This window comes from Lutra lutra, chromosome 4 (genome assembly GCF_902655055.1).
Source record: "Lutra lutra chromosome 4, mLutLut1.2, whole genome shotgun sequence".
NCBI lineage: Eukaryota > Metazoa > Chordata > Mammalia > Carnivora > Mustelidae > Lutra > Lutra lutra.
The window spans coordinates 122724735-122796823 of record NC_062281.1 but is presented as its reverse complement, the minus strand read 5'-3'; the positions used below and the strand labels follow the sequence as shown (position 1 = coordinate 122796823).

General features: G+C 39.0%; 1 long non-coding RNA gene across 1 annotated transcript; it reads right to left on the bottom strand.

Moving 5' to 3' along the window:
• Positions 1–23457: 23457 nt before the first annotated feature.
• LOC125098399 (uncharacterized) lies at positions 23458–39223 on the bottom strand. Its single transcript, XR_007126815.1, has 3 exons — positions 39077–39223; positions 26216–26802; positions 23458–24265 (listed from the first exon to the last, which is right to left on the bottom strand). It is a non-coding gene; the product is annotated as an uncharacterized LOC125098399 (long non-coding RNA).
• Between the last annotated feature and the right edge of the window lie 32866 nt (positions 39224–72089).

Sequence of the window (72089 nt, the reverse complement as noted above, 5' to 3'; positions counted from 1 at the left end):
TGTCCTAGCTGCCTCCAAGAATAGCCTATGCCCAGTGATTCAGTGGAACTCAACACACACCCACACACACCCACCTCCCCCACCATACACACATTATGTTTCTAGTGACTTGCTTAGAATAGAATTCTTCCAGGCCCCAGCAGGAAATCAGATTCAGGATTAGAAATAATGAAATTTGATTAACCCCCTAAATCTGTTCATATATTTACAAATACTAATGTGTCTAAACTCTGCTTCTGATTATCCTGTTATCAAATTCTGAGATACATAGGTTATTTAGTACTATCAGTGTTCAACACAGATGACAATTTTTAATATCCCAGGTAATAAGACACTTTTCCTATAGAGAGTAAAATTGCTTTCAAGAAACTTAAGTATTTCTTGACTGTTGTTTTGCTTTGAGAAAAAAAAACAACATATATTAAATAAAGTTCAATAGTAAAATAGAGTATTTTACATTTATTCACTTTATCAATATGCATTTAACATCCCTATTTTCCAACTGGGGAATATATCTGTCAGATCAGAGTAGAATACGCTGCAGTGACAAACAATCCCCAGAGTAATGGTGGTCTAAAACAACAATAGGTTACTTCTCAAATGCACAACATCCACTGCTGATCAGCACTGCAGACTTTAGGCTTATTTTCCACAAAGACTTGAGCTGATGGAGGGATTCTTGAAAGGTGCTGGTATGCAAACCAAGAGAAAAGAGAACATAGATGACTACTCCTTGACTCTTAAAGCTTTCATCCAGAAGTCACTTCTGTTTTCATGTCTTTGGATAAAAGAATTAAGAAAATTCCAACCTACCATGTGTCTAAAAAGAGAACCAGAAAAACCTGATAAACAAATAACTACTGCAATCTGCCCTTCTGATTTTCAAACATTTTATTCATTCTTATTCTCATATATGAAACATATTCATATCTAGCCAGGAGAAACACCTTGAAAATTTCATATGATTACAGCATCAAACTCAAAGCCCAGGATCTTGGAATAATGCACAGTGGTCTCCTTATCATTTATAATCACTCCATCCAGGAAAGAGAAAGCAAAGGACACACAGATCTCTTGTCTACTCAAGTCTGAAATCCTGGGCAGATGTTTTGAGGGTCCTTATCCTGGAGGTAAGAAATATTCCTCAGTGAGGCTCTGATTGCTTCCTTCCTTGTTCATTGTGGTCCTTGAGTTTGTCTCCTAGAAGTTTATTCTTCTCCATTATCCTCTTTGGCCACATATAAAATGGGCATCAGGGAATATGCCCTCCTTTGGAGCTGGGTAGCTGTTCCACCCACTTCTGGATCTCAGACAAGTATAACTCCAAGTATCATTTTAACTCTTGAGGGTTTTTGTAAGCTTGTCATTCTTTGGAATACAAGATCCTTAAAAACTTAGTAGGCTGGGGTGCCTGGGTGGCTCAGTGGGTTAAAGCCTCTGCCTTCAGCTCAGGTCATGATCTCAGGGTCTTGGGATCAAGCCCCGCATCAGGCTCTCTGCTCAGCAGGGAGCCTGCTTCCTCCTCTCTCTCTGCCTGCCTCTCTGCCTACTTGTGATCTCTGTCAAATAAATAAATAAAATTAAGGAAAAAAAAAACTTAGTAGGCTTCTTATCAATTTCATTACAATAATTTTCATACACCAGTAATTATAGCTCTTTTCTAGACCAAATTCTCAGATTTTCTATATTCCTTTACTTTACTGCCACTCCCACCTCTCTTTCTCATCTTAATTGCTGGTACTTTAGGAATATCAGGTTTCTCCAGGAGATCCACAACTTCAATATCTTTTCTCTTAGCTCTTTTGGTCCAATTGAAAGTACTTGCTGACTGAAACTTGATCCATCCAGAGGTTTTAACAATAGGCGTCCCTTGCAATAATTATAAGAATTTCTCATTTTTATGCTTTGCTGTTTGAATTGAAAGCAATTATGCAAGTTTCTGAGTTTTTGGATTCTCTATTCCTTTTTATTCCAGCTTGCAAATACACAAAATCTTTTAATAGAATAAATTAGTCTCTCTTCTAATGCCTTGTCAAACATACCCAATGCAGTCAGTCCGTGCTAGCTAGTCCCATAGATTTTAGGTTACCTGTTAGAGCAGCACGTCCAGATTCTAGGTACCAATTCTTATGTCAGTCAGGATAGACTAGTTTATGCTGAAGTGAAAAACAACTTCAAATCTTAATGGATTAAAAAAGGGGGGAGGGAGAGGCTATAGGAACTTTTGTTTGTCCATGCTGTACAACCACTGCAGATTGTCAAGGATAACTGCTTATTGCTGTCTTTCAGGGTCCCAACCATTATTTGAAAAGCCGCTGGTCACCATTCCAGGCTTCACGAGAGAACATCTGAATCGCACACTGGCTCTTAACGCACCCGCCCAAAGTGACATGTACCATCTAAGCCAAAGCAAGCCATACCTAACTCCGAGAGGGTTGGAAATGCTACCATATGCCAGAAGTAGAACTAGATATACTCAATGAACAACACTGAATATCACAGAGGAATACTTAAAGAAAAAGATTTAGCAACTTAATAAGTGATCAAATAACTCCACAAATCAAAGGAAGAAATATCCTTCCCATTGTCAATTTACACTTAGAGAGTTCCTAGATTATAGACAATATACAACACCAATAAAATGTGAAGAAAGTCTTCCAACAGCTTCCACTCAACAGAAAATCATCAAAGCACTAATATATTTTAGCAAAAATAATCTTCTCATTCCCACATCTTTTACTTACCAGAGGACAGAACTTAATCTGGAAAAGTTTCTTAGAGAAAGTGATTTGGAGCTTAGATTTTTTTTTTCTTTTTAGTTGCTTCTGAATGGTCTAACTCAGCAGGCTAGACAGCCTCCTGAGATAATGTGGGCTACACACATGCACAAACATACACACACACTCACATACACACCTGGGATGGGCTTAACACAGAAGAGAAATTAGCGCTTTACTTAGGTATAACCTTGAACAAGTCACTTGTTATTACTTGCTAAGCCTTCTTAGTCATAAACATTTGACACCCACATACACTTCAGGGATGTTGGAAGGGTTAGTGAGGTAATGTTGAGAAGTGCCTTGAACCATTAAACGCCAAGGTGCTAGAGCTGATTTAAGAGATCATCTTTTTGAATAAGACTCAATAAATTCATTGCTTGTTCCTCTACTAAAAAATATTAACAGGAGCTACAAAATGCCACCATTTAGCAGAATTAGCCAACTTTTCTTTAACATACCTCAACTGCGTAATCAGTACAATTATGTCCCATTATCCTGCCTTTCCTCAAGCTGCTCAGTACCTAAAAGCTCTTCAAGCTTTACTATTCAAAGCTGAATATGGGCCATCAATTTCTCCTTCTGTGCTGCTTCCAGTTACCACCGCCTGAAGAGATCTTCAAAGAAATAGTTATTCACCTGGCACTCACTCCCATCAATAACTCATTACTGCCACAGTCCGCAAAGCCAACTGGACTGTGTTTATAAGACTCAGAGGTGGAGCAGAGAAGAGAGGAGGGGTGTGCCACAAAACTTCACAAGCAGTGCCAATGCCCATCTGGCTTGACCTTCATTTTCATGTCTCAGTTCAGTTGCCCACTCACTATACTCTCCTTGGTCTCTTTTTAATGCCTTATTCCATTATACTAGTCGTAGTGCCTGGAGTAACTGTCTAATTAAGAACTTATTCATCAATTACACACCAATGTATTCACAAATGTGATTCTTTTTTCATTTAAAGTAATTTTTTCTCAAGCTATTAAGATTAAATTAGAGAAAATTGTATAGTTTTGTGTGATTACTCAAGCCCCAAGCCTACCAATACCAAGAATAATATAAATCCTTAACATATGACTTGGTATGTGGTTAACTAAATATTTATCATCATATTGATGCATAATAGCAAACAATGGATGATAAATTTATGAAAAATGAGAGTATGACAAAATGTTTCTCACGCCAAAATAAACAATATGTTTTTTTCATTGAAAATATACTCCAAGGTCATGATGAATCTCAAGGTTATCGTTATACAACTATCATTATACCATAGATAGAAGTAGCAGATTAATTTTGTTAGTGGCCCAAATTAATGATTTTTCTGATATGAATACCTCTTGCTCTGCCATTTTAGAAGCTCCTCTTACCCTGACCCTGGCAGCATTCATGTGAGTTCCCTTGGCCAGTTGGACAAGAACAAACTTGACACTAGCAGAGGCTTGAAAAAGTACTTGCATGTTGTTTCCTCTCTTGCTCTTCTGCCTTCACCATGCGAACATTCCCAGGCTAGCCCACTAGTGGATGAGACATATGGCATAGAACCAAATCCACCCAATTTTCCCAGCCTAACCCTCTGATGTGCCAGAGAACGTACGTGCCCTGATGTGGTAGCCTCATCAATCCCAATTCAGATCAGGAGAGCCATGAATCAGCCTATAGGCCCATTCAGGTTTTGAGGTTGTTTGTTAAATAGCAGTTTTGTTGCCATAGATAACTGATACACGAGAGTATTATTAAATAGGTATTTCAGGTTAATGGAATGCCAAACATTAGAGTTCACAATGCCCAAAATTAGCCTTGAAATTGTCAATGCAAAATTCTCTTGTAGAATTATGTAGTAACATATTATGAAGTTTCTGAGGAAAAAATATTAATTTAGGATGTTCCTTAAATGTCATTTTACCATATTGAGCAAGCAAACATCATTTCTGAAAGTCATTCCAATGCCCTCTTTTTTTCTATGAAACAAACAGATATGCATGCAAGGCTAAGAGGACAGTCTGAAGGAAGGTGAAGAACCTTAACAGGAAGTTGTTCAAAGCAGAGCAGTGAGGGCAGCTATAAACCAACTCTATTTCCCCTGGGAACTCAACACCCTAGATCAAGCTAGAAATGAGAATGGCTGTGAGGAGGCCTCAGACAACTGACAGCCCCTCTGAAACCGAAAGGTGTATATACTCCCTCATCTTGGAAACAGTTGGTTATTCTCTCCCCTGCACTGGGGTTTCTTAAACAACAAAATTCTACTCAGTGCTCAGAATCTTTACCCTTCAGAAGCTCTGAAATGGAACATTCTAATACCAAGTCACCAAATCATTAGTGGTTATCCATGGAATCCAGGACATCACACAAGTCTAGCATCCTGCCAAACCACATCAAAAACTTGAATTTGATAGTAAGCAACATTTCTTGGACCTTGAACTGTACCTGCCTTCAAATTTGAGCTGCTGCCTTGGAAAAGTAGGTGTCTCAGATGTCCTCTCAGTCAGGACTTGCAAAGTATTGGAGGGGCATTTCTTTTAAAATAAGATAAATGAGGGACACCTGGGTGGGTCAGTCAGTTAAACGTCCAACTCTTGATGTTGGCTCAGGTCTTTATCTCAGGGTAATGAGTTCAATCTCCACGTTGGGCTCTGCACTGGGCATGGAGCCTACTTTAATAAAATAAAATAAAATAAAATAAAATAAAATAAAAATAAGATGAATGATGTGATTGCTCGGTCATGCTCGTCCACTCGATAGCAACACCTTCACTCAAGATTTTCCAAATCCCCCCTCCTCAATGCTCCAATTATCTTATAGTTAAGTCTCTTCTCTTCTGAACAATTCACAGATACTGACTTACTTATACCTGTGAAGAAGTCTGTGTTATCCTTTATGTTCTAGTGTAAAGAAAGAAAACCAGAAATATAAAGCATTTTACCCCAAAACAAAATAAAAGCAACACCCAGACAGGAATTTGGACCTTCAGTCTCGCAGCCCAGGGCTTTTGCTATGGACACTGGATGTTCACTGCTGAGAAAACAGTGTAGTCAACAATACTGATATGCCATTCTCAAGTCGGAAGAATGTGTTTCCAGACTAGAGATGCATACCTGCTAAATGCCTAATTTAAATGAGCCCCCAAATTAGTCATTTCTGCAATCTTTTCAACTTTTGAGAAAATATATATTTTATCCAACTCCTCCCTCCTATCCCTGCTATCTTCATGTCTCCAGCTCTTTCTCCAATAGTATTGGTGTTGGGGGAGATTATCAAGAGGATACAACCTATGAGCGGGACCTGAACAACCAGCAGCTCCCCTGCCCTTAGCATGTGCATTCTTCCCACTGTTCCCACAGTAGGAGACTCATCAAGGACACAACCTTGGAAGAGTAATGTATTATTCAGACCACCTGAATAGTACACATGACCAAACCCTGCTAGGGCCTCTATATAAACCTTTATGACTCTGTCAGGGGGTATGAGATTACTCATCTTGAGGCCACCCAAGACTAGCCTCCTGTGTAAATTTCCTTGTTTATTAAAACTGCCACCTACCATCTGGAGTGCCCTGCCATTTTCTTCCATCTCTCCCTGCCCTGTGTGGATGGGGGCCAGCTTTGGTCCTCATCTGGGGAATTCCCAAAGTTTTGAACCAACTGTCAGGAGTTCCAACTGGGATTCAGAACTTTACACAAGAAAACTCACCACTAAAAATTTACTCAAATGAATTCATTCCCATCACCCCACCTCAAGCTTTGGAAAGAAAGACTCCACGGATCACAGAGAAACTGTGCAAGAAATTTATTCTAAAGATTAACTGCCTGAACTTCATTGACTGGATATCACAGATGGATTTTAGAGAAAGATGTGAATAGCAAAGTATGAAGATTATAAATATACAAATTCACCATGCCTTTCTTTCTGGGAAAAGTTAATGTCTATAATAATAATAGTAAATGAGGAAAAATGATATTTAAAGACCTTTGCATGCGTGGCCATAATGAATTCATCATATATGTGTAAGGTACCAGATTTACGTGTTCTTACCCAAAAGAAGTCTTCATAAATGCTCATCTTAAAATTAAACTATCTGATTATGATATTCCTTTAACATGCACTTTCTTTTGAGGAAAGATTTGGCATATAGCCTGCAACTCCAACTTTTACCGATATAACACAAGGAACACTTCCTATCATGTGCTTATGGTGATTCTATTTTATTTTCTAAGAAACATCATACCGCTATAGCCGAAAATACAGGTGTTACTGTGTTTCAGACCATCTTTGTGGTCGATTTAACATTTAGGCAAGTTTTAATTCTCAGACACACCTAGCCTCATCAAGGGTTTGCAATCCCAACCTGCCACATTTTGGAACATTCCCAAACCTATCACAATTTCACGAGTGATTTGTCCTACTGATAAGTTCTCCCTGGTTAGAATAATCCACAGTGGAGTAATTTGGGAACTAGCTGCTCGGACTAATTATTCGAAATACATGTTTGGCTTGATAGCAGTGGGAACACTGGATCTTCTGAAAGACCTCTATGACTAACATCTACTCAGAAGTCAAGCATTCGGTCCCCACCCTCACCCGTGGCACAACTGAAACACAGCCCAGCCACTCCCAAAACCAGGCTTTCCAAAGACACAATATACATTTTGATTTTGTTTCGCAGAGCATGTTCTCAATTTTCACTTTCAATAGGAATATTTTTAGAGATCATTGAAAGCAAAATGTCTTGAAAATGTCTTCAAAACTTATCTGAGTTTCTTCCCAAATGTCATGATTTTTGGAAAAGACCACACCAAGTGGCGAAGAGATGGACAAGACTGCAAACACTTCTAAAATCTCTTTGGAGATATTCCATGTACCACATTATATATGAACTGAGAAATGAAACATCTGTGACTAATACAAAATTGAGTCTGTCTTAAATTATAATTAACAGCAATGAGAAAATGTTGCCTGTTCACTTCTTCAGAGAATCAAATCATCTTTTTACCATTAAAAAGCTTGAGCCAATGATTATTATTTTTGTAACTGCCCTGCCCAGTGCTTTTCCAAATTGCAACTCAAAACTCACAAAGAATAAGAACAATGAGGATTCTTACCACAATTTAATAAAGCCTTCAAAAATTAGTTTTCAGACGACTTTAAGCTTTCCATAATACTTAATCTGTAAGACCTCTTTTGGGCCCCATATCAAATATTTATACCATCTTTTTCTTTGCACCAAACACTAAGTTGATAAAACTTAAACTTCTAGCTTTGGGAAATATATGGTACTAATTTTTCTCCTGACAAAATTCCCAAGAGAATGTAGCAAAGGAGAGAGAACAAATGAAATTTCTTTGGGGATCCATGCTGAGGCCTCCAGGCTGTGCTCATGAGTGAGGAAATGAGCCCTAGAACATCAGCGCTTTATCACAGACATGGGTGCTTCAGTCCCAAGGCCTCCCCAGCCTCTTCCTATTCCCTCTGCTCTGATACTGACCCTTTACTTTAAAAAGATGTATTGTTGGGGCACCTGGGTGGCTCAGTGGGTTGAGCCTCTGCCTTCAGCTCAGGTCATGATCCCAGGGTCCTGGGATTGAGCCCCACATCGGGCTCTCTGCTCAGCAGGGATCCTGCTTCTCCCTCTCCCTCTGCCTGCCTCTCCGCCTGCTTGTGATCTCTCTCTCTCTATCAAATAAATAAATAAAATCTTTAAAAAATAAAAATAAAAAGATGTATTGTCTACATCTGTCCATCCAATGCCCCTCACAGCTTGGGACCCATCGATCATCTTTTCTAACTATCTAGTTGCAATGCACTCTTCAAAGTTAGCTTCGGTGTCATCTTCTATTCTGGTATTTCTTTGACAATTGACAACCTTGCTTTACAGTGAACCCTCTGTCCTCTACATTTCTATTATGGTCTTGTCTTCTTAAGTGTGTGAGTGTGGGTGACATATCTCAATAATTCAATGAAAAGCTACCAAAAGGCAGGGTGTTGTCCTGTTCTTTATCAATAGGAACAGGAATTCCTTGCACCTGTGAAAACAGTTTGGAAAACAATAGAACTGCTTTTCAAGTTTCAATTCCCTTACATATTCCTTTCTGTTCTACTTTCCCAATAATCCTCTGAGGTAATCCGGGACAGTCTTCAAATATTGACATTATATAGACATGGGGAGTGAGACTTAGATTATATTAAATGACAAATTAATAGCACCCTACTGAGACTGCAGTGTGGTGTTCTTTTTGCTACCAAATTGGTTCCAAATTCTTCACATGACAATACCATTTAAACATCTAAAATGTCATGTCACGAACCCCAAAATGATTGTAGTTGCTCTCAATTTATCATCTACCCGAACTCTAGTGCTTACCTTCCAACTTTTTGGGCCCCTCTGACACCCAGCCAAGCCTGCATTGTCTGCCATGCCTCGCCCAATCTCCACCCCCCTACTCCCCCAATTGCACTGTGTCTCCCTGCTAGGGTCCTCCTGACTGGCCTTCTCCCACTGTCACCTGGGACCCCCCCATAACATAAATCTTAGTTGCACTCAAAGGAACAACCCCTTCTCAACATCCTTCTACATCTCAGCACTCAAGACTACTGAGTTGCTTGTCCAAGGGAGAGAGGATTCCTACACAGGCTCTCAAGGAGCTGATTCTCTATATATTGAACATCAGAATACATGCAGCACTATATTATAAACTGTTGTCCTCAAAGACTTCATCATTTTCCAAGAACACAGATACACATGAGACAACTTTAATTCAAATGCTATTGAGATAAATATAAGAAATCAATGCTTTGACACATGCTGTCTGTTCTCTGACAGCCATGTTTCCTCCTATCGTTTCCCTCTTTTCTCTATCTCTGTTGCCTCTTCTCTTTTTGAAGTCTAATTTGACCTGGGCTTTGAAACATATGAAGAATGTTCACAGACCTGAAATGGGGCAAGGACATCCTAGATTTTGCAAGGGAAGAGGCAAGGAAGCATGAATGGAAAGGTGCTCTAGTTTAGGGATTAGGATCTGAAGTCAGTAAGATCTGAATTCTAATTCTGTTCTGGCACTAACTAGTTGTGTAACCTTGGAAAATCTGCTTAACCTCTCTGACCCCAAGTTTCTTTATCTATACGATAGCCATAATACAATCACCTATCTTACTACTTTCAGTATTAAATGGGATTGAGTACTGAAAGGACTTAACACAATACCTAGCATATTTTTCATACCCAAAATATGCTGAATGGTGAGTAGACAGTTTAGGTGAATAACATTAATAACTGAGGGAGCCAAGCACTGTGCTCGGCGCCTTCCATATACTGTCTCACTTTATTCCTCCCCGAGAGAGGAATCTAAGGCTTAGAGAGGTTAAATATCACATTCAATGCCGCACAGGCAAGTTACAGAGCTCTTCAGCCTCCTAAATTTTCACCCTTAAAAATGCCTTCCTAAGGCGCCTGGGTGGCTCAGTTGGTTAAAGTCTCTGCCTTCGGCCCAGGTCATGATCCAGGGATCGAGCCCCGCATCGGCCTCTCAGCTCAGTGGGGAGCCTGCTTCCTCCACTCTCTCTCTGCCTGCTTGTGATCTCTGTCTGTCAAATAAATAAATAAAATCTTTTTAAAAAATGTTTTCCTATTACTCTACAAAGACGTCATTCATGGAGATCTTGAAAGCCAGACCAAGAAGTCTCTATTTCATTCTCTAGGCATCAGAACCCACTGCATATTTGTTGGTGAGAAGCAATGTCTATCAAAGCATTGGAAGGATGTCTGGCATTCACATGAATGGCTGGGTGAGAAGGACCAGTCAGGAAGCTATTGCACCAGACTGGGCAGGAAGTGAAGCTCTGACTAAAGCAGTAGGAGTCAAGTATGGAAGGAAAAACAAGGGACAGGATGGAGGAACGGCCTCAGCAATATATAATGGGGAGGATAGAAAGATGGTACAATGAGGCATAAGAAAAATACAGAAAAAAAGTGGAGAACCACTTTTCCAGAACAGCCGTTCCCCTTCTCCATTCAGAAGCTCTTTGAAATCCTGCCTCCTCTAACAGCCTCTGTAGATAGTTAGGATGGACACTTCTGAGGTAAGTGGGATGGAGAAAAGATAGGTATCTAGTAAATGGGCTTCTTTGAAGGGTTTTTTTTCAGTTGATGTTAGCACCAGAAAGTAAGGAATCCTTGAAGGCTGGTTCTAGAGCTCACGAGGGGCACCTGCTATTCTGGAAAGCTCAAAAGAAGAGAATACCAAAGATACAACTGTTCAGCTATTCTCACACTTCAAGCACGAAATAATGGGTGTAATAATGCTTCAAATACTGGAAAGTGTTATTCTAACATGACGTCCAGTGACGTTTCCGAGGCACATAAGAAAAACAAAATATAGCCTGGCACCGGTCTCCGTGGAATGGACTAATTGACTAGCTGATTATGACCCAAATCAGGTTTACCTGATTTCAACTCTTTTCCCATTAGTGTTCCCCTAAGATATTTATTCTTTCCAACATACCAGATTTAAAATACCAACTCTGGCGCCAAGTATTAAGATATTCACATTAAAACCACTGGCTTAAAGTTTAATTGTATTGATCTGATTTTTAGAGGCAGCACTCACAAAAAATATTAGCTATGCTATGCTGCAATGCAACATTGATTCAAATTGGTATTGAACATAAAACCCACCCGGCAATATTGCAATCTGTAAATCCACAGATGCACAGACAAGCATCATTCAGGCTGATTCTCACCTTCTCCCCTACTGATTCTCTCTCTCCTTTCTCTCTCTCTCACTATCTCTGTTGTCATCTACTAAGGGGCCCTCAAGCAGTAGGGGGTGCATCACAGGCTGAGAAGCTGAGGAATCAATCTGGACAGGAAAGCATCATTGACTTCTGACAGATCATCAGAGACCGGCAGGAGTCACAGAAAGTATGCAAGTCTAGGAAGCCAGCAAAAACAAATACATATTTGTATCTTCGGGCTGGGTTGGTGGTATTAGTTTAGCTGATTAACTAGAAGCAAATCAAGCATGTGTATCCCATATTTTAATGACCAAAAAGATGAGATGATGATCTGGACCTGCCCACACCAACCAAGTGGACAGAACTAAGTTTTGGAGCCATTCGGAGTAGGGTTCAAATCCAGGATTCCCGTCTTGCCTACTGTAAAAGTCTGGACAAATCACACTGCTCACCCATATTTCCTCCTGAAATTGGGAGAAAGAATTCTCACCTCATCAGCGCCGCAGCAAGAATTAAGTGAGATAATGTGGTGAATGCATTTTGTATAGAAGATATTCGATAAGTGTTCTTTTCCTTCCTTCCTATTTTAAAGGGCTGTTATGGGAATCCAATTATGGTAGAAATGAATATACTTGAAAAAAATTTTAAAGATCTATGCAAGTGTAAAGCATTATTATTATGATCCTTCAATTCAATTTTCTCCTCTTATCCAGAGACTGGTGTTCTTTAAAAAAAAAAAAAAAATGGTTTGTGGATAAAAGACAAGCTGAGAGGAATAGAGTTTAAAAACTAATGCAGACAGTGGAAAGTTAATGTTTCTTCATTCATTTCCAGCTTTGTGGTACTTGGTAAGTCAGCAAATAAAACCAATTACTTCCAATTAACGTTCCTGGAAGTGAGGAGCCAAAAATAAAAGAGTAAGTTATATACGTATTTTTTTTAAAAACCTTCTCAGGGCTGAATAAAGCCACTGAAGTCTAGTATAGTAAAAATAATAATAATATGCAACGACATTACTAACAAAATGCTAATTGCTACCTGAAACAATACTCATAAGACCCTCCAGGGACTGAGAAACAGGAAGATCTCTCGGTCCCTGTGGGTATTGCTCACAGTTTACTCCACTAGTTGTAATTTCCAGGAAGACTCCAAGGAGTGCAGCTTCATGGTTACCAAAAAGAAGTGGGTTTCTAAGGGCTGCACCCAAAGATCATCAAAATGAAACCTCCAAAAATAGCAATAAAAACCAGGGACTTCAATTTATGACTTCAGTCTAATGATGAGAAGCTATAGGCCAATGAGCATGGCGGACCCATCGGCAGCCACCGGAAATCGTGTCAGCCATGCCTCCGGTAGAATGGTTGGCAGAATGATGGCTATACAGACAGGCCTGCCCGGACAACACCCACCTTTAGACACGACCCTGGGAATGCAGGGACACACACTGAAAGTTAGAAGGCTAAATTTAACTTCGGAAGAGGCATTTCCAGACTCAAGTTTCAAGACACAATTGGTCTATTTCTTATTTAAAAAAAAAAAAAAAAAGTTACCCTTTCTCCATATGCCTTTAAAAATAGAATTCTTCAGGATTGTCTCCATAGAAGCTCAGTTACACAGGCAGATCCTTCAGAGGACGGCTCACTCTCGTGCCACTTTATTCTTCATTGAAAACATGGAAAGAACTAGCATGGGTATCTTTAAAAAGTGTTGAAATACAGAAAATACTGTAAAATGGTCATTTGAAGCTTAAAGCCCAAACCTTTTCTCCTTTCTTTCAGCTTTCTCTACCAATCTCTCCTCTTCATCCACAGCTACTATTTTATTTCACTGAGGGTCCTACTTTTTTAAAATCCAAACATACGGGATAGGTTGCTGTTCTCAATATCCTCACTTGTCAAGTAGGAAATCTCTCTCGCACATACTGTTGAGCCTGACAATTCCTTGACGAAATGTTGAGGGTCCTTTGATTTGGAATTATTAATATTGTAACCAATAAACAAGAGACGAGCAGCTGAAAGGGAAGCAAAAAGCATGGGTGAGCCCCGCTCCCGTTCTGTACATTAAAATTCTCTTCGCTGTAGAGCTTTTTCATCTTTTGAAACTTGGGAAAAGGGTAAGATACATGCTAATTTTTTTTTTTTTAAGTTCACACCATCTAGCAAAACCATCCAAATCATTTTGGTGTGCAGAGATTTTATTTCTAATCTTTCTGTGCAAAATGCTTTGTTAAATCCTGATGACAACTTTTATGCATAATGCATAAAATAAACTTTGCCAAAATCTAAGGCACTTTTAAAAGCATGTAAACCCCTTTAGAAGCAAAATGACACATTACAGGGCATGTCGTCGCAGTAAACTGGGAAAACCGCACTGCAAGGTTGACGGCGAGCATTGTGCTCCTATTAACTTCCAAATGTCTAATATGTGTAGTTACCTTGGTTTACTTGCATTCAAAATTACATGCTATATCTTATGAGATTCTTCATCTATTGATGCCTAGTTTATGTACTACATAAATTCAGCTCTGTGTTCAACACTTCTGGGAATCTTCACATTTTAAAAAGACCCAATACTGATTTCACATAACCAAGAAAATCTTGTTACTGATCCAAAAAAAAAAAAAAAAACAAAAACTTAAAAAAAAGTGTGTGTGTGTTTGTGTGTGAGAATTAGTATGTCTACACATGTATCTATGATTTGCTAAATGAAATAGGTAACTCCAGTTAAAATCTTATGGCTGTTTTTGCTTATTTAGAACCATAAAAATAGAGACGAGGAAGGAAAAAGACTTCGCATTCAAAAGGAGGTACTATAAATCCTGCCATGCAAGAGCCAAATAAAAAAATAAATAAATAAAAATCAGAATAATAACAATGTATCACTAGCCAGTGTCACTGAAATGATTTGTTTTACTCCTCTAATCTCTACCGTATCTAAACTGACTATAATAAATGAATAATTGCTCTGAATACAGAGCAGCTAATTGAAAAACTGTACCAAGTATAAAACCAAGAAATCATAACACAAAATACAAGGTTTCATCAGTGTTTAGGAACTTGTCTTTGTCAATACTTTTAAGATTCAGTGTAAATGATATTGTTTACTATCATATATCATAGACCATCATGAATTATGTTAGATGTTCCATGAATATTGATGGTCTTGAGGTATAGGACATTGCATCAACACACATCCAGGTGTGAAATTCTGATGGAGTCCAGCTTCTTTCTGAAAGAAAATGGTGGGATCTAAAAGAGCTTTATCTTGAAAGCCAAGTTTCTGAGAGCAGTCCCTATTCAAAAGGCATGTGCCAATTTGACAGAGCAGGCACCGGCTGGAAGGTGAAAGGTGTCGCATCTAGTTCATAGACAGGGTTTTGTTGTTGTTGTTTTTTCCCCAAAGTTCCCCTCTGGATATTCCTTTACCATTGTGTGTACCAAACAATTCAAATCCTAAGAGGAGGGTGGATATCAGAATCCAGAAACAAAAACTCCATTGTTGATTTCAAACAGTGTTGTCCTGGGAGAGCACATATTTGTGTAGCCAATCCCACAGCAGACAAAATAATTTTAAGAATTAGGTGAATGAAAGCAAGGGCACAAAGATGAGTGGTTAATTATTTGGGCCAGTGAAAAAAATGTTCTTTCTGGAAAATCTTTGAAAACCTGTAGCACCTGAATTTGCATGAAAGTTGTATTATATGAATATTTCTTTATTGAAAATAAAGCACTTCGGGCTCAGTTCAATAATAACAGCTTACAGAAGAGTAATTGAAGTTATCCAATTCTCTTCCTATTGAAAATGACCTACAGTATATACACACAGAGACACACACAAAAAAATCTGTCGTGCAATTTTATTGAGACTGAAGTAAAAAAGGATTGAGGTGAGGCACGGTGTGAGCATTTAACGCGCACCAAATGATGATATGGTCGGGGAAAATTATCCCTTTTTCTTCACGTTCCTTTTCCAAATTCTCATCTTGTTCCACCTCCTGCTGAGTTCCTATTGACTTCAAAGAGAGGTCCATGGGGGTCCAGAGCAAGATGAGAATTTGGCCCCGCATGCATAATTTTTGTGCTCTCTTATTCATAACATACACAATAAGCACTGGATTTGAAAAGGCTCTAACAGAGGCTGATAATGGCTCCCGGACGATCATGGATCTTCTTGGTATACTAAATAATATTGGCAATTGTGCCAGTGGAAACACTGAAAACTCTGAGGAAAAGACCATGCCAAGTCTTTGTTATTATCCTCATCTAGTATTAATACTCTAGTTAATAATAACAATATTTATGTCGTATTAGAATCAAAATCTCAACACTGTAACTTTTCTAAGACCACACGCATTTCTGAACCTTTGTAAGAAGGAAGATGAACAGAAAATTCAGAAATCTTCTCGCAAGAAATCTCATCACATCAAGGTGCGAGAGGACATCATGTAAACCAGCACATGGAGGCAATAATACAAAGTGACTGCAGTGATGAAGGAAGAACAGGTGGGAGAAAGTCGCTTTTCAGAGTACTGGTAGGGAAGAAAAGTTTCTGCATCACAGGACTGCAAATGACACAGAAAGTATCAGAAGGAAAAGCTGAGAAGGGACAATGCTTGGGTGGGGCCGGGAAATGCACCAGCGACATATTCCAGCATCGTGAAAAGAGTAATTTGTATGTGAGGGCGGCGGGGGGGGGGGGGGGTTGTAAATGGGGGGGATAACATCAACTCACAACCTGATGGAATCTGACCATCTTGGGAAGCAAGAGGCATAGGAGATACCGCAACTTTGGTTTCTTATTCACAAATGAAAGCACTCGGTCATATACAGACAAATGAGAAACAGGTAAAGATAAATCAATCTCCCTAGCACACATTTTGGTCCGTCATTATTTTTTTCATCCTATAAAGTTTGTACCTAGGAATGTGGTTAATCTAATATTGCCTCTTATTTTTCACTGTCCTGTCCTTAAAGGATAATTTACCTTCTCAAACGTCGATGCCTTACTCTCTACACTGTAGTATCAAAGATAGACAAGGCCATGGAACTGCAGAGCACCTCATTTACTTACATAATTTTCAGATATTAATCATTTCAATTCTTCGTGATATCCAGGATCTTTAAAACCAATGGATTTCCATCCCACTTGAAACACATTTGTAACTTAGATGGGTGGCAAAAGTGGTGTCCCCTATTTTGAGGTAAGGCCTGCAACTCACAGAAGGTAGTTGACAAACATGTAAACAGTTTCACAAGCCCACAAAGCACTTTGTGGATTGTTTGCAAAGCAGTTTCATGTGTTTTATTTCATTTTTTCCCCTCAACAGCACCGCAGGGCAGTGGAAGGGAAGAAAGTGGAACTCCCGATGACCAGAAGAGCCTCCAACAGACCTCTTGGCCCTAGCAGAAAAGGCACTTCATTGAGAATTAGACATATTACTTTCTTAGCCATTTACTTTCTTTTAGCCAATATGTTGCATTATCCCAAGCATGTGACCTTTTTCTCAGTAATTAGCATTGCTATTATCACACGCATATATGCAAAACCAAAAAAATGACAGTCACTCAGAGACATTACTGTAGGTGTCGAGGTAATAGTGTATATACACCCCGCTTTCTCTTCTTGGAGACGGACATTGCGTCAACATATTATTATCTCTTTTTCTACTTCTGTGACTCAATAATGCACAGCTCTGGTAACTGATCAGAGAAAACAAGACCTTCTTGATATCCCCGTTTTTCCTTCCCTGATTCACTATTTAAAATGGAATTCATGGATTTGTAGTTCTATGGGTCCCCAGCACCTAAGCGCTTAGGATAGAGTAGGTAATCAATAAATACTTCTGAGATGAATGCATCAATTGGTGCATATATTGTGCAGAAACACCCTTTTAAAATAATTATTTGGGTCATTTGTCTTTAAGAAGTTACTCTCAACTTGAAGCCAATTGAAAATTTTAGGCTGTATGATTTGTTTTCCTGATTGGCCCACTACCGTAGGCATTTAAAGGTGGGCCAGGAGAATTTAAGAGAGAGGCATGGAATTATTACCCAGGCTTTTTTTGTGGTCTATCAGGAAAGAAGCCTTATCTTAAAGAGGCCTTTTCTATTTGTGGTCCAAGAACCCGCCACAAAACACAACACACAGGCAAAAATCACACGGAAATGGTTCAAGCACATGGCATGCGACTGTCTCACATTCTCACAGCCTTAAGTAGTAGAAGATTATCTTTTTAATGAGGATAATTTTATTTTTCACTAGATATCTATCAAAGGAAAGATTACAACATAGCAGCTGGAACGCTGGAACCTACATAATGTATTGCACATTTTAATCATGTTGGATAAAACACACTTTCTATGGATATCAATTATACTAATGACTCTTATATAATACTCTCATGTGCCTACGGGATATGTATTGTCACCTCGCTTTTGTCATAAAAATAGTTAGTAGCTCTGGATCCACACTGAAGTAGTTGCTTTCATTTTTATATAATGAATGAGTAACACCGTAAAAAAAGACATTTTATCCCATATTAGTTTAACAGAGTGAAGAGATTTCACATATGACAGTGCTAAATATACTCTTAAGCTGCTAATAAAGCCAAAGCCTGCAGGGAAAAATTCTAATGATGAGCAATGCCAGAAGTTTGTATTTCTGAAACTAAGGCAAAAATGTTCCACTTAGGTATAATTTCTAAATATCTTAAAAAGGAACAGGGATTTCTAATAATTTCATTTCCAATAAATCTCCTTAGTCAATTTGGAATCATTTCATTTGCAATAAATCTCCTCAGTCGGCCTCAAAGATAAGCACACTTTTTTTTTTCTTTTCCCATACTGCAATGTTATGGAGGAAGCTTCTTTGAATGTGTCCTTAAAATTAATAATGACAACAGAAGGTATGATTTATAGCCATACCACTATATGATTCCTTTTTGTCAACAGAACAAGAATTTCTGCTAGAATGGTTGAAGATTATTCACCTAAAAATAAATAAATGAACACTTGACCAAATTCCTCAGGTTGTGTTTCAGAAATGCCTCAGCTGAGGGTCCATCAGGGTTCCCATTCTTCAGCATACCTGCTAGCAATGCTAGAGTTAAGGCTTTATGAGAATTTCCATTATAAACTTCTAGTTTCCAGATTTAATAAATCAGTCATAAAAATGTGCTCAAAGCTGAAACTTGGCAAAGCAATTTAAAGAAAAGAGAAAAACTTCTGCCTGGTCATTTTTAAGTTACACAAGTATAAAAAGATACAGCTGGGAAGGAGTCTCAGAAGCATTCTCCTTACAAATAGTTTTGAAGGCATATGATTTTAATTATATAAAAATTGGTCAAGTGATTGGTCCACAGTACAGTCAGAATATTTGGGGTGGTTTGAAGAAAAAGGTAAAATAATGAAGTTATTTAAATTCCACCTAGAAGCTTTTAGATGTGCATTTTCAATGTCATATTCACTTCAGTTCACCAGACTTTTTGGAAAAAAGCACTGGATCATCACTTGCTTCTCCTTTGTTCAACTAGATATGGTATGCATCTGAAAAGATCTTGGAAAATTCTAAGTCCTAACATTTATGCATGTATACATTTAATTGCTTAAGTAGCAAAACAATTATCTGCATGAGGAGAAGTTTCCGGTTTCTCCAATTTATCTTTACAAAAATCACTTCTAAATTCTGTGGGTTAACTCATTTAAATATGTCAATAGATCCATTTGAACACTAAATCTTCCACTACATATTGAGTGTCTCTTGGATTCTACTAATACAGTCAAATAGAATATTTGTTAGTTGGTTATGTCTTCCGTCCACATTCAATGGCCATTGGAGGCACTGGTGATTTTGCATTATTGACTGAATTTTAATACATAAACACGAAGTCTAAGAAGAATTCCGTGATGTAAGAGTCTTTTTAACTTAAATTTCTTCTTTTTCTCCAAAAATACACATTAATTCCTTAGTACTTACATAGTTAATTCTTGACTGTTCAAAACTTACTCTGAGGGTATATGAAGTGGTTATTTTTTAAATCTTTGCTCTTGTCCATGATGAGATTGGTATGTTAAAAGAATGACTTAGCTAGGAAGTGAGCCTGGCCAGCTGTGCACAATCCTTATCTTGATTTAGCTTCCTTTTCTAATCACTTTTATGAATCTAGAAATAATATCTTTGTTTCTTTGTGGGAGAAAAAAATCCTTAAAATAAAGGTAATTGGTACTGAAAGTGACATAGACTAAAAGTAATAACTATTAGTCATAAAACAGAGTGATATAATATAGTGTCTTTGTAAATGGACTGCCTGGGTTCAAATCCCAGATTCATTCATTTTCCATTTATGTTACTCTGAACACATTATTTACTCTAAAGCTCAATTTCCTCACTTGAGAAAGGGGATGAAAATAATAATAATAATACTTCCTCATAAGTTTTCTGAGAATTAGTGACTTTCAGCACTTCCCAGAGTGTCTGACACAAGATAAGCACCCAGTAAACTATTTATCATCATCATCATCACTATCATCATTATATTATTGTTATTACCATCACCACCATCATTATCATTATCATCAAGGAGAAATTAGAGAAGTGGTCCAAAATAACCCCCACCAAAGGATCCCAAGATTTTATAGCTCCCACCCTCCCTATCAAATAGTTTTTATCCCATCTCCTATCTTTAAGTTCCTGTTGGCTTCTCTATGTCCACTATCACTCAACTCTTTAAAGTCTAACTTTCAAGCACAACAGTTTGCCCCCTGTTAAATGAAGCCAAGGATTTTATGTCCATCTACTAGTCAACAGCAGGAATAGTCCAAAACCTGGAAAAAGATTTAAAAATCATACTTGTCAAATTGGTATATGACAAAGCTGGCATTCTATGTTAGATGACCCAGAATCAAGATTATAAGGACCTGACAGACAAAAATGATAGGTCGAAACTAACATGGTGGTCAAATCACATTTGGAATATTGGGTTTAGTTCTGGGCAAGAACAAACTGAACTGTACCCAAAAATCAATTAGAATGAGTAGAGGACAGAAAAACCCCAATATCTGAGGAAAGAATGAAATATCTATAAACACTTTGCCCAGATAAAGCTTGGACAGTCAAGAATATGTTTTTTCCAAATATTTGAAAGGCTTTGATTTGGAATAGTTATTGTTCCTATTCTCCAGAAAGTTTGACCAGTGGATAGGTAGAGAGGTAGATTAAAAATCATTAAAATGAAAAATTTTTTTCAAACAATTAGAAATTTCTAAAAGAGATGGTTACCCTCAAAAAGTGTTAAGTTCCCAGTTTTCTCACCTTGGTTTTTGTATTTTAGTTTTATTCTTACTGCGCAAGGCCAGTGACTAGATGTACCTTATACGCTGACCTCTTTTCCGACCTCTGGATCCAAATGTCCACTGGATTTCCAATAAATCCCTCAAAGCAGATTCACTATCTGAATACCTCTAATACGCTCCTATTCTGGGCTGCCTAGCTCACTTCTCAGTCACCTAAGATAGTAACGAAAGGTACAATTTTTCCCTATTCATCTTGATGATGATGATGGCAAATATCTTCTATGAGCTTTTATTATCTGAAGTCAATGTGCTAAATCTTACATTCATAACTTCACATAATCCTTATAATAGTTCTCTAATGTGTGCATTATTATCCTCATTTTATAAGGGAAACTGAAGCTTTGGAGGTGAAGCAGCAGAACCTGTGGTCAAGGGTATCTGACACTAAAGTTTTGTATATGATTATCTCCTCTACTATAAGCCTTTCCAGTTAGTAATCTGTTCCAATTTAGAAAGTTCCTCACTGCAGGCCTTCTCCCTTTTCATCCCCTCTGCAAGGAGGGAACTCTGGCCTTTTGCATGGCTGGTTTCTTCTCTTGTTTTTCATGTAGCAGCTTCTATGTCATCCTAAGAACACCCCCTTTCCCCTACTCTCATGGTATCATGGTACCTTGACCATGGTGTTCATAAGCATCAGTGTGTGTGTATATATATATATATATATATATATATATATATAGAGAGAGAGAGAGAGAGAGAGAGAGAGAGATCTATAGAATATATATTGATATCTATTATATATATATAATATATATATATATAACATACACACGTATATTTATATATATTGCCCAATTTTTTAAAGAAATGGAAGCTCCATGGGGGAGAACTTGTTCTCTTGCTCTTCTCTGAATCTCCACCACCAAGAGTATTGACATTCACTTGCACTCAATATTTGTTGATTCATTGGTTGTGGGATACACATTTTACCCTGGCCCCTCATGTGTAGTCTTTCTACCATTTGATATGGTTTAATCTCTTTTTTTTTTTTAAGATTTTATTTATATGACAGATAGGTATCACAAGTAGGCAGAGAGGCAGGCGGAGAGAGGAAGGGAAGCAGGCTTCCTGCTAAGCAGAGAGCCTGATGCTGGCCTCGATCCCAGGACCCCAGGATCATGACCTGAGCCAAAGACAGAGGCTTTAACCCACTGAGCCACCCAGGTGCCCGATATGATTTAATCTCTTATAATCTCATCTAGACAACATTAATTGTCAGGCCTTTTGCTTCCAGTCCCTTTTAGCTTGAATACAAGTACAGAAAGAATCATGTGTTCTGCTCAAAACTCTTCAATGGCTACTCTTTAACTAGAGAATAAGTCGAAATTTCTAAATGTGGCATTGAAAACATGGTACCAACACCACCTCTGCAGCCTCAGAGGTTTCAGCTGTACTTCACTACCAGCATTGTGTGAGCAAGCAATATAATATCATGTCCTTGTGTCTCTTCATGCGTAAACACTTTTTTACCTCTCCAAAAAAAAAAAAGAAAAAAAAATTCTTTAGGAAGCACCTTTACTCCAAACGCTCTTCTGGCTTCATCTTCCAGAGAAAAGTTAGACATTCCCCTACCTCCATCTGTTTCCACTGCATTTTGTCCACTATTTTCTTCAGTATTTATGGAATTGTATCACAGTTAATTATGTACTTTGCATGTGTTGCCAACTAGAGTTAAGAGTACAGTGCGGTCATATAATAGTTGCTTAACAAATGACTATATTTTGAATAAAAGAGAAAGTTGAGTTAAATGATTTCCTCTGTCCTTTCATATTTAATATTTTAAATATCTTTACTGATTTTGTTATTTTTAAATTGGAAACCACTTTGGTAACCCATGGAAAATTCTGTTAAATTTTGATCCATGTCTACTCATTAAAGGCGTTAACTTTAAAGAAAACATCTATAGTGCCAAAAGCGGGGAAGAAATCCAGATACAGAAATTCTTGAGTTTTTTACTGTTAACTTCGACTGAGCAATTACATTTTTGTTTAAATTAAAAATCTCCTTATACTTTCCTAGAGAAAATTTAAACAGGCAAGTCTTTTGAGAGGTCTAGTGGGCAATATATATTAAGAGCACTATAAATGTTTATGGTCTCCGACCCATCATTTAACATCTAGGAAACAATAAACTAGGAAGAATAAAGTTACAAAATCAACTGTATTATTAATTTGCATTGTATTATATATGTTTTTATTGTCATACTACAATACCCAAATAAAACTGGAAACAAAGTTTAATAACAAGAAAACAAAGAATAGTTAAGTAAATTAGTGTACACCCATACAATTGGAATATATTTTTAAATAATCAAGAACAAGAAAAAATAGTTGTAATGATACGGAAAAAGTAGCAACTAGTGTTTACCATATAATCCCAAATATGTACATACATACATATGCATATATACATACGTATACAGATATATACTTCTGTGTGAGATAGAGGGATAGAGGAAGAATATAGACAATCTCCAGGCGATGAGACTATGTACAGTGCTAATTTTCTTCTTATTTATTATTTATGTATTTATTGATTTATTTTTCTTCTTTCTATATTTTCCAATTCAACAAAAAAGTATATATATTTCTTACATGTGAGATTTTAAAAATATGGTACAAGGACAATCTAAACACTTTCAACTATGTATTTCTCCCTATATTGAAGCCTAGTATGATTCTCAGCAAACAGTACACTTTAAGCTTTGTTTCAAACAAATGTTCCCTCTACACAAAGTACCTTCCATGCAGCATAAGCTATACGAAGTTTTCACAAGTTCTAACCAAATAGTTCAGTAAAAAGTGGTGTAAAGAAAGGAGTAAATCTAAGAAACAAAGAGCATATATAATTTTTGGATAAAGTTGACATATGAAAGTGATAAATGGTTAACATAATGTACCAAGAAGAGAGGGACATGTGTGGGAGAGATGCCCTAATATATCATATGTACATATTCATATCTAAGTAGAAATGCAAAATATATTCCATCTGTTTTCACCCTCTTTTCATCCTCTTCAGTTCCTCAAACAGCTGGTTGCGCAGCAGTGTACTTTCTTGGCATTATCTTGTTAGAGGAAGAGAATGACTTCCATTATTGCCTTGATGGACCAGAGGTGGTTAATGGGGCCAATCTAAGATGACAGCCATTGTCACAGCGTAAGCACATATTTCCTGGCATAATGAGTGGTCCTGGGTTGTTGACGCAGTCTTTAGTTATTGTTCTTGCCAGGCACATTTTGTCTATCTTTAGTTATAAAATATTAAAAAGTGTCAGGACACTTGTAACAAATACCTATCTAAAATAAGGTGGTAAAAGGCAAGAGACACACAGAGATTGATCTCACTGGGGTTACAACTTCATACATACTGCCTGAGTAGGTTGATGTTACTTGATATCATCACCAAAAGTATCTGCAAGATTGAATCCCAACAGCAAATAGAGTTTTTTGAATATTGCTATTTCACTCATATAAAAAATAAGATCCCTCTGACTAAAGTCAGATCAGGTGGCCATCTTCTCAATGGTCTCAGGATGTTCTTGGGTAATGACTTTAGTGTCTATGGTCAGTGGAATATTCCTTCCATTAGCAATATTCAATAATAATATGTTGTAAAGGGAAGAACACTATAAGAACAATAAGATCTGGGTTTGGGTTCTACCTCTGCTCCTAATCAGTTGTGTGATTTAGGACATGTCATTAAGCTCACTCACCTTCAAATTTAATATCTACATAAACTAAAAAGGAGTGGAACCCTAGAAATCTATGCTTCCACTCCAATGGTTCTTAACCAGTCATAATTTTCCACCCAACCCTTCCTCCTCATCACCCACCCATCCATCCAGAAAACATTTAGCAATGCTGGGAGAAATTTTTGATACTGTCACAGCTTGGGAGAAGGAGCTACTGGCATCTAGTGGGTAGAAGCTAGAGATGCTGCTAAACATCTTATAATGCCTAGGATAGCTCCCCGAAAAAGAATTGTGTGGCCCCAGATTGCCAATAGCACAGCTTTGAGAAGGCCTGCTCTACCCTCTAGTTGCACCCTGTCATAGGAGAGAAGTTCAAATGAGTGTTAGATCAAAACTTTAAACAATTACTTTTTTAAGTTATTCAAGTTTGAACATTGATAATTGGCTTCTAGACTTCCTCAGGTGATGGTTAGTGAACTCCATCTACTTAAAGACGGAAAATATCTAGAAAAGTCAAGAACATCATTGCTGATTTCATCTGTTACAATTGCTTAATTAATTTGGGTTTATTCATATAAAATTAGTTATTTACACCTGAAGAATCCATTGCATTTTCTCTTATCTCAGTAAGGACAGTTAAAAAAAAATCTGGGGGCGCCTGGGTGGCTCAGTGGGTTAAGCCACTGCCTTCGGCTCAGGTCATGATCTCGGAGTCCTGGGGTCGAGCCCCGCATCGGGCTCTCTGCTCAGCGGGGAGCCTGCTTCCTCCTCTCTCTCTGCCTGCTTGTGATCTCTCTGTCAAATAAATAAAAAATAAATAAATAAATAAATAAATAAAATAAAATCTTAAAAAAAAAATCTGTTTTCACATCACCAAATGCCTTAGCATCATAAATGTGATACAACTTGGAAATCAAAGTGGGCTTATCTATAGGTTGGTCTATTTAAACAGTTGACCACTTACTTGATTATTCTCCCTGACCCTGAACTTGGTTGTCTTTTTCAACACTAAGCTTGTCAATGCCCTCATCTTATTGCAGTAATGTGAGTTAGAAGACAACATATTCTTTTTGGGATTTCATTGCTAGAAGGGATAGAGAAGATTGTACCATAAATGATCATTAAGCAAATGCAAAGACTAGGAAAAGTACACAGTCAAACTTCTTCTTTAAAAAATTTATTTTAGGGGTGCCTGGGTGGCTCAGTCATTAAATGTCTACCTTCAGCTCAGGTCATGATCCTGGGATCCTGGAATCGAGCCCCCCATCGGGATCCCCGCTCAGCAGGAAGCCTGCTTCTCCCTCTCCCATTCCTCCTGCTTGTGTTCCCTATCTCGCTGTCTCTCTCTGTCAAATAAATAAATAAAATCTTTTGTAAATAAATAAATAAACAAAAAATAATTTAAAAAATTTTAAAAGCCAGAATTTTATAAGATTAAGGATGCCATATAAAAGATGTTTGTTAGTGTGTTTGTTTTCCTTTAACAGGAGAGCAGTGAAAAATCTGTTACACTAATCCACATTGTAGTTTGATGTGTTCTTTGAAACAAACATGGAGAGAAAAATCTGCCGTATCTTTTTTTCTTTAAAATTGCAACAATTTTGAAATCATTCTTGTCACCATGGATCCTCAAGAACTATAGATTCATAATGGAAGTTTCTACCACTCACCTTGAAGATTTCAGCATAGATGCTGTCAGTTCAAAGATTTTGCTTTCAGTTGGTTTCTGTTGTTGCCTCACTCTATCAATATGGTGACAGTAGGGTAAGTTGGCCTTAGATAGGAAGCTCCAAAATAGAGTTGAAAACACATTCAGTAAGAGTCTTAGCTGAATGGGTCTTCTGAAAATCCTTCAATAAACACAAAATGATTTTTTTACATTGATCAGCTTAGATCTCAATGGGTCGCTGAGTGTGAGGACTATAGAAAATTGTGGACGAACCAAATGAACTTGTATATTATAGGGATCCAAGAAATGTTGGATAGATGTATTCATATTTGACCATGCTACCATTCGTTCCTCATGTCACAGGCTTTCCTTTGAAGCTCTGAGTAGATACTTCCATTTCTTTCACTTACAGTTGATGCAATTTTAGAAAGCTCTAAAAGCCTTGTACTAACAGTCAATCAACTCTTAAAGTGCCTCGTCATTCTTGTCAAATCAGCCTTAATGTTTCTTGGCAGAAAATCCAATTGTTTCAATATTGGTGGACTTCAGAGAAACCCCAAGTTAATGCTGAGGAGGATTCTCCATTTTCTAAAAGAAAGAGTGGTACAAATGTTTAACTAGATTTGAGTGTTCAACCTTTAGTCTTTTGACAATATAAATTTTGCTATGCTGGTCTGATATCATAGACATAGCACTGGACTTGAGGATTATAAAGATCTGCCTGAATCATAGCTCTGCCATCCAACAGCAGTGGGTCTTTGGGTATATTACTTCACACCACTGAGTTTCAGTTACCATTATGGGATAATAACACCTAATTTATGGGGTTATTATTGGCATTAAATGAAAAAATGTGAATGTACTTTGTATATTGCAAATCACTATACAATTGTAATGTTATATTACAATCTCTGCCTTTAAGAATACATTGAATAGGGGCGCCTGGGTGGCTCAGTGGGTTAAGCCTCTGCCTTCAGCTCAGGTCATGATCTCAGGGTCCTGGGATCGAGCCCCGCATCAGGCTCTCTGCTCAGTGGGGAGCCTGCTTCCTCCTCTCTCTCTCTCTGCCTGCCTCTCTGACTACTTGTGATCTCTGTCAAATAAATAAATAAAATCCTTAAAAAAAAAAAAGAATACATTGAATACATAGAAGACTAATCCAAGAGCAGAGATGATAGAACACACATCACTGTGGCCCTGTGTATGTATAAATATAACAGTATAGTTTTTCTCTGGATTACAAACAACCCATTCACATAAACTGTGGAGGAAGAACCAGCTCCTACTACCCAAGAAGGTTATTATCTTTTTCTTTCCTTAATATAAAATGTATAGCAAGAGGATGATCTCATGAACTTCTATTTTTTTAGAAGGGAAAAAGACTTTATAAACTATGGATACACAATAAGAAGGGATCTTTGCAAGGAGAGATAGCACTGCAGAAGAAAGTGGTTCCCAGTATTCAGAAGCAGAGCTCAGATACATATTCTTGTGTAAATAATGTTAGGTGTAAGAGCTGTAGTTGAAATAAGACTTGCCATCATGGTTACACTGCTGGTTTCCAGATCTGTGCACAAGAAGACTTTACAGACAGCCTCTGAACCCAACCATCACACATGAGATTCCCTCCACAGGAAAATGTGTTTTTGATAACATTTAAATAAACATTTAGAATTCAACTCTGCTCAAAGTTAGAGACTGCTTGTATAATCAATTAAATATAAACTATGTTTCAAATTCTGCCAGGGTTAGATTTCCTAAGGATGGAATCTGGGATTTGACTGCAAGTGAATTCATAATGGTAAACTGCTACCCATGATGCTCAATTGTGAATCCTGATATCACAGGAATGGTCTCAACCTGCTTTGGTACAGCAGAGAGAGAGAGAGAGAGAGAATGCATGCATATGCATGAGCACCTCAGGGAAGGGCAAAAGGAGAGGTAGAGAGAATCCCAAGCAGACTCCACACTGAGCATAGATGCCAATGTGGGGCTTAACTCATGGCCCTGAGATCATGACCTGAGCAGAAACCAAGAGACAGATGCTTAATCAACTGTGCCACCTAAGTGCTCGATGAGACAGTGTCTTAATACAACATTCCACTTGTTTGAATAAGAGAAGGCAGCCAGTGGAAATGGCCTTTTTCTTCTTCATTGCCAATGACGCCACTCTTAAAACTTAGTGCTCTTTACAACCTGACACAAATATTATTGAAGGAATCCCTTTTAAAAATTACTAATAAATTAATGACTATGATCCAGATGATTCTATTATCTCAGCTGCTTCTCTTTATGGCAATTAATAGCTGTGACTCAATCAGTTGTGTGGGGAGTTGTAATAACTCTCATGAGTAAAAATATTATCATGTCATATTAAAGTCGGCTTATCATTGCCCAATAGACCCAACCTAATTCTGTTTTTCCAGAAAATAAGTCATAAATACTGGCATAAATTTTAGCATATATTTTGCAGTATCCTAAATATGCCAGATACTTTGCTAAATATGCCATGGCACATTCTTTTTCCTCTGCCTGGAATTCTCCCCTCCTTGCCTCTCAGAGGAAGCCTGCCCACTTTTCTCTCATAGCATGTTCAATCCAAGCTAATCTGCATGGTCTTCCCTATTCCCTCCAGTCCTGTCCCAGTCCAAACACAATCTCACTTGGTCCATGTGTTACTCTCCCATAGCACTTTGTACTTACTCCACCAGCACTTACATTGCCATCCTATAAATACTGGTTTACAGACTGCTAAGAACAGGGAATACATTGTTCATCTATAGTAACCACAGAATAAACTATGAATCAAGTAAATAGTCGATCATTCTTTTCTAACATGAGTAAGTGGTATTGAGTGTCAAGTATTATGCTCATGGTGTTTCCGTTTCCTGACAGCTTAAGAAGTTACATAGTATTCATTAAGAAGTATTCATTAATCTCATCTGTTTTTTTCATTCAGTGAATAAGTCAAGATGTTATTTGTGGTTTCTGTACATCCATTGCATGGACATGGGATGATGAACCCTGCATTATCCATGTCCCACTACCTTATTTGAGTCTCTCACCTGAATCCTGAAGCCATAATTCTACTCTGTGTTCTGGTTGCCTGCCTGAGACTCATTTGGAAGTCTGGTTCCCCAAGAATAGGTCAGCAATAAACTTGAATTTGTTGGACTCTCAGCAATTCTGCTCACTATTTGTGTAAATTTGAGAATGTTCCTTAACCTCTTCAGACCTCACATCTGTAAACTGAGAATGATACCTATTTCACAGGGCTGTTGTATGTAAGACAATATCAGTAGAACACCCTAGAGAGTGCCAGCATATAACCGGAATCAGTTATATATGCTTGTTCTCCTTGTCTACTCCTGTCCTCCTTCAAGAGCTAAATGTGATGTAACCATATGGGAGATAATCCTAATGGCCACTTTAATTCTACCAAGGGAGAAAAAGTGAATATAAAAGTGGAGATTTTTGAAAACAGATTAAGACACCTGATTTGAAAAGGACCTATAATCTCAAATACCTCATTCATTCATTTACTCATTTATTCATTCAAGAATATTCATTAAATGCCTAAGGTCTGGAAAGGTTAAGCATACTTTTAATATAAAGCAGTTAAGACAGATAATATTTTTATACACTTTATTTATTCACTTATTTACTTACTTGTTTGTTTGTTTACACATACACACCCTATTTCTTATACCCTAGGTTTTTTTGGATAGACCATGAAGAGTAGCAACATTTGTAAACTTCTAGAGCAAAGCTAAGTAGCCAAAATTTGAGTACAAAGTGCCTCTCTCAACACAGACAATATTTTTTACCTTTATAGGGCATTCTGTCTTATGGCCTTCAAACTACAAAGAAATCCAATGCTTGAGGTTACACAGAAAGCTGGGGAACAGTTTATATTTTCTAAGCATGAAAGTTTTTTATAGTTTCTTAACTGAGACAAAAGTTTCATGTTGGATTGGTTGCCAATAACATGTTTTTAGGGTTATCACAATGTCTTATACACAGTGACTACTCAAGAAACATTTATTGAATTAATGAAGTTTTAAAAGAGCCTTTTTTTATTTTAGCTCTAAAATGCCTTGGAAGACATTTCAAGCCAAAAAAAGCCTTTGAAATAGTCATTGAATGTTGACGGAAGAGCAAAGAATGTGAATTTCATGCATTGTGCCAGTTCTTCCGCCTCCACTGGAATAAAACAGACAGGTTGGCTATCTAAATAAACAAAAATTTTTCACAGCTGGTGATTTTTGGTATTTAATTATGAGATGAGAAGGAACTGCTTTTTTCACTGGGGAGGAACATGAATTGGTCTCACCCACTAGAATGACTTGGAAAGTGTATTAAACTGAGAATAAGTGACACAAGAGAAAAAGGATAAAACGCCCACCCACTGGTACATGAGCATACTAAACATTCATTCCATTGAGTTTACTGGGAACTTCCTCCTTTTTGCTTTTATGGAGAGACCTGGGAGCCTTCCTATTTTGTTCTGTTGTAGCTAGGGAGGCTAATGGTGCTTCATTGAGTGTCTCTGCACTTAGGATGCATCTGTATTTCTGCAGGGAATGAGGCTCTCACTGCATCAGATGATGAAGAATACCCTTGCTCCAATGCCCACATGGCATTGTGCAATGTTCACTGAGGCAACACTAACGTCATGCTCTGCACTGGAACGATGGTAAAATTGGGGAGCTAGATGTGTACTTAGGATTTCTTAGTTGTTTGATCACATCGATGAAAGGATATGCAATCAATCTCCCCCCTAAGACAGTGAGTGGTATTGGCCATAACTCATTACTCCGTCAAGGATTTGGCATTTCAATCGATGGGAAATGATGTGTGATCATTCTAATTTATTATACATCATTTCCCATCAATCGACGAGCTGAAGCCTTGACATAATAAGTACTTACAGACACTGTCAATCATTCCTGGTCCAAATACCTCCCTGTGCTGCCTTTTTTGGGATATCCTCAAATAGTCATGAAAATGGAATGTGCCCCAAAAATCACAAATGCATTGATTTCATTCAGCAGAAGACTTTGAGATGACCTCTTACTGGGGGATTCCATCAGCAATTGCTTAAACGTTGGATCATTGACCAAGGTAAAGGGATGAAATTGATGAATATTCTGATTAGCCATGATTTTCCTCCCAACCTGTCCAAGTGGGATCCAAAAGATGGTGGTATTGCTAGAATCAAAGGGGTATACTTCTGTCTTCAAAAAATGCCCATCTCCTCCACCTCAAAAATTTAGCCATCTCAAAAAATTTAGCATTTCCTGAGTGCTTTTTAGAATTAAGTCAAAGCACATTGATTTTCCTGCCTTTTGTCACTGTAGTGAATGACATCATAGGTGAGGAGATCACCAAATACTATCAAGATAGCAGAGCTCATGAATTACAGGTACTTCTCAATAAGATCCCTCAGCTGTTTTTACTGCCTATACTGAAGCAATGGGTAAGAAATGTCTAGTTTGATTAGTTCTATTTGTTTGAAATTTGATTCTCTTGAAAATAAAATAAGGAAAAAAAATTCTCAGGTGCATGCACTAAAGCAGGAGTATTCAAAGTCATGATTTTGGACATTACAATACCACATATGGTTTTCATAGTAACACCAAAAACTGCCTACCTCTTCACCTGAGTATTCCTGATATTTTGAAAATATGTCACGACATTTTCAATTTCTACTTTGTAATATTTTTCAGGAACAAAACCATATTCCCATGAGAATTTGTATGCCTAGTAGGGGGATTTTTTTATTTTCACCAGCAGCAAAAGAAGCATTTTCTGAGGAAAAGAGGGTGATGTATTCTCTATAACTGACATACATAGCAACACTTTTGTGAGGACAGAAGGAAAAATGCTGCATTTTGGCTAGAAAAAGTTACTTTTTTTGGCCTATGAATATCTTCTTTTAAATATCTGGGAAAATAACAAGTAAAGCCAAGCTGCAGAGGTCTTTTCATTCTTAATAAACTTAAAAAAAAAAAAAGGAAAGAAGATAAACTCTATATGATTTTTTTTCACCAGCAACATTTGTAGTATCAGCTTCTTTTTTCTTTCATTCTTTCTTTCATTCTTTCTTTCTTTCTTTTTTTTTTTTTTTTTTTTTTAGGGATCCAGCTGTGAAAGCCTGATCATTTTGGAGGAAGCCTAGCACAGTGCTTTGCATGCACTGTATGAGTATGATCTGGGAGCCAGTTCAGGAAGTCTGTAAAAGCATCACCAAGAAAGTTTGCCTCTACCATGGGTAGCAAAGGCCCATCCCCAAGAGGGAAAAAATGACAAACTAATACAATGAATTTTAATAAAAGCTTTCTCAGTGGATTTCAAAGCAAGCATTCATTCGCTCATTCCATCCTCACAATCTGCTTAAGCCAATAACTTTCTCGTCTTGGGGGGAAATGCCCTTCTCATTCCTCCCAGCACCGCGGCTTCCTCTTCACTTCCTCGTCAGCAATCAGTGGGTCTTGGCAGAACCAGGGCTTACTGGGGAGCCAGCTGGCTCCTTTAGCACTTCGTATGCTCTGGGGCTTATCCAGGCTAATGGAGTATCACAGTTCATTATGCACCTTCCTCTTCTACCCCCCGTGAGGAAGCTCCAGTGTATACCAGGTTTGGGGCAGGAGGCATCACTGCCACTGAAACTGCCAAAGGGAGCTGCCAATATCCTATGAAGTAGATAAGGGATATCAATATTTGTAAGAAAATGTGTCCTGACCCCAGAAGATGGCTACAAGGCATTCCAAGAATGCAGGAGAATTAGCATCAGCTACTCATTCTACTTCGCTCTACATCTGTAGGGAAGCAGCCACCAGTTAGTAATCTCTCCCTATGTGCCAAACATGTTAAGCTCTTTACACGTAGTAGCTTCTGCAGACCTTAAGACAAACCAAAAAACTTGGTACTGTTATTGTTCCTATTTTTCAGAGGAGGAAACAGAAACAGGGATTGCGTAGGCAAAATACCTTGCCTGAACTCCTGTGGCATGTGAAAAAGAGCTGGCATCTCAACAATACGTCCATCTTCCTACCTGCTATTTAGTACAACCTCTAAGGAAGGAGAGCTATCCTTCAATTCCAAGACAAAGGCAAAGCCTTTTAAGGAGGATTTTGTTTCACAAAGAAAGAAGAACAGCAGAGGGAAATAGCAGGCATCTAAATGATCGAGAGAAGCTTCCAAATACAGTCCAGAAAGTACAAACTAAAAAAATCATAAAGGCATCCTTATGATAATAAGGGTCATCTCCTAGGATATCTCTCTCTCTTTTTTAATAAATATTTCTTTCTAGAGAAGAAAAGATATAAGCATTCAAAAACTCATTTTCAGGGCTGCCTGGGTGGCTCAGTGGGTTAAAGCCTCTGCCTTTGGCTCAGGTCATGATCCCAGGGTCCTGGGATCGAGCCCCACATCGGGCTCTCTGCTTCGCGGGGAGCCTGCTTCCTCCTCTCTCTCTCTGCCTGCCTCTCTGCCTACTTGTGATCTCTGTCAGATAAATAAATAAAATCTTTAAAAAAACAAACAAAAAAACAAAACTCATTTTCAGAAAAAAAAAAGATTACGAAAAGACAACCTTTTTTCAAAAATCTGAAGCAGAATCAATCACAGTCCACGGCACTTCGTAGGAAGTGAGGCCACTGCTTTAGAACCTTCACTAACAAAAGAAACAATGTTTAGAGTCAGTGTTCACATGTGAGGTTTGAGTCTGATATGATTTGAAAAGCTTGAGTAATAAACTCCTGAAAAATGGGGTTTGGTAATGAGCAAGCCTTTAACTATATAGACATGTTGCCAGGTACCACTTTAATAAACTATTACAAATGATCGATGCAAAGGTGTTTCCAACAGCTGTTTATGCAATGTGGCTGGAAGAATTCTTCCATAAAGAAGCTGTTAGTGGGAAAATTGGCTATGCATGGTTGTGATGTCAAATCCATACATAACAAACTTTTTCCTGTCAATCAACAATCTTGCCATAAATTAATCCATTTATAACAAGCCTTTTTGAATTGACAGCTTCGATGTGAATAATAAAAAGGACTCTTTGAGGAAAGTGAACTCAGAATGGCTTTTTGCAACTCTTTAACACATGCAGAGAAGTGGCAAAGCCTTGTGACTTTTAATTTATATTGAAAAAAGGTTGGCAGCGGCTCCAAACACCAAAGTAGCTTTCCAAAAGCAGCTGAATACAACAAAACCAGGGAGAACTGTCACGTTTGGCTTATAGAGGATAAGCAGGACCTGCTCGTATCTAACGACAGAAGCAAATGCCAGTGCGTTTCCCTTGACTGTTCTGGACATAAAGATCAAATGTAGATGTAGTTGTTATGTAAACATACTCTATTTTGCCTTCTGGCCAATGAGCTGTTGTCACACCAGAACCTCAAGCAGTTAGTGTGCCTGTGTGGTCACTAGTAATGCAGTAGGCCCATCAAACAGACCCTTAGACCCTACTGTCAGATTCTAGTGTTGGGGCACTTGACCCTGCCTTTCTCTCACATTGTTACTCAAGTTCATTTATCTCTGGCTTCTGATGTGGTTTCCCAACAAGTTTAATTCACAAAAATCACAGGGTTGTAAAGATTGCCTACATGACAGTAGATGTGTGCTTCTATGTTCTGGGTAAAACAATACCTAAGGCCAGAGTTGTGTCCTTAAAGGTAACTAGAGATGGGATGCCATAATCTCTTCTGGGATCCTCAATGCAACATTTCTAACTGCTAAATTTTACCTTTACATAGTACAGTGGCCCCTAATATCATCACTAGAAACAAAGAGAAGCTGGCTATTTTTCATGCCTAACTTCCAACAGGCTACTTCTGGCTAAATAACATTTATTTCTGGAAACAGGGGTTTCTTTCTCCAAAACTCTTTTAGTGCAACATTCCTGGTGTTTTCAATCCTCTCTTCACCTTTCTATTTAATCAATCTGGTCAAAAAGTAGATATGAATAAGTTACTGTAAGCAGGAATGAAAGCCAAAAAAATTTTAACACACCAGTAAGATTCTTGCAATGCATTGGTAGCTTTGTATTTTGTTCTCCTGCACTGGATGAGAAGCTCACTTTAAATTCTTCATCATTTATCCTTGTAAGTTTGCTCTTGAAAAAGAGAAGACCCATCCAGGACCCTAACCAAGGCATTTGTCTTCATAGATGCCCTGCCCTGCCCAACCCCCTCTGTTAAAGAGGTTATTCTGAAATTCCTCTCTTCTTGTCTGCCCCACTGGCTGGCAAGTTTGCTGAATTGCCCATATGTTTCCAGTAGATCATGCCCCTTTGCCTGGTAGACCTTTCCAGCCAGATGTACACAGAGACATAGGCAACCAGTGCCTAGGTCTGTTTGTTTCCCAGGTGCCTATTTGTTTTTGTTTTTTAAGATTTTATTTATTTATTTAAGAACGAGAGAGACAGAGATAGTGAGGAAGAGTATGAGTGGGGAGGAGGAGAAGCAGGCTCCCCACTGAGCAGGAACCCTGATGCAAGGCTCAATCCCAGGATCCCAGGATCATGACCAGAGCCAAAGGCAGACGCTAAACCATCTGAGTCACCCAGGCGACCCCCAACCCAGGTGCCTACTTTTTCCACTGATTTGTACCCTATTTATCTCCCCAGTGTCTTCATTTGGTAAAGGGCATATAGAACTCTAAATCTGTTCTCCAAAACTCTTTTAGTATCTATAACATTCCAACTCCAAATTCACTCAACTAGACCTCAACATGATCTTTAGAGCACATGTTCTCAATTCCACCATCAGAGTTGTCGATGAGAATAACTAGGCCTGATCATAGCATAGGGTCTAAGAGACTTCAGGGGTTTTAAGATGGAGTGCATTTTGAAAAGATAGTGAAAATCATTCTGGATGCATTCCTTCTCCCCTCTGGACTATCACAATGTGTTTTATGCTGAGTAGACTCTCGTGTGTTTGCTCAGTGAATGAATGAATGGACAAAGAAATAAAAAAGTTTCTTTAGTCCAATGGAAACCACTTCTCCGAGGCAGGAAATCTAAAATGTAAGATCTCATTACATGTAGATTTTTTTAAAAAATATTTTACTTATTTATTTGACAGACAGAGATCACAAGCAGGCAGAGAGGCAGACAGAGAGAGAGGGAAGCAGGCTCCCCACTGAGCAGAGAGCCCAATGTGGGGCTCGATCCCAGGACTCTGGGATCATGACCTGAGCTGAAGGCAGAGGCTTTAACCCACTGAGCCACCCAGGCACCCCTCATTACATGTAGATTTAAGTTTAAATTTACTCAGATTAAGTTTCAGCATAATATAGACAAATATTTCCATTTAAATATTTCTACCTACCCAAAGGCGTTCTTCTAAGGATCTTCATCAATATTCTCATCTTTTAACACAACTATATATAACACCACAGTGCTACTGAAAGCCAAAATGCTTGTATTGTCAAAGAGACAGTTGCAGCCCTACCATTCAAAGCCAATAAAGCAAAGCTATCCTTATTTTTAAGAAATGCACTTGTCCAGACTGCAGGGAGTATTTTACATACCTAATGTGGAGGATGTAACAGCATGTTCATCAACAGTATTTTAGTTATAACTTAAACAAGTAGATTGGTATCAGCCTGCCTGGAGCTGATTCTAACCTTCCTCCCATTCTTCCTTCTTTCCTTCAGTATTTACTGAGCTCTTATCATGTGTAAGCCCAAGGAGGCCATGTCATCCTGCTCAAAACCAGGTGTCCCTACCTATAATACTCCAACCAGATCCTAGGTAGCATAAAGATGAAATAGCTAGTTACCAGCAAGATTTCGTCTGCCATCCTTCAAAACATTTACTGAGGGCCAGGCACTGCTGTATCCGGGTTCCATCAGTGTCAAAACACAAAAGACAGGCAAAAATCCTGACGATGACAGAGGCAGACAGATACAAACAATCCCTCCAAATTCTTTATTTCAACATTTTATTTTACTGACTCTGAACTAGTTCGGGTAATGGAAAAGAAGGAGAAAAAGATAAAGAAAGCATGACTGAAAGAGAAACATGGGCCAGAGGTCAGGAAGATGGGTCTGAGTTAAGATCAGAAATTTCTACAGAGTCTCCTACTTTCCATCTTTCTCACCATCTTTGATTTCGGATGCTTCATTACTACCCAGCCATGAGCATATTCTCTGTAGGAAGCCTAATAATACACAACACCCTAAGCTTACCATTTGTAGATATTTGTTAAAAAGGAGATAGCAAGCCCAAAATGGAATCCTTGTGCTAAACCCCATGTCCAGAAACCAAGATGGAATTCCCACCGTAACTGCAGTTTCAATCCCCAAGGTAAGCAACCTTTATCACGTCGACATAGAATTACCTGGTCAACACTAGTGAGATATTCTGCCCAGTACACCCCTTCCATTCCTTAGGAAGGAACCTTAGGAAGTGACCTTGCTGAAAACAATGCACTCTGCTAACAGTTCCCTTTTCCCAGCTCCTTTCTGTTTTTAAAATCCTTTCCTTTTCTACAGCTTGGTGGAGCTCCTTTCCACTTGCTAGATGGGATGTTGCCCAACTCATGAATGGTTGAATAAAGCCAATTAGATCTTCAAATTTATTCAGCTGAATTATTGTTATTTAACAATATCTGAGACTTCCCTCCAAATCCCTACAAAACGGAGAGCCTGTTGCCTAGATGGATAGATCAACTGTTATCCTTAGAAGTCCATGTATAATGAAGAATCACAACTGTAATCCTAGGTAATTACACAGCTCCACTGCTCTCAAGGTTCCCTCCAGCATTACCACCAGCTCTTCACTGGGGGCAAGTGTCCCCTTTTGCCTGCCTGCCTTGTTTCTTCATTTCACAAGCCCTATTCAATTAAATGTGGAAGGGCTAGCAAAATCTGACACCAAATTTCCTGAACCTATTATTACTGGAGAACAATGCTTTTCCCAAAAAAGACATTCAGAGAAAACTGATAAGAGCCAAAAGCTTAGGTGAACATTTTCGCTTTGGCTCTGTATTTTTAAATTAGGAGCACTGCAAATGGAGATCTTAGGAGAAAGTTACTGTAAATAAGATCTTTGTCTCTAAATGAAACTAGTTCCCTCAAAACTCCTTTTTCTTTTTGACTTGAACTGTTCAGCCCCACTTTCAGTGAAATTCAATCACATTCATTAGCATTTCTAAAGATGTAAGCTACTCAAAACAGCTGCATTGTCTTTCCTTTTCAACTAAAATGCAGCTTTTCCTTCTAAAGGGAGAAATCTCCCTTTAGTTACCCGATTCTCTCTGCTTGGCACTCATAATTTTCAATGGCGGAGCCAACCCCCACGAAACAGGAAGTGCAATCCCATTTGATCTCACTTGAAAGAAATTGTAAATAGTTGGTAAGGACGGAAACAGTGGCTCAAAGAAAAATACAAAAAAATAACTGTGGAAGCAAAAAGAAAAAAAAAGCAAGTAAGACGACAAAGTAATAATCATTTAAATGAACTAACTCTTTGTTCCTGGAACTAACATTCTCATTATGGGGGTATTTAATATATTCCCCATAGGAAGCCGGCTGCTGTCGGTCAGTCTTCCTTCTCTTTCATCGGCTAATTCAGCAATAGAGAGGGAAGAATTTTATCTTTTTAACCTCTTAGGTCTATATAAAGAGCATACCATATACGTCAAATCATAAAATTACCTTTTATATTTTTAAAAGGTATTGATGGAACTATCATAGGAAAGGGACAGAGTTTACTAACCTTTTTACTTAGGAAACCATCTTTTGAGGTGCCCAGTTAAAATTTCTGGCTGTGAAATTTCACTTGCAACCCTAATTTTGTGTGGCTAAAGTCTAGACAGTATACTGTTATTTACAAAGGATAACCCACCTTGAGAAGGGCAAGCTCTGAGTTGCGTTTCAGACAAGGTTTGCCATGATCTGCAGATGTTTAGCTGCCCCCCTTGTGACAGTGCCATCAGGTAGGTTAGAGGGCTTCACAGGGCCACGGGCTGGAGTTGAAACCAATGGGTTTCAAGTCCTAACCTAGTGAACAAAGCAGGCACAGAGATCAGGAAGATAATGGAAATGCTAGAAATATGGAAATCGGTCGTTTTGGGTCAGATCCAAACAAAACAAAAAACAATGCAAGATCGAGTCAATCTTCTGTTTCCAGCAGATATCAAGTTGAATTAAAACACTTTAATTTATAAAGAGCTGACCATAAGAACTTTGGAAGAAGCGGCAGCTCATTAGTGGAATCTACCAATAGCAGTTGGGTCTGGTGCTATGGAGGGTAGGGACAGAGGCGGTCGGGGGGCTCCTGCGACAAAGAGATGTTTTTAAAAAAAAGTGTTTCACATGTGATTTGCTCAAATTACTGCACTTGTGAAATTAATAAATCCCTAAACAGGTGTGTCAGAGCCACTTTCTATGTTTAAACTGGGCAAACCAATTCCCTTCATGAAAACTACTGCTGACCTGGGCTGAGTAAGTCTCTAATAAGAAAGAAAATCTAAATCGGAGACTACAAATGATAATCAGAACTATTCTAAAATTTGTGAAATGTAAAATCCTTCCTAAAGGAATTTCTGAATTCATTCTTATGGGGCACAGTGAGTCAGAAATGTCAAACTTCAAGTGACAAGTGCTTGCAGAAGTGCTTCTTCAGAGACTGTCAGTTTAACTCTCCAGCATTCCTGCAATGAAACTGAAAATTGTGGGTTGTTATCGACATGTTACAGGGAACTGATTGGACAATACCTTCATAAAGAAACTCCTAAGATCCACTAGGGAGCACTGGCAAATCTATGATGTCCCTGGTTCCATCAGGCACTCTCTAGCTGGAGAAAAACAACAGCATTTCCTTGTGTCGTCAGCTCAAAGAGAACAACTATCAGGGAGGAGCGTGTAGACTCCTGGTGGAAGCTACTCCAGCAAACCTTCCTGAGTTGTGGCCACGGTGGATACAGAGATCCAAACTGAAAATGCGTCTTAGAAGATTCCATTCATTCTGTACCAAACTTTGCCAGGTAAATCATACTCTTCAAGACTCTCTCATTTCTAATCCTGTTCTCCTGACATATCTGCCTAGTATGTGTGACCCCTTACTCACCGTTGGTAGGTTATTAAAAAAAAAAAAAGACACTGGGGCTCAAGAGCACTGAGGAAATAGAAGACCAGATAGATGTGTGAACATGCACCTACATCCTGAAGATATACATAACAGCAGCCAAGAAGAAGAATACCTGTCACTTACTGAGCTCTCCCTTTGTGCCAGGAACAATACTAAATACTTTATGTATATCAATCTCCTCAATTTCTACAACAACCCTATGAGGAAAGTACCCCTATTAATCCTATTTTACAGGTAAAACAAATGAGATACTGAGGAGCAAAATGGGTGGAACCCTTGCTCTTGATGTATAGCTGTCAAATGGTATGGTAGGACTAGTTCAAATCTGTCCATAACCAATCCCATGCATTTAACTAGGATACTACACTCCCTTGCTTCATGAGGGGTAAAATATCTCATTATCTTAGCTGAGCATTTATTCTGTGTGTTTTTGTAGTACTGTAGAATCATCTAATCATTTGCCCACTTCTCTGTGACCTTATAATTTATATGGCCCATGCTCCAAAACTGCACTTGAATTTAAACTTTCTAGGACAGCATCAGCCAATAGAACTTTCAGCAATGATGAAAACATTCTAAAAATCTGCACTGCCCAATATGGTAGCCACTAGTCACAGGTGGCCATTGAGCACTTGAAATCTGGCCAGTATGACTGAAGAATGGAATTCTTAACTTTATTTAACTTTAATTAATTTAAATTTAAATAACTGCATATGGTTAGTGGCTACCAACTAGTGCACAGCTCATCTCTAGAGTAAAAAGCATGAAGCTCATTAAACTGAAACTATCTAATTTACTAATTCAACCAATACTTTTTGAGAGCCTACTTTATACCAGACTCAGTATTATACCTTATATGGAATTTGTTCACTAAATAAAATAGATACTGGTTTCTGACCAAAAGAGAGAACAAGATTGGAAGAAAACAGGAAAATATGGCATCATGGAAACTTAGACGTTTACTCAAGAGGGGCTAGGGCCTTGTTCTATTTTTCAGGCAGCTGGTGAGAAGGAAAGATGAAAACAGAAAAATATGAGCCAGGTATGTCATTACCAAGAAACTTTATTGCCTCATCGAGAGTAGTTCCAATAAATTAAAGGGATCTGAAGCCATGTTGGAATGGGTTGGAGTAAATAGGAGGTAAGAAAATTGAGAAGACAGACAATACTCAAGAAACAAAATGGAGGGGACACCAGAAGAGCAAAGCACGGTCTGGGCATCATGCATGTTGAGTTTTGTAGGTCAAGGGGAATAATCCAATAGAGAAGGACAACTTGACAAAGTAGGAAAGGGCCAGAGGTAACTAATGTTCTTGAGAACACAGGAAGGGTAGTAAGATCCAGAGAGCAGTGAGGGCCTGGTCCTGGCTGAAAGGAGGGACACTTTCCCAGTAAGTGAAGAAGGAAAATGGGTGCAAGTGAGAGTAGGTTTTGCAGATTTGTTCACTTAACCCAGTAGAGCCATCTGGCCCTGAAACCTATGGAAGTGAGGAGTTGTGTGTTCAAAGAAAGGTCTGCCTAACATTCAAACATAATTGAAAAGCAGTTAAATATTTTTTTCGTGGTCTCTGGAGAAATCCCCAAAGGAAATGCATTAATAACAAACAAAAAACCCCGAAACTTCCTAAAACTTCACCTCTCTGCCTCTTTCTGTCTCTGCCCCTCGTGCTCCTACCTCTACTTTTTCCTGCCACTCCAGAGCCTTGAAAATCTCTTACTAAAAATATAAATGGAGTGAGATGAAATGATGTCTGGTCCTGGCTCTAAAATTTTATGGTTCTATAAATGATAAACCTGATACTTAAAACTCCACCTTTTCATTTGTGAGAGGCTGAGCAAGCTCGGAGGAATTCTGAAGGTTACTGAAGGTTTTTTAATAAAGTGACTCAAGATGCCACATCATAATGTATGTTAAAAAAAAAAAACAAACTCATGTGGAAAACTCCAGAATTGCAAGGGAAGTAGCTGGGGGAAAAGCTCTAGGAGAAGGCAGGAGGTGGAGGAGGAGGAGGACCACAGAAAGGCAGGAGAATCGAGAATCGGGGCCAGCGCTGCCAAGCCCTGAGGAGAAATTAGACAAGGACATGGAGGCATAACATCTGTTCTTCTGTTCCAAGCAGCTTTTGTTTCTAAATTCACCTCCTCTCCTTTCCTCGCCTCAGCCAAGCCCCATCTCCTTTTTCTTTGAAATGATAAAAATAGCAGAAAACTCACCAAACAGTGGAAAACACTCTTACACCATATCCCGAATTAAGATGGGCGCGCTTGGACACATAGGATGATAATAATATAACCAGGGATTTCTAACTTCTTCTTTTTTTTTTTTCTTTTTAATTCAAAGGGAAGGGAAGAGAGGAGGTAGAGTAACTTACCTCTTAAGCTGTTTGTTTGAAAATAATATGCAGAAAGGGGAAAACAATCCTCAACTAACAACTGCCTTCCCTGCCATCTGCTTAATCTAAACATTAGCATATCACATATCTGGGTGAACTCAAATTGCACTGGAAACGGAGGGCTCTGTTCCACTTTCTCAGCCCCTTAATGGGGGAGTCGAGAGAGAATTCTCTGTGGGATTATATGGGCTTTATGGGCTTCCAACATATGCATTGAGGGCCACATTTTCAGTCCAGCCTTAACTCATCATACTAGGACTGGAGGCAAAATTGTGCCTGGCTTAATTAGCACAAGTACTAATCAAGTACTAATGAAATTTGCCCACAAGCAGTTCTTCAGACTAGGGCACAAGTAGTGCACACAATTTCCGTATATATCACTTAGCATGTCAGCACAAAAGGAGAGGAGAACTGAACAATTCCTCCCGAAAACTGGCTTCAGGCGAACCACGGGCAAACATCATCTCTACCCAGAAGTAATACATTAGTCTCATCTGTGTAAACTCTGTAAATCCTAAATCTGCAAACTGCATCCCAATTTGCCACATTAGGTTGCAAATTTATAAAAATATAGAGAATGTTATCAATGAAGACACTTCATTCTCACCAATTTATGAGCTATTTAGGACCTGAATTTGGAAATGAGAGTGATCTGTAATGTACCTTAAATATATAGGTGGTCTTTCCAGCTAAAATACCAGTTCTTAAGAGGTGTCAGTCCCATTGAAAACAGACCTATTTGTCTAAACTCAGAATAATGACAAAAAGGAGGCCCAATTTTATCTCTTCTATCAGTGATATGCCCTTAGTTTTCTTACTGGGTTTTAAATCTGCTATTAAGATCTGTCCAAGCGTAAGAGCTTATTTACAACACAAATATTAATTACACAAAGGAAGATGCCTTCAATCTATCAATTAAATCATACTAATCAGAGATGCAGTAAGCACATTGAAATAAGTATTTACATAATGAAGCTTCACACATAGGACACATTTTTGCTCTGGATATCTCGCAGTACTCGGCCAAAAATAAAATTCTGGGTCATCCCATCTTGGGGGACACAAGAGAAACAGTGATTAATTCTCAGAGCAAGTTCCGGTTAAAAAGCCAGGCAGAAAATTAAGTGAGGACTCCAGGAGGACTGAATGCTGCCATCTCTTCTGCCCTGCAAACCACACTCCGTCCTCCAAGGGCTGTGCCATCTTTCCTGGGAAGAGATCTCATGCTGAAGATGCAGCAACGTACCCGCTGGAACAGGTTTAAGGACCAGAATACGGTTGTTCTCTTTACGGACTGTTGACAAATGTCACTTAAAAAAATGATGATCATTGGTGAGTGCTTAAAAAAATGATATCTTGGCACAGTTTCACACAGTGCCTTCCTAAAATGGAATTCAGGAAAGCAAAAAGCAAGTAATCTGGAATGAAGGGAACTTGGATGTGACCTGTCACCTGTGGTCCCATGCAGTGAAAGCCTCCCCCACAGCTTCCTGACTTAAGGACAACAGATTTTGACATTGACTTCTTCTGTCCTTTAAAAGATGCTGTTGTCTGGGTATCACGTTATATTCATTTTTCCATTTGTAAACAGATCTAACTTATCCCTATAGAACAGTGGAAGAGAGAAAAAAAGGAATTTGTCATTAGTGAGTTTTCTTTTTCCTGATTAAATAAAGGTTTGTGAACTATAAAGTGTGCAAATTTAACATGCTGTAAAACAACAAGAAAAATTCATGTGGACCACAGACATTAACAAAATTCAAGCCTGACATTCTTCAAAGGAACCAAGGGCCCCATCTGCTGATGTTTAAATGTACTACAGTAGCGAACAGATTAAAAGGAGCAGATGAAAAAAAAAAAAAAAAAAAGCATTTCTTGAACTAAAATACAAATAAAGAGCCCGAAGGTGCAGAATCTGAGGAGCAGAAGGGACCTTTAGAAGTCGGAGAACCTGCCCCTTACACCCTCTTCTGTTTGGGAGTATAACTGTATGGGAGCCATATGTAGTTACCTTATTTTTACTTTAATTTAGCTTGTTTTTTAGTCCTCAGGAAAGAAAGAAAGCAAGTCCTCCAGGCATACAGGATTCATGCCCACCATGTGTCTACTGAAAGAACTTGGAGCAAACATTCTCGTTCTTCCAACTGGTAACTCTTGTTTTGACGTGACTTCGAACCACTGGAGTCTTAACAATGGGTTCTGACCTGCCCCTTTTGATGATAAAGAAGAAGACATTCCAATCACTTCTCAGCCTTATCTCCACGCTGAGATAATTCTGGGTCCTTTCTCTGAAGTAGATTTTGTTTATGACCATTGCAGAACTAAGCGGGTAGATAAAGCATCAGAGAAAGACCGCAGATAGTTCAGAATAATGCTGTGTCAAAATTCACGATTTGACCTTTCTTTACCTTGTTCGCTTTACCTTAAAAATAAGATGTCAGATTGCATGAACTTTCAGTTTCTTTCCTCCTAGCTCTAAAATTCACTGTATTGTCCAGAAGGTAGAGAAGGTATCATACAAATCTCTATATCAATATAGCAAGCATTAGGTGCTCCACAAAAATTTCTTCAGTAGCACATTTCCTGTCAAAAAGTTCTCTGCCTTCCGCTAAGGTCATGATCTCAGGGTCCTGGGATCCTTCCCCACATCAGGCTCTCTGCTCAGCAGGGAGCCTGCTTCCCCCCTCTGTCTCTGCCTGCCTCTCTGCCTACTTGTGATCTCTCTCTGTGTATCAAATAAATAAATAAAATCTTAAAAAAAAAAATTCCTTGTCCTATAATTATCTTCCTTTACTTAATTCTGCCATTCTAAGTTTGTTTTACCCCATTTGTACTTGGAATATAATACTTATAGTGGACAGTTTTGGGGGGACAAACCAGACTCCTCTCCCCCTTTAGAAAATGACCTCAGTGTCCTCAGGGATAATTATCTCTCCTCCACTATGAACAGTTCTCTTGGGATTAGCAGTCAAGGTTTTCTGACTAGATTTAGCTGAGTTGTGAGCACATCAACCAAGCTTGGCCAGCTCACACTAGTGTGACTTTAACTGTTATGGAGAGTAAAACAAGAGGCTAAAAGCAATCCGTTGGTTCATTCTGGCAGCAAGCTCTGAAATAACTTATTAGCTGGCCCCTGTTACCTCAGCCCCTAGGCTCCAGAAGCTGACCTAGTTGCTGTCCTATGTCTGCAATGGATTCTCTAGACTTTCCCTCAGGAAGCCGAAGCATCAGGCCGAGCTACCCTCTAGGCTTCCCCAAAAACATCCTTTCCTGCTTCAGAGTGTGGTAGACACTGGCTGTTTTTTCCTCCCACATGCAACCGGCTCCCCTTGCTTCTTCCTAACAGGGCCTGGAGATCCCAGCCATGGATTTCATGTGGAATTCACTTCATCTTTCTCTCTAAGAGTGGATCTTGATTAACTCAAGCTAATTATCACATCTCCCTTTAGCCACAGCAAATGGTTCAGCCATGGGCCATAACAGAATTTGGGCCAAATATAAGACATCTTTGTTGGTAATTCTGGGAACTCTCTCTTCTGTGGGAATTATCTTAAAACTTGTTCTTTCTCAGTGGATCTGAAGCATGAAAACCTAGTTGCATCAGTACCAGAATCTATCTTTCCCATCACGAGAAGAATTAGTTTCAGGATGAGGCCAACATTGTGATAACTGTGATGAAAACAAAGAAACCACATTCTTAAAGAGGTCTGAAACTTGAACTTTTTAGTTATATGAAGCAATAGATTCCCTTTCTTGTTGGAACCATTTAGATTTGGGTTTTCTATTATTTAAATTGAAACCATCCTAAATCATATTCAGTGTCTGTTTCTGTCAGTAAGAACCAAAGAACTTTAACAGATACAGTATTCGATTAGAAATCTGACTTCCCAGGAAGATGAATCTCCAATTGTTCTTATATGCCATACTTCTACTTAGGTCTTTCAATATAATGATTGATTTAGCTATTTTAATATCACACTTGCTTTTTTACACTATTGAATCCTGTTCAATCCATAGTTCACTATGACCCATTTTTTTTTTTTCTGCCATTCCTATCTAAAGTAAACCAATCATGTATTCTACTACTTTGGTAGTTTGACTTTTTTCCTTTTGTTTACTAACCTCAATGTTTGCCACTTACCTCATTGTCCTAAGTAATTCTTCAATTTATCAAACGCATTTGCAGGCAGTAAGCAAATTTTGCCTTCTAAATTATTTACTAGAGTACACCACGAGGTGGGTATCTGTTCAAAGAACAATGAAGCACCTAGTGTCCCAAACTACCCTTTCTTGTTAGTTTAATGAATACCTTCCTAATACATCATCAGGATCAAAAGGAATGGATTTCACTGGAGGCCCAGCAAGGTCTTAGGTTGGGTGCATGTGGTTCTTGGGACACCAGATGGTGTGGTCATTGGTGACTGAGAATGAATTGACATCTCTTTTTGGATGAACTGTTAATTTCTGTCTTTCACATTTGCCCCACCTAGTCAACTTCCCAGTGTACTTTCTCTCAGCGATATGAAGAAAAGCTGGATGGACTACCTCATTGACTAAAATACTATTTCTCTCCCTCTTACTCTTAGTCATTCACTTCTTCCATACCTGCAACGTATCAGCTCCTTCCGTCTCAACTCTCTTCCAACACCCCTCCCCCAGAGCTAATTTCCTTTGTTTCTTACTCATCTCAACTATGACACCACCATCTTCCAACTTTGTCAAACTGAAGCGTGGGCTTTTCTCTCTCCATCACCCACCATATCCCAATTAGTTACCAAGTAGACTTGATTTTACTCAAATAACATTTCTGCAATATATTACTTCCTCTTACTTCTACCTGCATTTTCCAGTTGGCGTTCTTTAAATTTCTTACCCAAACTATCTTTCTACCTTGTGTCTCCGCCTCCAGTCCTGCCATGTTCATATACCTCTTCCATCTGCCCTCAGGGTGAGATATTTAAAATGTATATGTGACCTTGTCATTCCCCTGCGTAAGACAACAGTTCCCATTACTTTCACTGTGCGTTCCAAGCAGGTCCTGTCTGCTCTGCTCTTACCTCCCACCATTCTGGGCTTAACTTTTCCAGTTTCAGGAAGATTATATGGTTCAGTCCCTGAAACACATTTCTTCCTGCCCCTATTCCATACCAATGCTGCGTTCTCTGCCTAATACAGCTTCCCACTCTTCTTCAACTAGCTAACTCTGACTAAATCTTACTGACACTGCTTAAGTGTCATCTGCCCTACAGGGTATGTTCTGAATACTCTCAGACTTGGCCAAGTGGTCCAATTCCATAACCCTAGGGAATTCTGTGTTCCATCACATCCTAGTACTTTCAAAGACAAATCTCAAATAGGCACATCACACAGTGCCTGTTCTGCCTCCTCCTACAGCCTTTGATGAACATACAGTTCTTACACCTGTTCTCATGTGACTTTTGCCTTTTTCTTGCAGTTGATGAAATCAGGGGTAAGGACATAGTGTCAATGGACAGCCATGGTTGCTTTGAAAAACATGACCTGCACCAATTCTACCATGTTTGTAAGTATTTTGAACCAAGAAAGACAAAAAGTTAGAAGCAGGGGCAAATTCTGAAAGCCCAAATGTACAGAAAAATCATGACTGGTCCCTCACAAGAGAAAGTTCCAAGAGAGCGGAAACCACAAGTAAGCAGAAGGGTAAGAAACAGAGAAGAGACTGTAGTGAGGACTCTGAACTCCTGCTCAGAAACCACTGAAATCCCAGAGTCACTGGAATGCAGAACTACCTTGAATGCTTGCGTTTTCTGAAGTCAGAAGGCTCAGCTTTCTCTGGGCTGTTGTATGCTTATATTCTAATAATAATCATCTCTATACTAGTTTCTCTAACACATGAAGAAGTATGAGCTGAATCTTAGTTCTAAGTCAGTAAGGGTCCAATTAAAACAGCATTGAATTTGCCTCTTTCCTCTTTGGTCTTTACCCCTAGGCTATAAGCTCCTTAAGAGGTAAAAGAACAGATACAGTATCTGGAGCATAGTAAACACTAAACAGAATAGATATGGAAATCCTTGAATGAGGAATCCAATAGGAGAAGGCCTTGGAGGCAGGTCATGGGGATCTGCTGCCTGTAAGCTTAGGTTAACTATAGGAAACTTAGGTAAAACAATACGAGAGTATAACAGGCCCATCAATTATTTAAAGATACTTTGTTCTTAACCGATAATTATGCAAGGGAAGTTCTTCCACACTCCTCTCTATCTTGCAAAATATAGAACCTGAAATTTGATGTTGTACACAGTTCTTTTTTAAAAAAGATTTTGTTTATTTGAGACATCGAGAGCAAGCAGGGGCAAGGAGTGGCAGAGGAGCAGGGAAAGAATCTCAAGCAGACTCCCCACTGAGCACAGAACCCAAGAGGGAGCTTGATCTCACAAGTGTGAGATCATGACCGGGGTCAAAACCAAGAGACAGAGGCTCAACCCACTGAGCAACCCAGATGCCCCAACTAATGTAACTACAGTTCTTGATTACACTTTTATAGATTAATTTAAATAAGGACTTAATGATCACCTACTAAGTGCTTAGCACATTACTGCATGCTTTAAAAGGTACAAAACAAAAATTCCTGTTAAGAATCTTATTTTCAGCATTTGTGCTTTACAAAGGTTCATTATTACCCTGCTCCCGGTTCTTTACCGAGTATTTTGAAACTAATTTAATTGCCCTATACCTTGCTCCTAATAAAAGCTTCCTTAAAAAGAGTATTTTTTTAAAATGCCACAAGTTCCAGCTTCTTGTTCCAGTTAATCTAGCAAGAGCACAGTGAAATATTATCAACAGTAGACTTCATTTTTTTGACTGCTTCAGCCACAATAAAGAGATTATGAAAATTCTAAATGCCTTGCAACTTAAAGCATATAAACTCTATTTTTCAAACTATATGAATAGCTGGAAGAAGCAGCTAAGAGTAAAGGCAAGCAGGGAATTGTAGAATAAAACTTTCATAAAGTCTCTGAGATGTCTAGTGAGGAAGTCTCAGGGCTGACTGTTAGGATGATTTAAAACCTTAAACATCATTTTGTTGACACATAATTCTTTTATATATTTTCAGTATATAAATTGTGAGCTCCTCTAAAGGAAACACAGTTTTTCACAGTGAAAACAAAGAAAAAAGCCTCTAACTCTTATTACATTTTAAGCACTAGATAACTTTGCGAGCGGGTAACCGAGTTTATGAAATCATGTAGGTCAGCACTCTGTGAATCGGTGTGGCAGGACGCATTTTCAAAGCCTACTTTCTATTGACATATAGCTAACCACTTTCACATTTAATATATTTCCTTATGGTTGTTAATGTGCCTCAAAAATATGGAAATGTGAAAACCAATAGATTCCGTGGCTACAAATTGGATAGTAACGAGTGCAGACAGAGCTTGTTTTTTTCCCCTTGCCTTTGGGACCCTGGAAAGTTTTCAGCAACAATGGCCAATGGGTTTTCACTTCTTTGAAGGTATCCTGTCTTATTCAAGGTAGTATTTCCACTAAATAAAGTATCAGCAGAGAGGTGGGGCTTTTTTCTTTATTAGGTTAGGGAGGAAATGATGCGCAATATATATTTACTGAATGTTTACTGAATAAATAAATAAAATATGAAAGACACAGTTGGGGATGGACGGGAGGGGGTAGGGAGAATTGGAGCCAAGAGCTTTTTTTTTTTTTTTTTTCAGATTTTCTAAGATTTCTGATGCTCAAAGCCTACCCAAGTAGGCTACCATTATCGTATTTTATATTGTGAGCAAAAAACAATTAGTTTTGGGGTGCCTGGGTGGATCAGTGGGTTAAAGCCTCTGCCTTCGGCTCAGGTCATGGTCTCAGGGTCCTGGGATCAAGCCCCGCATCGGGCTCTCTGCTCAGCGGGGAGCCTCCTTCCCCCTCTCTCTCTGCCTGACTCTCTGCCTACTTGTGATCTCTCTCTGTGTGTCAAATAAATAAATAAAATCTTAAAAAAAAAAATTAGTCTTTCCTAAGGTCAGATAAGATTGTTTTCACAAATCAGACAGCCATAACCCTTCATTAATCCCCTCACTCATTTATTCAACAAATATTTGCTTAGCTCCTACCATGTCCCAGACACGGTCCTCAGAGCTGCGGATGCAGCAGTGAGGGAAACGAAGTTGCTGCCCTCAGAATCTTACATTCTAGTGGGAGAAACTAGATAATCTACAAAGAAACAAACAGCTAGGTAACTTCATGTTGGTTATGATAAATGCTCTAAAGAAAAACAAATCAGGGGCGCCTGGGTGGCTCAGTCCTTAAGCGTCTGCTGTTAGCTCAGGTCATGATCCCGGAATCCTGGGATGGAGGCCCACATCCGGCTCCCTGCTCAGCAGGAAGCCTGCTTCTCCCTCTCCCGCTCTCCCTGCTTGTGTTCCCTCTTTCTCTGTGTCTCTATCAAATAAATAAATAAAAACTTAAAAAAAGAAAAAAGAAAAATCAGGGGAGGAGGGCAGGCAGTGATGGTAACTATAATTTTTAGATTTCATATGGGCAGGGAGACCTCAGACCTCAGATGACCTTCATCGTCCTGACGAAGTGAAAGGAGAAGCCATGTGAGCATGTGGGTGAATGGGAGGAACAGCCAGTGCAGAGGGCCTGATCAGGGAGCACGTGTTGAGTGCTCCAGAAACAACAGGGAAAGCAGCACGAGGAGGGGTAGGGAAATAGCAAGAAGCTGGAATAAGTAGAGTCCTGTAGACCACAATAATATCTTTGGATTTTATGCTACATGTACGGAAGAGCCATTTTAATAGATATTCAAACTTGTCTTTTTCTAGATGGAAGTTAAAATCCTGATAGAATTTAAAATCAAATGCATCAAACAGGGCTCACAGTATCAACCTCAGGTTTACAACACTAATTTTCCAGCCAGTTCTCCAAGTGCAATTCCAAACTTTGCACTTGGGAGAAGGCTGACATTTTTCTTTAACCATAATAGTCAATCAAAGGTTTATTAATAATGGGCTTCCCAAAATATACCTGACAGCTTCCCATTAGTAACAGGTGTTTTCAGGAGCCAATTAAAGGTAAGAACACCATCACCCATTCCAGTTCCCAGAAGTCCAAGATGGGATGAGGCTGTGCTGAAACTTAGCCTGTGGTGGGTCAACTCAGACTGAGAACTCAGGGTGGACATAATGCCTAACTTGGAATGACTTTTCAGACCTAGTTCAAGTAAGCATAAATCTGATGATAAATCGTTTTTTTTAAAATGCTTTCAAATATATCCTCGCTTCAAATAAAGTTTTTCTAAGTGCAAGTACTTCTTTAATGACTCATTAATAATGACTAACACTCATTTGTATACAACAATTAAAATGTGCTAAAGCTCTCAAAATGAGAAGGTGGTGCCTTTAAAATGGCAACAGATCTTGTGTTAGTCAGGGTAAGCTAACAGCTGTTAAAAAAAACCTCCCAAACCTCAGAGGCCTAACACAGGACAATGTTACTTCTTGCCCTCATGACAGTCCAGGTTGGCAGCGATGGCCTCAGCTTTGCGTCACCATCCAGCGATCGGGCTCCTTGGACCTCATTATTCTGCACTCTGCCAGGTCCTCAGAGTCCTTTGCACTCAACCAGTGGCTGGGAAAGTAAAAACATGTGTGAGATTTTCATCCCATTTTCATGCCAACACTGAGGCAACCCATTCCATGACATTCCTCCAACTTCCCTGGTCATTCCTTCTTGGTCTCCTTTGCGGATTTCTCTTCTTCTCATGAACTTCTTAATGCCAAGGGAGGGTGGGTAGGGAGCTAGGTATCAGTCTTGGGGCTTCCTCTCTTCTCTTTCTCAAGATGTTACTCAGTAATATAGCCCAGGGTCATGGCTTTAATAACAACTTAATGTTGAAGCCTTCCGAATATACATTTCTATTTGGACTTCTCTTCCCAATCTTCACACTTATATATCTACCTCATGTTCAACATCTCAATGCAGATGTCAAATGGACATATTACATTCAACACATTCAAAGCTGAACGCATGAACTTCCCCCAAAATCTGCACCACTTGCAGACTTACTGATGCCAGTTGGTAACTTCTTCCTTGCAGCTGCTCAGGCAAAACCCCTGCAGTCATCTTTGATTTCTCCTCTTTATCTTGCATTCATGCTAGCTCTATCTGCAACATATCAACAGAATCCTATGACATCTCATCTCCCCCACTGCTACCACCTATCTTGGCTACCACCATTCCTTGGCTATATTACTAAAATGGTCTCTATCAGGTTGCCTTGATTCCATTCTTGACCCTCTATTTTATTTCTTTTTTTTTTTTTAAGATTTTATTTATTTATTTGACAGACAGAAATCACAAGTAGGCAGAGAAGCAGGCAGAGAGAGAGGAGGAAGCAGGCTCCCTGCTGAGCAGAGAGCCCAATGCCAGGCTCGATCCCAGGACCCTGAGATCATGACCTGAGCCGAAGGCAGAGGCTTTAACCCACTGAGCCACCCAGGTGCCCCTCTAGTGTATTTCTTAACACAATAACCAGAGCAACATTTTTTAAAGTATGTCAGAGCATATCACTCTTTGGCTCAAAACCCTGAAGTGGTTTTTCCTTTCCCATTTCACTCAGAGTAAAAGCCAAAGTCATGACCACACCTACAAGACCCATTGCTATGTACCAGGCCTCCTGCTTGTAGTCTATCCTCATCTCTACTCTTCTCCCTCTTTCCTCCCTCTACTTCCTCACTCTGTTTGCATGTTGTTAGAATGACCCAGGTATATTCCTGCTTAGAGCCTTTACCCTGATGAGAATGTTCTCTCTGACATCTACCTGACTAACCCCTTCACTTGCTTCAAGGCTATGCTCCAATTACCCTTTCTCACTAAAGGTGGCCCTCCCCATGCTATGCAATACTGAAACTTGCCTAGCTCCCATCTTACGGCAGCACTACTGAACCACCCTACTCATCTATATTTTATTTTTCACACTGCACACATAGAGCCTTCTAACATGCTATAAAATTTCTTTGTATTAGGTTTATTGCTTGTTTTCTGTCTCCCTATCTAGGATTTTAGCTGTTCAAGGGCAGAGATCTTTATTTTTTTTGTTCAAAGGTGATTCCCACATATCTAGATCAATCCCTGCCACATAATACTGTTCAACAAATATTTTTGAATGAATAAATTCATTCATTTAGACCAAGTCATTAGACCAAGTCATTAAGACCAAGCATCATAGCAGAAGTAACAGAAAAACTCCTTAATAAAATTTGTCTGGAACTCCTGGTACCTGACCCTCTCTGTCTTATCAGCTTCCATTTCCTACCTTAGTGATGCCCATGGTCTTTGGACCCCAGTTCCCATGTGAAGCAGCCCTCAGGTAATACCTACTATATCAGAACTATATAACTTAAGATACCAGGGTACAGGCTCTCCAGACATGCCTGGACTCAATTCCTGGCTCCACCATTTAGGGCAAGTCATTCTGCTCTTTAGTCCTCAGTTTCCATAACTGTAAAATACCGATTATAATAGTACCCATTTCACAGTGTTTTGTGAGACATGAATGCAGATAATATAAGTGTGATGACTAGTACTGGGTTTCACCATTTTTGCATTTGATAGCCATTAGCTACTGTTAGCTATTGCCTTTAAGTGGATTTTCTTTTTTTTTTTAAGATTTTATTTATTCATTTGACAGAGATCACAAGTAGGCAGAGAGGCAGGCAGAGAGAGGAAAGGAAGCAGGCTCCCTGCTGAGCAGAGAGCCAGATTTGGGGCTCATCCCAGGACCCTGAGATCATGACCTGAGCCAAAGGCAGAGGCTTTAACCCACTGAGCCACCCAGGTGCCCCTTAAGTGGATATTCTTAAATATGCCGACCAGGTGGCCTACCCACGCTGCTCCTACCTAACCAGGACAAACATTAACACCTGATTCCACAGACTACACCTTTCTCAAACTGTCACACGATAGATTTAGGAAAACAACTTGCATTTCTAAGCAGATCCCACACAAGTAAATAATCAAATTTATATTAGGTTTAATTATACAAAATTATCAGTATTGTTGGTGATAAAATAATAAATTATCAAGTGTGGGTAATTTCATATGGCCTAACCACTATTTTCCATTTGTTTAGAATACTGTTTTTCAATGTGGCAAGCAAAGGTTAGTTGGGCCGAACTCTAGTTGTGAACTTGCAAGTTGATACAGAAATAATACTGGAGTCATAAAGTTATATCCTAGAACCTCAGAAATATGCAATGTTTTCCTCCTTTCTTTCTTTCCTTTTTTTTTTTAACTTCTTTTTGGGCTTGAATGTTGATCTGTTCTCAAGAGTTTAACTGCCCTCTTGTCTTTTCCAAGTCTTCCCTACCCTTCCATAAGCACTCAGCCTCCCCCATTATCTTAGTCAGGGTTCTTCAGAGGAAGAGTACCAATAGGACATATCTATATCTATGTTTATATCTACTTCTATAACTACAACTAAATCTGTATCAAGAGCTTCTAAGTAATCACCTCATGCAATTGTGAGAGCTGACAATTCCAAAATCTACAAGGCAAGACAGCAGGCTGAAAATTCACGTAAGAGTTGAAGTTGCAGTCTGAAATGTGAATTCTGCAGGGCAGGCCAGGCTGGCTGGAAACTCAGGAAGCGTTTCTATGCTACAGTCTTGATAGCAAACTGTCACGGGTTGAACTGTGTCCCCCCAAAAGTGGTATGTTTGAAGTCCTAACCCATAGTACCTGAGAATCTGGAAATAGGGTCATTACAGATGTAATTATTTAAGAAGAGGTCATAGTGGAATAAGGTGAGAACCTAACCAATATGCCTGATGTCTTTATAAAAAAAAAAAAATGCCATGTAGAAAGACAGGCACATACACAGGGGGAATACCACATAACAACTGGAATTATGCTATACAAAAGCCAAAGATGTACCAGAAGCTAGAAGAGAAATGTGCAACAAATCCTTCCCTAAAGCTTTCAGAGAGTATGGCCAACACCTTGATCTCTGAACCTCTAGCCTCCAGACTGTGAGAAAATATGTTTCTATCATTCAGTCACTCAGTTTATAGTACTTTGTTACGGTAGCCTCAACAAGCTAATATACCCACCAACCCAGAACTATCTTGGATTCTGACATTTCTTTCTCTTCCAATTTTTAATGAGTCATGTGCTCGCTTCAGCAGCACATATACCAATTTTTAATGAGTCACTATACCTTGTCCACCCTAACACTAAAAACATCTCTCAGTTCTGGTCTCTTCCATCCCATTATTTTAGGCACTTTTATCCCTTGTATATTATAACAGCTTCCTAAATGGGTCTCCCTAGTTTTCAGCTTTTTCTTTCTTCAGTCCATTCTCCAAACTGTTTCCAAAGACCCTCCCCCCCTTTTTTTATTACTAAATTTTATTTTTTATAAACATATATTTTTATCCCCAGCGGTACAGGTCTGTGAATCGCCAGGTTTACACACTTCACAGCACTCACCATAGCACATACCCTCCCCAATGTCCATAATCCCACCCCCCCTCCCAACCTCCCTCCACCCACCCTCCCCCCCTTTTTAAAGATTTTATTTATTTATTTGAGAGAGAGAAAGAGCATGCAGGAGGATGGGGAGGAGGGAGAGAGGGGGAGGGAGTGGGAGAAAGAGAATCTTAAGCAGATTCCTTGCTGAACCCAGAGCCCAGTGCAGGGCTCAATCATGACCTAAGCTAAAACCAAGAGTTGGCTAGACACTTCCGAATGGTGCTCTTCCCATGCCAAGTCTAAATCAGGAACAGAGTAGAGGTTCAGTACTATTCAATTATGTACATGGGAGAAGGATGAGAATTGGGCTCAGAAGAGGGTAGAAGGAAATAAGTTTAAAAACAGAATGGAAGATAGTAGAAAAGAGAAGCCAGAGTTCAAGGTGGATCTCTCTTGTAAAACCAGCTTCACAGTGTTTTGAATCAACTCTTTCTTTCTTTTGCTTTCATATTCCTTGGAGATGTACCTCAAAGCCCTTTTGTCTCATGTTCAGAAATCTTAGAAAGGCTGCAGTTGTGTATTGTGTACAAGGCTCAATTCCAAAAGCCAAAATGCATTGGCTTGTTTAAGTACAATAAATACCCAAGGAAGACAGTACTATACAGAATAAAAGCTATGGCAATCCAGTCATTAGATTTGCTAAGACCACATGCTTGCCAAATTTTACTACCAGATGCTTAGGAAAGAGAGAAAATTATAATTCCAACTGGTCAGTGGTCAGAAGGTAATATTCAAAACATCCCACCACATGGATAAACAAGAAAATAATTAGAAATCAAATGTTAGAGAATTCTGCAGTGAGCATGAATGTAATCCACAGGATAAACAACACTTGGTTGACATTTGACTGAATAAATTAAAACCCAAAGTACTTTGAATAAAAATTCAAGACATGTATCAGAGAAGTTCAGGACAGGAGACAAAAGATGAAATCTTGCTCTCACCATTTGCGCTCTACTGGAGTTTATGGGCAGGCCTGGAAAAGAAGGTCAAAGGTCTTCTTCTTTTTGTAGTACTATTCCATAGCACCATGGGGTGAATTTCATCGTAGCAAGGCCATAACTTGACCCTTGAGAAATCCCGTAAGTTGAAATGCATACATTCAAAATAGCATGCAGCTGAAATTACCACACTCAGAGCAAATAAAAAGTCAATTTAAACCATCAACCTTGTCTCATATTTCCTTAAAACAAGATTAATAACAAATCAGAGATATCCTACTAGGCTTTCATTACTCTCTGTGAAAGAGGGACAATAACCAGTCAAGGTGTTGGATGTCTGCCTGTCACATGCACTAGTGTGTGTGTGCACACACACACACACACAATGATTTCCTCTGGATAATAGGGACTCTGATATCACAAGACTCACAGAATTGACTGTACAGTTGATTTTTATTATCCTACTGCAAATACTTTCTTCAGCAGAAATAGTTCCATGAAACTTTCACAGAGTTTGAGTTTTTGTATTTCAAGCTTACAGTAAAGATCACAGTCTGCTGCAAATCTGATTCTCCATGTTGAAATTACTTATTGCATCACACACGTGCACACACACATACACACACACAAAACATAGATTTTTTTGCTTACAAGAGACTTAAAAAATACCTGATTTGATGGTTAGATCAGTAGGGTGACCATAGGCTCAGGGTTACAGCTTGCCTGAAACGAGGTGAGGCAGGCAAGCTGATGCCCTGAGTTTGTGGTCACCCCAGTAAATACATTAAGGTACTACACTTGGTATTGAGAGAAAAAAATCACAGGTACCCAGAATTCTGATTAAAGAGAATACAAGATAAAAGTTTCGTTCTGGTGACCAGTGAGGATGCCGCACCTTGATGACTGTATAGAGAGAGCAAGGCCATTGCCTAGGATATCAGATCCATCAAGAAAAATAATTACATCCATATCAATTATTGGCCTATTAGAAATAAAGACTTGGTGGGAGGACACTGTCCAAAGGTGATTGTCTAGTGCTTTAAAAATAAATGTCTTCTCTCTGCCTTGGTATTTTCTGTACCATCAAAAGGCCATTATCTCATGACAGTTCCATTCCACAGACATTAACATTAGATACCACTTCTTTCTAAAGGCTCTTTACAATGCTTGTCTCATTTGGTGGGTTTGCCAAATGTTCTTCACATTGCATTAATAAATTGACCCACACAAATCCCTTAGGACTCTAGGGGAAATTACGTTTAATTCTTTTTTCTTCTTCAAGTCTAATTAATACTGTTAAGAATGAAAAGATGCTATCAATAGTTCAATCAAGTCTAGTAAATCAGGCAGCATACTTTAAATGAAATAACAATAAGTGAGAAAACTATATTAATAAATATAACTACATATAACAACTGTATGCCAATAGTTATACCAAGAGCTCCATATATGTTTTATTTATGCACTATAATAATCCCATAAAACAGGTGTTACTCTTCCAGATTATAGCTGAAGAGACTAAGGCTTGGGAGTTACCAAGTACTAAAGTCAGAATCTGAGTCTGACTTCAAAGCCTAGGTTTGTAAATTTTCTGCTCTATTGCCTTTAGGTAGTATGTTCTAGAAGGTTCTTAAACCACTGACCTCAAGCAAATTATGTAGGTATTCCATGCCTCAGTTTCCTACTGGTAAAAGTGAAAAATAGATAAACGGGATCAATCTCACAGTCCGTCCTTAGATGATCTGAACCTCTTAGGCAGCGGGCAAAACTAGATTATCTTTAGGCTATGATCTTCAGGCTCTGATTAAACATAGTGGAAAAAAGTTAAATTATGTCATAAGGAGGACTATCACTAAAATCTAACCAGATCATGTTATCTTCTAGCTTCTATCTTTTCAATTGCTCCAGAAGAATGTCAACTTGCCATTTATAAAGATACAATCCAGACTCCCATCCTCTGTAGAGTCCTAGGGAGGTCTGTCCCAACAAAGCACTAAAGCCACGTGTTGAAATGATGCAGGGAGCCCAGGCTCCTAAGTCCATTAAACATTCTACTTCTTCATAACTTGATCCTTCACTTAATTTTACTTTCCTCATAGGGAAATGCAGCTTAATTTTCCAATATGGGCCTGCAAAAACCAGCCCATTGTCTTTGATAATTTCTGGACCGTTCAAAGAATGTTGTAATTATCAATTGCAGAGGGCCTCCATATACAAGTTTCTGTCAGCAGCCCTCAACCTAGAAGAAAAGCAGCTGCTGTGTCATCTATTCCTTGATTCCACAAATGCAGTCAACAGCATGAGGGTAAGGGAAAGACTGCCAGATGGTTTAGCCTGGATGGAGGAAGAACCTTTCCTTAAGACTTGACAAACCAGGAAGAAGCTGCTGTGGCCGAAGTTGAAGAGGTTGCTGTCTGTGTTCTCCTCAAGGATTTTGATGGATTCCTGTCTCACATTTAGGTCTTTCATCCATTTTGAGTCTATTTTTGTGTATGGTGTCAGGAAATGGTCCAGTTTCATTCTTCTGCATATGGTTGTCCAGTCGCCAAAGGCAATGGGAGCAAGGGCAAAAATGAACTATTGGGACTTTATCAAGATAAAAATCTTTTGCACAGCAAAGGGAACAGTCAACAAAAGCAAAAGACATCTAACAGGATGGGAGAAGATATTTGCAAATGTCATCAGATAAAGAGCTAGTAGCTAAAATCTATAATGAACTTATCAAACTCATCACCCAAAGAACAAATAATCCAATCAAGAAATGGGCAGAGGACATGAACAGACATTTCTGCAAAGAAGACATCCAAATAGCCAACAGACCCATGAAAAAGTGCTCAACATCACTCAGCATCAGGGAAATACAAATAAAAACCACAATGATGATACCACCTCATACCAGTCAGAATGGCTAAAATGAACAAGTCAGGAAATGAAAGATGTTGGAGAGGATGCGGAGAAAGGGGAACCCTCCTATACTGTTGGTGGGAATGCAGGCTGGTGCAGCCACTCTGGAAAACAGCATGGAGTTTCTTCAAAAAGTTGAAAATAGAGCTACCCTACGACCCAGCAATCGTGCTACTGGGTATTTACCCTAAAGATACAAATGTAGTGATCCAAAGGGGCAAGTGCACCCCAATGTTTATAGCAGCAATGTCCACCACAGCCAAACTATGGAGAGAGCCTAGATATCCATCGACAGATGAATGGATAAGGAAGATGTGGTATGTATATATACATGTATGTATGTATATATATATATACATGTATACACACACACACACACACACACACACACACACACACACACACAACGGAATATTATGCAGCCATCAAAACCCAAGAAATCTTGCCATTTGCAATGATGAGGATGGAACTAGAAGGTATTATGTTAAGCAAAATAAGTCAATCAGAGAAAGACAATTATCATAAGCTCTCACTGATATGTGGAATTTGAGAAACAAAGCAAAGGATCATAGGGGAAGGGAAGAAAAAAAATGAAACAAGATGAAACCAGAGAGGGAGACAAACCATAAGATACTCTTAATTTCAGGAAAAAAAAAAAAACTGAGGGTTGCTGGAGTGGAGGGTGGTGGGAGGGATGAGGTGGCTGGGTGATGGACATTAGGGAGGGTATGTACTATGGTTAGTGTTGTGAATTGTGTAAGACTGATGAATCACAGACCTGTACCCTGAAACAAATCATACATTATATGTTAATTTAAAAAAAATATTAAGAAGAAGAGGGGTGCCTGGGTGGCTCAGTGGGTTAAAGCCTCTGCCTTCAGCTCAGGTCATGATCCCAGGGTCCTGGGATCGAGTGCCGCATTGGACTCTCTGCTCAGCAGGAAGCCTGCTTCCTTTCCTCTCTCTGCCTGCCTCTCTGCCTACCTGTGATCTCTGCCTGTCAAATAAATAAATAAAATCTTAAAAAAAAAATATTAAGAAGAAGAAAAAAAAAGACTTGACAAACCAATGCATATCAGTTTTCCCAGTTTACAGATAACAAAGACAGACTAAGGAAGATTAAGAATCAGCAGCACTTAGGAGCTAGAAGGAACCCTGTGTACCTTTTTTGGCCTAATACTGCCTCTGGCAAGCGAGAGTCAAAACCTTTCAAGACAAGGGAGGGAGGGAATATGACCTCTTAAAAATGTAAGATTTTGCAGAGTCGTTGTCCAACCACCAGGAAAGGGAAGCAAGAGATTATACTTTATTGAGAAGCTCACAGGCAGACCAAGTTTCCCTCCTCCACTCCCTACTGCTCTCCAGGTGACAGCCTGAAACAGCAAAATGGCTCTTCCCAGGCTGAGGCAGACAACCCTCACACCCGACTCTCCACATCCCTATGTGCTCGTGTTGCCTCACATTGAGAACCACACTTCTTTGGGTGCTCAGTTCAGAAATTTCTGCAATCTTGTTGCAATGCAGTACAAATATTGTTCCCTTTTTCTTTAAAAATTTGTAATACTGAGATATTTGATCCACTTTTCGGTATGATTCTGTCCAATTTTTGGACCCAAATTTGTTTGTAGGAATATTTAAAATACATACTTTCCATTACATCAACAGGGAATTCTGTCTTGCTTTTGAGGACTGGATGTGCTGGGAGCTCCAGGAATTCACTTGCTGCCCGGCCTGAGAAATCCTACGCAACCTATATGCACATAGAGTGTCGTGAGTAGAAGGCAGTGGTGGGACAAAGGAAACAGGGGATCATATTCAAATAAGACCAGTAAAAAGTGAGGGCACTCTCCCTCAGTGTGATGAGTTCATCCCAAATAAAGGTGAGTGAGAAAAGCCTTTTGTTTGAGTAATCGATCTTCCCATGGATGGGGGGATAGAAAAGTGAAAAGAGGGATGAAATCAGGTGGGGAATGAGGAACAAACCATTTACTTGATTATACTTCAACAACACGTCGCTTGTTCCAGGCTACCTTTCAGGTGAAGTTTTATACAAATTATTTTTGGCATGTGCCCATAAAACGTAAGTGAAAGAAAACTAAACCGTCAACTTGCATTAAAGCCCTGATCTGACAATTTAAGACAAAGATATTCAGAGTGAAGGTTGCTTCTCAATCCTTTAATCATCTGTTGTGTCCTGACATTCTAGGGGTCTCAGAAGAGTGCATGACAAATAATGTTCCATATGTGCAGTTAAAACTATCCGCAGCAAGGCTAAGTGACAACTGAAACACCCTGGCTCTAAGTGATTAATATCAACACACTGGAGCCACCTCTTCAATGACCTACATGATGGATAAAGTCATACATAAAAAAATGCATGAGCTGGTTTGCTCGTGCGACCCAAATGCATGAGCTGGTTTGTTCAGGCGACCCAGAGATGCCGCACTGATCACCCTCCTGAGGAAAACGCTCACAGTTCACTCATTGTACAAGTTTATCTGGAGGTGGGTGCTTACAATCATTGATTATCTGCCCGTGAAGTCTCCAAACCATTACCCAGCACCTTTTCCTTCCCTCCCACCCTTTCCTTACTGGGGTGTAATTACTGAACTAACACAAATTAACGGTCATTTTTTTTAAATTGAAGAGAAAAATGAGCTTCCAAAGACACCTTACGGTGTAACCCCAAACCAGGTATAAATGAGCTTTCTGGGCTTCTGGATTATCTGTGTCTTTCCAAATGTAGAGACGGCTGAGAAAGGACGCTCCACAGACAGCTATTGGCATGCCTACTACACTGGACTTGGTTTCTCACAGGACACACGCAAGTACCCAAATATACATGATTTTTCATCAAACCTGTGCCTGCTCATGCTCTAGAGAACTGAGATTACGCAGAAGACACTGTATAAGCTCTAAGAACATTTTGATACTAACAAGAAAAGAAAGTTGGAAATAAGTGCATTTTGGTGCTTATGAACGGATTCATATCCACATGATCAGAGTAGTTTACATACATTATTGTGGTTAAAAACACCACCACTCTGCTACGGCTGGAGTCCTATAGGCACAATGTGTATGCAGTGTGCTTGCTCTCTTGAGTTTTGTTTTGAATACTGGGTCATGAAAGGGTAAATTCTTTCCTAGATCTGTACTGGGAGTGTGTGTGTGTGTGTGTGTGTGTGTATTTGCTACTGGAATTTCTACAATATTCTCAAGTGACACGATAAAAATTTTTAAGATTTAAACGTGTCCACAATCAGTATAAAAAATTATTCCAAACAAGTTAAAATAGATTCAAATCCTTACGGGAAAACATTTTAAAAGTAAGTTGTGCTTTATTTAATGAGAGCAATGTTTTGCCACAAAGGGAATCATTTTTATGCTTCAACAACCAAATATTTTCTGTTCTATGCACATGTGACGTGAATGTACAATTTGGGGCAGTTATTCACAGTCCTGCTCCTAATATTCAGCATTGTTCTGTACCCTGCCACACCGCACCCTTTCTTAATCATACTATATGTAGTTGCTCATATAAATTCTGTAACTGAAAAAGGGAAGGAGGAAATCTAACAGAAAATTTCTTGCCAGATGGATAAAATTGAAACATTACCCTGTTTCTTTGCCAGCACAGATCCATTCTGACAAGCTGGAAATGATTTATGGGAAAAAAAACGTATTTACACTGGCAGAGATGTTATTAATTGCCATACAATGTTCACATGTTTGCATTGTTTTGTATCTGATTACTTACAAGGCTTAAATATACAGTCTAAATATGTGACTTTTTTTGCATGCTGATCATTAGAGGACAGACAAACTTACAGTACATGATGCATGCTATCAATTTCACTTAAACCTTCCCAGACAACATCACAGCAAAGACATGACAAAACGGCAAAGCTACAACAGCACCCAGAGAAAACAGGTCATTATGTGTGTGCACACACACAGCATACACATGTGGATACAAATGATTTAAAGGGTTAGGCACGGTACATGGGAATTGATGAATAATATAACACTCTCATCACATAAAAATATTACTTTTATTACTTTTCAGAGTAACTGTTGCTACATGAAACTACGAAAAGAAAGCTCCAAAACGTTTGAAAATGAAAATATTAAAGCAATATATAATTTCCAAGTTAAGAGAATTTTGCATCATAAAAGACTACTAGGTGTGCTAACTTCTGTAACAGAAGTTTGGAAGGGTATATATATTTGTAAGCCTTTTATTTCAGATGGCTTAAAAAATAATATCAGGGAAATTTTTTCCTCATATACATATGCAGTAATAGGAAAAAGAAAAATTAGGCTATTTAGTGAAGATCAAAGAGACTACAATAACGACAAGGCAATTCATCATAGGCACTGACCATTAGCTGTCTACCTGCTTATTACTCTTAAAATACTGTCACTTTTTTGTACTAATATAGATGGATATATTTATTACCACTTGCAATTCCAGATTTTAATCTCATATTGAAAGATGTTCTCATATAACAGCTACTTTGTCTGGAATCATTTACAATATATCTGTGTCCACTGAGGACATTTTAAGATAACCCTATTTCTAGTAGTGGAAATTAATTTCGAAGGTCTCAATTTCAAGGAATCATATCGGCATTCTTACAAGCGTTCATACGTAGCTGTCTCCTAGGCTTAATGTTTTAGTAGCAGTCTCTCTGCAATTAGTTTTATGCTCCTTAAATGTAAATCAGATGTAAGTCTCTATAAACACTCATTCTCTATAGTTTTCTGCAGAGTGTTCCCATTGTATTAGGTTACTCTAGGAGGCAAATAATTCCAAATATGAAAAAAAATGGCGTACATGTGCCAAAACTATAATTTAGCAGTTTGTGATTTACCCAACTTCATTTTTGCTTGGGAAAATGGATTCAATGTGTCTTTTTGAAATTAGTTCATAAAGAAGAGCTTATTGTGAATGATTAATGAGTGTGGTCCTGCTTACATAAGATTAATTCCATCCAAGGTCACTCTATCTCACTCAGAATTTGGGCACTTGCCCAGTGACCCTTTGTGGGTGGGCTTTACTTTTCCAAAATGGGACACCCAACGGGAAGCAGGATCATCTAGCTGCCAAACATCACATTCAAATTACTTCTTTCATTTCATCCTTCTAAAAACTTCTGTAAGTCTCAATCCCAAGGGGCTGAGGAGAGGCCTGATTTCATAGAATTTATTAGCTGCATACCCCTGCATATACAATCGCTGGATCAAAAAGCTTTTATTGAGCACCTACTTTATTTATTTTTTATTTTATTTTTTATAAACATATATTTTTATCCCCAGGGGTACAGGTCTGTGAATCGCCAGGTTTACACACTTCACAGCACTCACCATAGTACATACCCTCCCCAATATCCATAACCCCATCCCCCCTCTCCCAACCCCCCTCCCCCCATCAACCCTCAGTTTGTTTTGTGAGATTAAGAGTCACTTATGGTTTGTCTCCCTCCCAATCCCATCTTGTTATATTTATTCTTCTCCTACCCCCTTAACCCCCCATGTTGCATCTCCTCTCCCTCATATCAGGGAGATCATATGATAGTTGTCTTTCTCCGATTGACTTATTTCGCTAAGCATGATACCCTCTAGTTCCATCCACGTCGTCGCAAATGGCAAGATTTCATTTCTTTTGATGGCTGCATAGTATTCCATTGTGTATATATACCACTTCTTCTTTATCCATTCGTCTGTTGATGGACATCTAGGTTCTTTCCATAGTTTGGCTATTGTAGACATTGCTGCTATAAACATTCGGGTGCACGTGCCCCTTCAGATCACTACGTTTGTATCTTTAGGGTAAATACCCAGCAGTGCAATTGCTGGGTCATAGGGTAGTTCTATTTTCAACATTTTGAGGAACCTCCATGCTGTTTTCCAGAGTGGTTGCACCAGCTTGCATTCCCACCAACAGTGTAGGAGGGTTCCCCTTTCTCCGCATCCTCGCCAGCATCTGTCATTTCCTGACTTGTGAATTTTAGCCATTCTGACTGGTGTGAGGTGATATCTCATGGTGGTTTTGATTTGTATTTCCCTGATGCCGAGTGATGTGGAGCACTTTTTCATGTGTCTGTTAGCCATCTGGATGTCTTCTTTGCAGAAATGTCTGTTCATGTCCTCTGCCCATTTCTTGATTGGATTATTTGTTCTTTGGGTGTTGAGTTTGCTAAGTTCTTTATAGATTTTGGACACCAGCCCTTTATCTGATATGTCATTTGCAAATATCTTCTCCCATTCTGTCAGTTGTCTTTTGGTTTTGTTAACTGTTTCCTTTGCTGTGCAAAAGCTTTTGATCTTGATAAAATCCCAAAAGTTCATTTTTGCCCTTGCTTCCCTTGCCTTTTGTGATGTTCCTAGGAAGATGTTGCTGCGGCTGACGTCGAAGAGGTTGCTGCCTGTGTTCTCCTCAAGGATTTTGATGGATTCCTTTCTCACATTGAGATCCTTCATCCACTTTGAGTCTATTTTCGGGTGTGGTGTAAGGAAATGATCCAATTTCATTTTTCTGCATGTGGCTGTCCAATTTCCCCAACACCATTTATTGAAGAGGCTGTCTTTTTCCATTGGACATTCTTTCCTGCTTTGTCGAAGATTAGTTGACCATAGAGTCGAGGGTCTATTTCTGGGCTCTCTATTCTGTTCCATTGATCTATGTGTCTGTTTTTGTGCCAGTACCATGCTGTCTTGATGATGACAGCTTTGTAATAGAGCTTGAAGTCCGGAATTGTGATGCCACCAACTTTGGCTTTCTTTTTCAATATTCCTTTGGCTATTCGAAGTCTTTTCTGGTTCCATATAAATTTTAGGATTATTTGTTCCATTTCTTTGTAAAAAATGGATGGTACTTTGATAGGAATTGCATTAAATGTGTAGATTGCTTTAGGTAGGATAGACATTTTCACAATATTTATTCTTCCAATCCAGGAGCATGGAACATTTTTCCATTTCTTTGTGTCTTCCTCAATTTCTTTCATGAGTACTTTATAGTTTTCTGAGTATAGATTCTTAGTCTCTTTGGTTAGGTTTATTCCTAGGTATCTTATAGTTTTGGGTGCAATTGTAAATGGGATGGACTCCTTAATTTCTCTTTCTTCTGTCTTATTGTTGGTGTAGAGAAATGCAACTGATTTCTGTGCATTGATTTCATATCCTGACACTTTACTGAATTCCTGTACAAGTTCTAACAGTTTTAGAGTGGAGTCTTTTGGGTTTTCCACATATAGTATCATATCATCTGCGAAGAGTGACAGTTTGACTTCTTCTTTGCCGATTTGGATGCCTTTAATTTCCTTTTGTTGTCTGATTGCTGAGGCTAGGACTTCTAGTACTATGTGGAATAGCAGTGGTGATAACAGACATCCCTGCCGTGTTCCTGACCTTAGCGGAAAAGCTTTCAGTTTTTCTCCATTGAGAATGATATTTGCGGTGGGTTTTTCATAGATGGCTTTGATAATATTGAGGTATGTGCCGTCTATCCCTACACTTTGAAGAGTTTTGATCAGGAAGGGATGCTGTACTTTGTCAAATGCTTTTTCAGCATCTATGGAGAGTATCATATGGTTCTTGTTCTTTCTTTTATTAATGTGTTGTATCACATTGATTGATTTGTGGATGTTGAACCAACCTTGCAGCCCTGGAATAAATCCCACTTGGTCGTGGTGAATAATCCTTTAAATGTACTGTTGAATCCTATTGGCTAGTATTTTGGCGAGAATTTTTTCATCTGTGTTCATCAAGGATATTGGTCTGTAGTTCTCTTTTTTGATGGGATCTTTGTCTGGTTTTGGGATCAAGGTGATGCTGGCCTCATAAAATGAGTTTGGAAGTTTTCCTTCTATTTCTATTTTTTGGAACAGTTTCAGGAGAATAGGAATTATTTCTTCTTTAAATGTTTGGTAGAATTCCCCAGGGAAGCCATCTGGCCCTGGGCTTTTGTTTGTTTGGAGATTTTTGATGACTGTTTCAATCTCCTTACTGGTTATGGGTCTGTTCAGGCTTTCCATTTCTTCCTGGTTCAGTTGTGGTAGTTTATATGTCTCTAGGAAAGTATCCATTTCTTCCAGATTGTCCAATTTGTTGGCGTAGAGTTGCTCATAGTATGTTCTTATAATTGTCTGTATTTCTTTGGTGTTCGTTGTGATCTCTCCTCTTTCATTCATGATTTTATTTATTTGGGTCCTTTCTCTTTTCTTTTTGATAAGTCTGGCCAGGGGTTTATCGATCTTATTAATTCTTTCAAAGAACCAGCTCCTAGTTTCGTTGATTTGTTCTATTGTTTTTTGGTTTCTATTTCATTGATTTCTGCTCTGATCTTTATGATTTCTCTTTTCCTGCTGGGTTTAGGGTTTCTTTCTTGTTCTTTCTCCAGCTCCTTTAGGTGTAGGGTTAGGTTGTGTACCTGAGACCTTTCTTGTTTCTTGAGAAAGGCTTGTACCGCTATATATTTTCCTCTCAGGACTGCCTTTGTTGTGTCCCACAGATTCTGAACCGTTGTGTTTTCATTATCATTTGTTTCCATAAATTTTTTCAATTCTTTAATTTCCTGATTGACCCATTCATTCTTTAGAAGGATGCTGTTTAGTCTCCATGTATTTGGGTTCTTTCCAAATTTCCTCTTGTGATTGAGTTCTAGCTTTAGAGCATTGTGGTTTGAAAATATGCAGGGAATGATCCCAATCTTTTGATACCGGTTGAGACTTGATTTAGGACCAAGAATGTGATCTATTCTGGAGAATGTTCCATGTGCACTAGAGAGGAATGTGTATTCTGTTGCTTTGGGATGAAATGTTCTGAATATATCTGTGATGTCCATCTGGTCCAGTGTGTCATTTAAGGCCTTGATTTCCTTGTTGATCTTTTGCTTGGATGATCTGTCCATTTCAGTGAGGGGAGTGTTAAAGTCCCCTACTATTATTGTATTATTGTCGATGTGTTTCTTTGATTTTGTTATTAATTGGTTTATATAGTTGGCTGCTCCGTTAGGGGCATAGATATTTAAAATTGTTATATCTTCTTGTTGGACAGTTCCTTTGAGTATGATATAGTGTCCTTCCTCATCTCTTATTATAGTCTTTGGCTTAAAATCTAATTGATCTAAGGATTGCCACTCCTGCTTTCTTCTGATGTCCATTAGCATGGTAAATTCTTTTCCACCCCCTCACTTTAAACCTGGAGGTGTCTTCGGGTTTAACATGAGTTTCTTGTAGGCAACATATAGATGGGTTTTGTTTTTTTATCCATTCTGATACCCTGTGTCTTTTGATTGGGGCATTTAGCCCATTAACATTCAGGGTAAGTATTGAGAAATATGAATTTAGTGCCATTGTATTGCCTGTAAGGTGACTGTTATTGTATATTGTCTCTGTTTCTTTCTGATCTACTACTTTTAGGGTCTCTCTTTGCTTAGAGGACCCCTTTCAATATTTCCTGTAGAGCTGGTTTGGTGTTTGCAAATTCTTTCAGTTTTTGTTTGTCCTGGAAGCTTTTAATCTCTCCTTCTATTTTCAATGATAGCCTAGCCGGATATAGTATTCTTGGCTGCATGTTTTTCTCATTTAGTACTCTGAATATATCATGCCAGCTCTTTCTGGCCTGCCAGGTCTCTGTGGATAAGTCTGCTGCCAATCTAATATTTTTACCATTGTACGTTACAGACTTCTTTTCCCGGGCTGCTTTCAGGATCTTCTCTTTGTCACTAAGACTTGTCAATTTTACTATTAGGTGATGGGGTGTGGACCTATTCTTATTGATTTTGAGGGGGGTTCTCTGAACCTCCTGGATTTTGATGCTTGTTCCCTTTGCCATATTGGGGAAATTCTCTCCAATAATTCTCTCCAATATACCTTCTGCTCCCCTCTCTGTTTCCTCTTCTTCTGGAATCCCAATTATTCTAATGTTGTTTCGTCTTATGGTGTCACTTATCTCTCGAATTCTCCCCTCGTGGTCCAGTAGCTGTTTGTCCCTCTTTTGCTCAGCTTCTTTATTCTCTGTCATTTGGTCTTCTATATCACTAATTCTTTCTTCTGCCTCATTTATCCTAGCAGTGAGAGCCTCCATTTTTGATTGCACCTCATTAATAGCTTTTTTGATTTCAACTTGGTTAGATTTTAGTTCTTTTATTTCTCCAGAAAGGGCTTTTATATCTCCCGAGAGGGTTGCTTTAATATTTTCCATGCCTTTTTCAAGCCCGGCTAGAACCTTGAGAATCATCATTCTGAACTCTACATCTGACATATTACCAATGTCTGTATTGATTAGGTCCCTAGCCTTTGGTACTGCTTCTTGTTCTTTTTTTTGTTGTGAATTTTTCCGCCATGTCATTTTGTCCAGATAAGAGTATATGAAGGAGCAAGTAAAATACTAAAAGGGTGGCAACAACCCCAGGAAAATATGCTTTAGCCAAATCAGAAGAGATCCCAAATCGTGAGGGGGGAGAAAGGGGATAAAAGGGGGCTCAGAAGAAAAAAAAAAAAAAAAGAAAGAAAAAAAAAGAAACTATTAAAAAAAGAAAGCCGATAAAAAATATAAAAAGGAAATATATATATATATATATATTAGATAAACTATTTAAAAAACGTTAAAAAAAGAAAACGGTAAAAGTTAAAAAAATTTAGCAGAAGAAGAGAAAAAAAATTGAAAAAGAGAAAAAAAAATTAAATTAACTGCAAGGCTAAAGAATCATGGGGAGAAAGCCATAATTCCATGCTTTGCTTTCTTCTTCTCTGGAATTCTGCCACTCTCCTTGGTATTGAAACTGCACTCCTTGGTAGGTGAACTTGGTCCTGGCTGGGTTTCCCGTTGATCTTCTGGGGGAGGGGCCTGTTGTAGTGATTCTCAAGGGTCTTTGCCCCAGGCGGAGTTGCACCGCCCTTACCCGGGGCCAGGCTGAGTAATCCGCTCGGGTTTGCTGGGTTTGCTTTCGGGAGCTTTTGTTCCCTGAGCGCTTTCCGTAGAGTTCCGGAGGGCGGGAGTGAAGATGGCGGCCTCCCAGTCTCCGGCCCGGAGGAGCGAGTGAGCCCGGGGCCCCACTCCTCAGTGGGCCCCCAGAGAACAGCGCCCAATGACTCCCGCCACCCTGGCCTCCGGCCGCGCTCCGAGCCGACCGAGCCCGCGACCGGCCCAAGGCAACCCCGAGTTTAGAGCTCACTCCTCGGCTCTGTCTCTGCAGCCGGCCTCCCCGCTCCAACACCGGCAAGCTCTGCGACACCCAGACACCCCCGATCCCTCTGCGACCCCGCGGGACCCGAGGCCGCGCTGACCCCGCCCGGGCCCCACCCCAGCCAAGCCTCTGGAGCGATGTCCCCCAGCGGAACAGACTTTCAAAAGTCCCGATTTTGTGCTCCGCTGCTCCACCGCTCGCCGGGAGCCGGCCCCTCCCCCCGGGGTCTATCTTCCCGTCGCTTTGGATTCACTTCTCTGCCAGTCCTACCCTGCAGAAAGTGGTTGATTTTCTGTTTGTGGAATTGCTGTTCTTCTTCTCTTCAATCTCCCGTTGGATTTATAGGTGTTTGCAATCTTTAGATAAGCTATTTAGCTGATCTCCCGCTACCTGAAGTAGTCTCAGCCTGCTACTTCTCCGCCATCTTGACTCCTCCTCCCGAGCACCTACTTTATATTCAACACTTTGCTAAGCATCATGGGATGGGAGGAATCATAATATAGATCATTGTTTTTGTTCTAATGAGGCCAATTGCTGATGGTACAGCAGACCTGTATCTTATTTAGAGATTTTTGGCATACATCAATTCAAATTAATAGATCTAAACAGTAATTTTTTAAATATATAGTTAATTTTTAAATACGCATGCTGGTTAATAGATGATTTAGAAAATGAGGAAATGAGTCTAAAAGGTGAGAAAGAACAACCAGAGTATTGTTTTTTTTTTTCTACCAATAGAAAGAACACAGTTTCCAGATGGATGATATTAGAGGGACAGATAATGTAGCATAAAATTAGGACCAAAGGTGCTGGCT